The sequence below is a fragment of the Aegilops tauschii genome, chromosome 7 (assembly GCF_002575655.3).
Source record: "Aegilops tauschii subsp. strangulata cultivar AL8/78 chromosome 7, Aet v6.0, whole genome shotgun sequence".
NCBI lineage: Eukaryota > Viridiplantae > Streptophyta > Magnoliopsida > Poales > Poaceae > Aegilops > Aegilops tauschii.
The window spans coordinates 1832279-1904367 of NC_053041.3; the positions used below are offsets into that span (position 1 = coordinate 1832279).

A 72089-nucleotide genomic window follows, 5' to 3' on the forward strand; every position below is an offset into this window, starting at 1 on the left:
GCCACGGGATCATGCGTTATGGAACGAGTAAAGAGACTTGCCGATAACAAGATTGAACGAGGTATTGGAATACCGACGATCGAATCTCGGGCAACTAACATACCGATAGACAAAGGGAATTGTATACGGGAATGATTGAATCCCCGACATCGTGGTTCATCCGATGAGATCATCGTGAAACATGTGGGAGCCAATATGGGTATCCAGATCCCGCTATTGGTTATTGGCCGGAGAGGTGTCTCGGTCATGTCTGCATGGTTCCCGAACCCGTAGGGTCTACACACTTAAGGTTCGGTGACGCTAGAGTTGTTATGGGAAATAGTATGTGGTTACCGAAGGTTGTTCGGAGTCCCGGATGAGATCCTGGACGTCACGAGGAGTTCCGGAATGGTCCGGTGGTGAAGATCGATATATTGGACGAAGGGTATTGGAGTCCGGAAGTGTTCCGGGGGTACCAGGCTATGGCCAGCATGACCGAAAGGTGTTTCGGGAGCCCCAGCAAGTGTTGGAGGGGCTCATGGGCCAAAGGGGAAGGGGAAAACCAGCCCACTAAGGGGTGGTGCGCCCCCCACACCCTTTCCCACGTTACTTGGGGAGGTGGGGCGCCTCCACCTGGCTTGGGAGGCAAACCTCCACCTGCTTGGCTTGGGGGGCAAGTCTCCCTAGGATTTTCCCTAGGGAGATCCAATCCGCTTGGCCGCCGCCCCCTAGGGGAAACCCTAGGGCGCCTCCCCCTCTCCCCTTGCCCCTATATATAGTGGAGGGGTGGGAGGGCAGCCGCACCTCTTCCCTGGCGCAGCCCTCCCTCCTCATACACCTCCTCCTCCTCCTCCGTAGTGCTTAGCGAAGCTCTGCCGGAGAACCACGAGCTCCATTGCCACCACGCCGTCATGCTGCTGGAGTTCTCCCTCAACTTCTCCTCTCCCCTTGCTGGATCAAGAAGGAGGAGACGTCCCCGGGCTGTACGTGTGTTGAACGCGGAGGCACCGTCCGTTCGGCGCTAGATCGGATCTTCTGCGATTTGAATCGCCGCGAGTACGACTCCATCAACCGCGTTCTTGTAACGCTTCCGCTTAGCGATCTTCAAGGGTATGAAGATGCACTCCCTCTCTCTCATTGCTAGCATCTCCTAGATTGATCTTGGTGACACGTAGGAAAATTTTGAATTATTGCTACGTTCCCCAACAGGGGGGCTTGCCTGATTGCTCTGGCAAGAAGGAGGAGTCGTCAATAGCGTAGTCGGTCGGGGCACCAGCAGCGGCGTCGGTCTCGTAGTCTACCGGAGGGAAGAGGGGGAAGAAACAATGAATACAATGCAAACAGATGCATGACGATGCATGACATGACAAAGCGTGATGCTAGGTGTGCCCTAACGCGGTAGTAGGTGATACCGGCGAAGGGGGGGAACATCCGGGAAAGTATTCCCGATGTTTCGCATTTTTGCACAGATGGACCGGAGGTGAAATGTTGCAGGTTCACTGTGCTAGGGACGTGTGGTGAACGAACGGGCTGCGTATCCGGATTCGTCTCGTCGTTCTGAGCAACTTTCATGTAGAAAGTATTTTCATCCGAGTTAGGGATTATTTTATATGATTTTCTAAAGATTTAATCATTTTCTGGAATTATTTAAATTAACAGAAAAGGGAATTATGACATCAGCATGATGCAATGCTGACGTCAGCAGGTCAACAGGTTGGCTGACGAGTCAAACCAGACTGGTGGCGCCCACATGTCAGCCACTGTTAATTAACAGAGTTTAAATTAAACTAATCTGAGATTAAATAGCTACTGGGCCCCACATGTCAGTCTCTAATGAGTAACTAATTAGGTTTTAATTATTAAAACATTTTAATTAATTAATATAGGCGGTGGGGCCCACGTGTCAGTGGCACTGGGCTGCCTGGTCAGCAGTTGACTGGGTCAACCCAGTCAACGGGGCCCCCAGAACCCACAGGTCAGCGACCCAGGGGCGGGGGCCATCGAGCCACGTCGGCGTCGGCGCCGGAGAGAGCTCCGGCAACCAAAACCGCGCCGGCGCGTCGCCGGAGTCGTTCGGAAAATCACCACAGGGGGTCATTTCGTGCGCGGCTACCCGCGTTCGAACAGGCGCACGCTTGCGCGTCGAACTGTGGGGGTGGCTTGGCCGGAAACGGCCGAAGACGGTGGTGGCGAGCGGCGGAGCGGACGCCGGAGTTCGGGCGTCGACGGATCTAGAGCTAGGGGGTATGGGGAAGCACAGGCTCGTGCTCGTTGGGCTCCTGGGAGCACCAGGACTTCGACCGTGGCCTCAGGCAGTGGTGACAGCGACCACAAGGACGGCCACAAGATCGTCGGCGGCGAGCAGAGCACGGACGCGGCGGAAGCTAGCTACGGCACGCGTAGAGGCTAACGGAGGGGAGCAGGAGACGGAGGATCTCACCGAGCAGCACACGGAGGCCGGTGATAGGCTTAGTAGCAGCAGGAGTCGCCGGAGAGGAGGAAGATCGCCGGCGATCTGAGGAGGAAGAAGAATGCGCAGGTCCGGGCGGTGGGGCTCGTCGGCTCGCGTTCGTGGCCGTAGTCGACGTAGCGGACCGCAGCGGAGCGGCTGGTTACGTTGGAGGAGCACGAGGGAGGCGGTCGCCGCGGTGATGCGAGGTGGGACGGCGGCGATGGCTCTCGGGTGAGGCGGGCGAGCGAGACAGAGAGGGGGGGAGCGTGTGGATCTGGGAGGCGAGAGAGGGGAGTGGAGGTAGGTGGGGAGGAGGCCGAGGCGTCGAGGGGAGGGGTCGACCTTATCCTCTCCGGGCAGTCGCCGTCGAGGCGGTCCGGCGGGGCTCGCCCCTGTTGCGACCCCGGTCGGGGGAACAGGGGGGAGGCGACCCGCGGAGAGCCTGGGCCGGCGGTTGGCCAGCTGGGCCAGGTGGACCAGTCTGGCCTACGAGCAAGGGCCGCCCTGTCCAGTGAGGGAGGGGGTTCTTTTTCTTTTCTTTTCTTTATTTTTCTTTTCTATTTTATTTCACTTTAAAATACTTAGGCACTTTCTAAAAAAATGTTTTCTCCACAATAATTACCAGTGCAATATTTGGCACCCACCGAACATTTTTTTTTTTACTTTTGAAAACTTTGGGTGTTTGTCACTAATTCATTTTTTTGAATTTGAGATGTTTTGAACTAACACTTGATTAGCAACAGTAACAGCGATGACATGGCATCATCAGGAGAGTTTTACTGTAGCCTAATTATCCGGGCATTACAAATCTCCTCCACTACAAGAAATCTCGTCCCGAGATTTAGGAGGTAGAAGGAAACAGTGCGGGGTATTCATCACGCAGGCGATCCTCGCGTTCCCAAGTGGCTTCATCTTCAGAATGGTGCAACCACTGGACTTTGAGGAACTTGATCGCCTTCTACCATGTGCGGCGTTCAGCTTGGTCGAGAATGCGGACCGGATGCTCTTTATAGGAGAGGTCCTGCTGCAATTCGAGCACTTCATGATCCACTGCTCGGATTGGGTCCTTGAAGCAACGGCGGAGCTGTGACACATGGAACACATCGTGAACCTGAGAAAGGTTCGGCGGAAGCTCCAGTTGGTATGCCACTTTTCCACGCCTTTCGAGAATAGTGAATCGGCCAATATAGCGAGGAGCTAGTTTGCCCTTGATTCCGAAGCGGTGAGCACCCTTCATTGGTGTGACTCGAAGATAAGCCTTTTCGCCAGGTTGATAGACCATGTCTTCATGATGACGGTCATCCTGACTCTTCTGACGCGACTGAGCAGTCTTGAGATTCTCACGAATAATGCGGACTTGTTCTTCAGCATGTTGGATAATATCCGGACCAAAGAGTGGACGTTCCCCAGTTTCTGACCAGTTCAGAGGGGTTCGGCACTTTCGTCCATATAACACTTCGAAGGGGGCCATCTTCAGACTAGCTTGATAGCTATTATTATAAGAGAACTCAGCATACGGGAGAGATTCCTCCCATTTCTTGCCGAAGGAAATAACACAAGCTCGAAGCATGTCTTCGAGAACTTGGTTGACACGTTCAACTTGCCCTTGCGACTGAGGATGAAACGCAGTACTGAATGACAGATGAGTTCCCATAGCTTCTTGGAAACTTGCCCAGAATCTTGAAGTGAACAAGCTGCCACGGTCTGAGCTGATAACCAATGGGATACCGTGGAGTGAAACAATCCTGGACATATAGAGCGTTGCCAGCTGACTAGCAGTGATCGTTTCTTTGACCGCCAGAAAATGTGCAACTTTGGAAAGCCGGTCAATGACGACAAGAATAGCATCATTACCTTTCTGTGATTTGGGAAATCCAGTGACGAAGTCCATCTCAACATGGTCCCATTTCCATTCAGGAATAGAGATAGGTTGCAGAGTTCCAGCAGGCCTTTGATGTTCTGCTTTGATACGACGGCAAACGTCACACTCAGCAACATAACGAGCAATGTCTTGCTTCATATTAGACCACTAGAATCTCTGACGGATGTCTTGGTACATCTTTGTACTACCAGGATGGATACATAGAGGCGTATCATGAGCTTCTTTCATAACTTCCTGAGTCATATCCAGGTTTTTCTCTGCACATGGCACCACTAAGCGGCCCTTGAAGTACAAAGTGCCATCTTCAGCAATAGTGAAGAATGAGGGCTTTCCTTCTGCGAGGTAGCGCTTAATCTTGTGGGCTTCAGAGTCATATCCCTGTATTCTCTTGATGGAGTCCAAGAGATCTGGTTCGACAGCCAGGGTATTGAACGAACCCTGGGAAACAACACGGAGGTTCATCTTGCGAAACGCCTTAGGAGGGGGAGCGAGTGCACCCAGAGGAACAATATGGAGGTTCAGCTTTCTGAATTCTTCAACAAGCGAGGGCTGAACTTTGTGAACCTGGAGGTGGTTGTACTAAGACTTGCGGCTCAAGGCATCAGCCATTACATTAGCCTTGCCTGGCGTATAGGAAATACCCAAGTCAAAGTCTGCAACAATCTCCATCCATCTCTGCTGACGGAGGTTCAGGTCTGGCTGAGTAAACAGATACTTCAGACTTTGGTGGTCAGTGAAGATCTCGCAACGATTACCGAGAAGCTAATGTCGCCACTGCTTCAGCGCATGAATGACAACAGCAAGTTCGAGGTCGTGAACTGGGCAGTTCTCTTCGTGAGGGCGCAATTTCCGAGAGGCATAAGCAATCACTTTGCGGTCATGCATCAGGACACAGCCTAATCCTTGACGGGAAGCGTCGCAGTAAATGACGAAGTCCTTCTTAGTATCAGGTGGAGCTAGAACTGGGACAGAAGTCAACTTGTCTTTGAGTGCATAGAAACTTTCCTAACATTTGTCTGTCCATTGGAACTTGACGCCCTTATGCAACAGGTTAGTCAGCGGCCTGGCGATCTTGGAGAAGTTCTCGACGAATCGACGACAATAGCTGGCGAGACCGAGAAAACTTCTGACTTGCTTAACGTTCTTGGGAGGAGTCCAATCAAGGATAGCCTGGACTCATTCAGGGTTGACGGCAATACCATCCTTAGAGATGACATGCCCAAGATAGGTTACTTCGGGTAGCCAGAATTTACATTTGGAGAACTTGGCATATAGTTGATGCTCTCGCAGCTGTTCCAGCACAAGACGAAGATGTTCAGCATGTTCTTCTTCGTTCTTGGAAAATACCAGGATATCATCCAGATAAACCACGACGAACTTGTCGAGATAATCCATGAATATATAGTTCATCAGACGAGAGAAGGTGGCTGGAGCATTGGTTAAACCGAAAGACATGACGGTGTACTCGTATGAACCATATCGAGTCACGAAGGCGGTCTTTGGCATATCCTCTTCACGAACACGGATCTAGTGGTAACCCAACCTCAAGTCGAGCTTAGAGAACACTGATGAACCCGCCAGTTGATCATACAGATCATTGATCCGAGGAAGAGGGTATTTATTCTGAATGGTAGCTTGGTTTATAGGACGGTAGTCTTGAACTAATCGGTTTGTCCCATCCTTCTTCTTGACAAAGAGAGAAGGTGCTCCCCAAGGAGAGCAACTTGGGCGAATGAATCCTTTGCGAAGAGATTTGTCGATTTCCTCCTTAAGCTCAAGGAGTTCATGCGGCGGCATCTTGTAGGGTCGTTTGGCTATAGGAGTGGTGCCTGGTTTCAAGTCGATGATGAATTCGACAGCTCTAGTAGGGGGAATCCCTGGAAGTTCTTCAGGAAAGACGTCGAGGAATTCACGCACGACGGGAATGTTTTCTATGCCCTCGAGTGGTGCAGCGTTCAATGCATTCAATGCATAGAGCCTTTCCTCGGCATTTTGCACCAGATGAGCTTGATAAGTAACTATTTCATCTGAAGGGTGTAGCAGATGGACGGTCTTAGTGGCGCAAACGATAGAAGCAGTATGCGTTTTTAACCAATTCATTCCCAGAATGAGATCAATGCTACAGGACTTCAGTACGATGGGAGAGACAAGAAATTCCAGTCCTTCAATTTCAACAGGAACGTCGTGACTAACCATAGAGGTTTGACATTGGCCCGCAGGGGTGTGTACCACTAGCGGAGTGTTCATCTCTTCGTATTTAATGTCATGCATGAATGCAGATTCTGCTGATATGAATGAATGGGATGCTCCTGTATCAAATAAAACGGATGCTGGTACTGAATTTATGAGGAGTGTACCCATCACAGTAGCAGGCTGGTCTTGAGCTTCATTGAGATCAACGTGGTTGGCATGAACACGACCATAAGACTTGGCCTTGTTGCTGCGGGGCTGGTTGCTTCCATGGCCAGTTGCTGGAAGGGCCAGTTGATTCTGGTTCTGGTTGCATTCTCTAGCACGGTGTCCTGGTTGACCATACCTGAAGCACAAACCATTATTGGGAGTGGGAGCAGGAGCTCGGGGTGGTGGGGCTGGAAGCCTTGGCTGCCTAGTTGGAGGAGCATGTTGGAAAAAGCGTTATTAGGCGTACGCCTAGGCGCGCTGAAGCGATCGGCGACAGCCCACCGCGTAGCCTTGGGCCTAATCACAGTGCCACGTACAAGCTGGGTAGTCAATTGACTACCCAGCTTTTTGGTGAAACTAGCATATATAGGTGTAGAAATATTGGAATAACTTTGTATAAATTCACACATTTGACTACACAATTTGAAATTGACTACACAAGATTACATTTCTGGCACCGCCACTGCCTAATCGGTGCTCTAGGCAGGCCCATCGCTTAAGCGGATCCAGGCGTGCGCCTAAGCGTGATGAAGCGGAGAAAAGCGGCGAGGAGGCGGCGCAAGGCCGAGCAAGGCGGACCGGAGATGGAATCGGAGAGGTTACAAGCCTGGGCGGGAAGGTGGCGAGAAGATCGCGAGAGGATGGAGAAGATTGCGGGAAGTTTGCCGGCGGAGGAAAGGAGAGATTTGGCTAGACTTTGGATATATATACACTGAAAAGGGTGGCGGCGGCTGGATCTATTCCGTCCTCGCTTCGTCCTCCGGCCGCCGAGACGAAGAGATTCACCTCATCCTCTCACCATGCAGCCATGACTTCTTCCTCCTCTCGACGACAAGCTGAGATCCGGTCTTCTTCCCAGCTACAGGTGAGCTACCAATTTGATTTTGTCTGTCCCTTCTCTTCTCGTGTATTCATTGTGCCTGTGTACTGCCTCTGCATCGTCCCCTGGATTGCTAGTTTGTTGCTACTTGCTGCCCTGTGCCTCGCATGGAATCACTTGATCTGCACTTTACGTATTGATATTGATTTATCTAGATTGTTAATTGGGTGCTGTTTGATCCATCCCTGGCGGATCTAGGATTGCAGCGCAGGGGTGCCACTCAATAAAAAAAATTGTACAGAGATCTCACAATTTAAATGTCATGTCAGCATCACGTAGTAGTACCATAATCGAGTCAACAAAAGAAATGATAGTTAGTTTGTTCGATCTGCAACTGATTTATACATGCCTTGATGCTGTTGTGTCTGAATTTGCTCATGCATTTACAAGATGTAACAAATACAGTAAGAAGCAATTAGTATTTGGGCATAAACAATATAGTGGGAGACAGGAACTATGCTCAGGCTCAAGGTAAAAGCTGCTCCTGGCCTGGGTCAATGCCTTTGGTCTCGCCTAGTCTGTCACCGCAATCCGGCATGCCCGTGCTCGCCGGCAGCCAGCTCGGCAGCCTGCAGTGCTCCCTCTGCCTGACCTACGCCTACTGCCGCTGGCCGTTGCACCAAATGACCTGACCACCCTAGACTCTGAACCTATGAAATTTTCTTTACTGATCACTTCTAATGGAATAAGACATGACTGAAAATAATAGTAACTTTGTGATGCAGTTGTACTCGACAGCTCATCCGACGAGGAGGTTAAAGTGGGCTGGTCATATCTAGCGCCTGAAGAAGCAAGGCAAGTATCCACTAGTCTGAAGGTAATCATTCTGTGCACTATTCATGTTAATGAAGTTCCTTCTATGATTGTCTCACTTCATAAGTTATATACATGGCATGATGCCAAGATGTGATACTGGACGTTACTAGTAGTCTAGTACTACTGTACTAGTATAGAAGTAGGATCATATTCTATTGCATGGTGCCAAAATGTGACAGTGACATAGCTGCTACTAGTACACTAGTCTAAAAGTAGGATCATATGCGTGTGAGTGTGGCTGCTAGTAATCTTGAATGTAGAGATATGAGGTTATTTATATCACATGATACTTCAAATTAGTATATCAGAGGAGTTGTTCAGTTTGTATAAAAAGGAAATTGCTTCTGGATCGGTATTGAGCATTGCAAGACAAAATAAGTTTCGAATGCAACACATTTATGAGCTTATGCAAAAAATATGTTCTTTTGGTTTCCTCCATGGTAGTTTTTGTATTATCGATTTACTTCACAACAGAAAGTTTCTTGGAAGTTTGTGCTATGATTTTCTCTTCTGTTGCCTGATGCCAAGATGCAACACCAGCCAGAACTAGTCCTAGTGTAAAATTAGGATCATATGTATGTGGTCGCTGGTAATCTTTACTGTGGAGACTAGAGGTTCATTAATCAGAGGGTTGTTTAGTCGGTATGAAAACGGATTTGCTTCTGGATCTGTATCGAGCATTGCAGCCTTGCAGGACTAAATAAGTTCCCAATGCAATTATGCAACAAATTTATAAACTTGTAATGCAAAACATTATGTTCTTTGGTTTCCCTCATTGTAGTTTTTGTATTTTCTATTTAGTTTGTTTTGCTTGGAATCTCTCCATAGGCAGCTTCCTACCTATTTCATATTTGATCTGCATATACTATGAATTTATGATATTATAACTTATATTGCTTTGCTTCTGTCTTCTTCTGTAAAAATCATATACCTAATTAAGTGGGTAATGATTTATCTTCTACTGTATGTTTTTCGGATGTGGACACGCGCACACCCGTACAGACATACTATATTGCATTTTTTGCTTTGATTATTATCTTGATTTATGCCTACTTGTGGTCTCCACTTTGATAGATCTGGTCCATATTTTTTATCATTATCGATGTGAATTACTGAACTATTGCTGCTGTGTATTCGAGCATTTGTAGGATGTTGGAACAAATATAACATCAATGTTGCTGGAAGAGAATGCCCGTAAGAGAAAGTCGGATAATGTGGGATGGGAGTATGGGAGTCTAGCCGATGTTTCCAACAAGGACAAAGTGAAGTGTTTGTTTTGTAACCATGTGATCATTGGAGGTGTTCATCGTCACAAGCAGCAGTGGCTCATGTTGGTAATTTTGTGGCTAAATGCAAGAAAAGCTCGCAGGAAGCTAAAGATAGGTGCAGAAAATCTCTTGAGGAGGCATCTAAGAAGAGGAGGGAAAAGACTTCCCGTGAGCTAGAGCTCAGAGAAGGCGTGAATATTTCTCGTGTTGGAGATGCTTAAGTTACTTGTATTGGAAGCGCCGAGCCACACAAGATAGGTCCCATTGACAGTGGACACATCCTATTGATCCTAAATTAACTCAAGTTGTGCGTCTGTGTGGAACTATCCCTGTTGTGACTTGAGAGAAGTCTTTCAAATAAGCTTCTAGGAATAAAGTACTTGTGAACTTGAGCTCATAATTTATAATGCTATATGCCATATTGGGTCTTGCGTGATGTTTGCCTCAAGTATATTTGAATATTTGATGTTCCTATGTTACTGCTACTTCCCTTGAGTAGATCATTTTTAGTTCTTCACGTTCTTGTGATGTACTCCCTCCATCCCATGATATAAGATCTGAATATAAGATCTTATATCATGGGATGGAGGGAGTATCTTATTATCATTCAATTGTCCTAACCTACTGTATTAGAAAATGCCTAAGGCTATGCCTATACAAAAAATTGTCCTCCTAACCTGCTACCATACAAAACGCCTTGGCCCGCCTAGGCTACGCCTAGGCAGGCTAGGCGCTAGGCAGAGAGTCATCGCCCGCCTACCGCCTAGCGCTTTTTCCAACCTTGTGGAGGAGTAGGCAGTCGAGGTGCAGCATAGGTCTGCCTTGGGGCAGGTGCAGTTGGCTGGTACATGCTGTTGGGAATCCATATCTTACGCTTCTGCGAGGGCGGGCCCGAAGATGAGCCCGTGTCACGGTTGCGCCTGTGAGAGCTCTGGTATTCCTGCAGACCAGTTTCGACATTTATGGCCTTGTTCCCCAAGGTGGCGAAATCAGCAAAGTCATGCACTAGAAGTGCAAGCTTGATGTGAGCTTGAAGGCCGTCACGGAACTTCTCCTGTCTACGGGCATCAGTTGCAATGTCCTCTTCAGCATAGTGAGACAAGTCCAAAAACTCTCGCTGATAAGCTTCAACAGTTTTGTTGCCTTGGGTGAGGTTGCGGAACTCATGCTTCTTCCGGTCCATGACTCCCTGAGGAATGAAGCGGGCACGGAAAGCAGCTTGGAAGTCTGGCCAGGTGATGATTGTTCCAGCTGGCAGAGTACGCCTGTGGCTGTCCCACCATTGAGCTGCGGGTCCCTTCAGGAAGAAGGAAGCAAAGGTGACATAGCTGGCAGGGGCTACATCGGCAGACTCCATCTCATAGGTGATGTCACGGAGCCAGTCATCAGCATCCACAGGCTGAGTTGAGCTGCGGTACACAGTTGGGTTGAGGCGTATGAAATCCTGCAGAGTTACTGGGGTTGGCTGCTGGTCCATATTGGGGCGAGGAAACTGAGCCATCATATTTTCCATGAACTGGCGGTTCAGTTCGAACTGTTGGATCATACCAGCCATGTACTCAGGTGGTGGTGGGGCATTGCCACCACTACCACGACCACCTGGTCTAATCATCCTGCTAATATATAACAGGGGTAGTTCAGCATTGAGAAATTTGCAAAGACAAGAATCATTCATGATGAAACATGCATAATGAAAGGAGCACGATAGCTACTACATAGTAGTCGGCATAACTTACAAAAGGGGTCATGCATAGAGTTCAGTACACAGATTTCAGTACATAGACTAAAACACCATAGGCGGCACACAGGCTCGCGGCGAATGCATCTAACACTAACAAGCAAGCCTACATCAGTCCCAAGAGGTACTGTGGAGGTAGGTGTAGCCCGAAAGCTAGTAGTGTCGCATCGGAAACTCCACGTCAGCAACCTGGGGTCCGCGAATACTCTGGTGCAGAACCTGACACTCAGGTGGCAGAAGAGGACCAAGTGCGGGAGAGTAGCCTCCCACATCTGGCCAGCCGACACCCTGGGGCATCACAGTCCTGGCTGGGTAGATCGTAGAACGGGGCAGCTCTCTAGATCGGACAAAGGGTTGCAACAGCGTCAGAGCACGATAAAGGTGCTGACGGGTGGTGTACAACTCGTGGCGAAGAGCTCGGTTAGCTCGATCCAGCCCATCAGCATGCAGAACCAGGTTCTGATGGTAGAAGGGCTCTCGGGTGACAGTGGAGTAGGCAGCAGTATAGTATCCCTCCGCACCAACATCAGATGCGATAGCAATGTGCTTGAAAGGGGAGGTGTCCAACTCCCGATACTCATCACGAAGACGTGTCAGAGCAGCATAAGCAGCATCGTGGACAGCTATATCGATGATCACTCCAACACCATGAACGGTGTGCAACACAGTAGTGGAGTCATACTCCCGAGAGTAGAGGTGGACGATGGCACGGTACTGCTCCTGGTTAAAGTCCTGGTACTCCTCGTAGACGGTGTACTCAGGGTGCCAGCGATAACCCAGATAGGTCATCATCTCAGCTAGCACAGCAGGTGATCCCGAGGCACCAATGGCCGTCGTGTGGCGCACGACCTGCCTCGCGGGTTCCATCTGAAACCAAAAATGTTTCAAAGGAGTCAAATGACAGTGTGTGAATTGTTCAAAATACTATTCTAAGAAATAACTATGGCTTATCCAACTTTGGGGTGAATGTGGTCATGGGATCCTAGTGTTAGAGTTAGTAAATTCGTTTAACCCGAGTAGAAGAGAGTTCAGAGTCCCAGGGTAAAGGTCGAGGAGTAAAAGATCCTAGTACCACCCAATGGCGACGTGGGCACATAACCCACAGGTCCCAGGATCGAAACCTGGCTCTGATACCAACTTGTGATGCCCCCGATTCAATCGTACACTAATCATGCACGCAAATGTGTACGATCAAGATCAGGGACTCACGGGAAGATATCACAACACAACTCTACAACATAAATAAGTCATACAAGCATCATAATACAAGCCAGGGGCCTCGAGGGCTCGAATACAAGTGCTCGATCATAGACGAGTCAGCGGAAGCAACAATATCTGAGTACAGACATAAGTTAAACAAGTTTGTCTTAAGAAGGCTAGCACAAACTGGGATACAGATCGAAAGAGGCGCAGGCCTCCTGCCTGGGATCCTCCTAACTACTCCTGGTCGTCGTCAGCGAGCTGCACGTAGTAGTAGGCACCTCCGGTGTAGTAGGAGTCGTCGTCGACGGTGGCGTCTGGCTCCTGGGCTCCGGCATCTGGTTGCGACAACCAGGTAGAAAGGAAAGGGGGGTAAAAGAGGGAGAAAAGCAACCGTGAGTACTCATCCAAAGTACTCGCAAGCAAGGAGCTACACTACATATGCATGGGTATATGTGTAAAGGGCCATATCAGTGGACTGAACTGCAGAATGCCAGAATAAGGGGGGGATAGCTAGTCCTGTCGAAGACTACGCTTCTGGCAGCCTCCATCTTGCAGCATGTAGAAGAGAGTAGATTGAGGTCCTCCAAGGAGCATCGCATAGCATAATCCTACCCGGCGATCCCCTCCTCGTCGCCCTGTTAGAGAGCGATCACCGGGTTGTATCTGGCACTTGGAAGGGTGTGTTTTATTAAGTATCCGGTTCTAGTTGTCATAAGGTCAAGGTACAACTCCGGGTCGCCCTTTTACTGAGGGACACGGCTATTCGAACAGATAAACTTCCCTGCAGGGGTGCACCACATAACCCAACACGCTCGATCCCATTTGGCCGGACACACTTTTCTGGGTCATGCCCGGCCTCGGAAGATCAACACGTCGCAGCCCCACCTAGGCACAACAGAGAGGTCAGCACGCCGGTCTAAATCCTATGGCGCAGGGGTCTGGGCCCATCGCCCATTGCACACCTGCACGTTGCGAACGCGGCCGAAAGCAGACCTAGCCTAGTAGGCGTTCCAGTCCAATCCGGCGCGCGCCACTCAGTTGCTGACGTCACGAAGGCTTCGGCTGATACCACGACGTCGAGTGCCCATAACTGTTCCGGCGTAGTTGGTTAGTGCGTATAGACCAAATGGCCAGACTCAGATCAAATACCAAGAACTCGTTAAGCGTGTTATTTTGAAGTAACTGCGGACGCCGTCCAGGGCCAGGCCCACCTCTCGCCTAGGTGGTCTCAACCTGCCCTGTCGCTCCGCCACAAGATCCACTCGCGGGTACTCCTACGAGCCGACCCGACTTTAGTCACCACAGGTGTCATGTATAGAGTATATAAGTATATACCCGTGATCACCGCCCAAGTGATCACGGCCCGATAGTATAGCACAGCAGACGGACAAGAATGTAGGGCCACTGATGGAAAACTAGCATCCTATACTAAGCATGTAGGATTGCAGGTAAAGGTAACAACAATAGTAGCAGGATAGTCTATGCATCAGGATAGGATTAACGGAAAGCAGTAACATGCTACACTACTCTAATGCAAGCAGTATAGAGAAGAATAGGCGATATCTGGTGGTCAAGGGGGGGCTTGCCTGATTGCTCTGGCAAGAAGGAGGGGTCGTCAACAGCGTAGTCGGTCGGGGCACCAGCAGCGGCGTCGGTCTCGTAGTCTACCGGAGAGAAGAGGGGGAAGAAACAATGAATACAATGCAAACAGATGCATGACGATGCATGACATGACAAAGCGTGATGCTAGGTGTGCCCTAACGCGGTAGTATGTGATACCGGCGAAGGGGGGAACATCCGGGAAAGTATTCCCGATGTTTCGCATTTTCGGACAGATGGACCGGAGGTGAAATGTTGCAGGTTCACTATGCTAGGGACGTGTGGTGAACGAACGGGCTGCGTATCCGGATTCGTCTCGTCATTCTGAGCAACTTTCATGTAGAAAGTATTTTCATCCGAGTTACGGATTATTTTATATGATTTTCTAAAGATTTAATCATTTTCTGGAATTATTTAAATTAACATAAAAGGGAATTATGACATCAGCATGATGCAATGCTGACGTCAGCAGGTCAACAGGTCGGCTGACCAGTCAAACCAGACAGGTGGCGCCCACATGTCAGCCACTGTTAATTAACAGAGTTTAAATTAAACTAATCTGAGATTAAATAGCTACTGGGCCCACATGTCAGTCTCTAATTAGTAACTAATTAGGTTTTAATTATTAAAACATTTTAATTAACTATATAGGCGGTGGGGCCCACGTGTCAGTGGCACTGGGCTGCCTGGTCAGCAGTTGACTGGGTCAACCCAGTCAACGGGGCCCCCAGGACCCACTAGCCAGCGACCCAGGGGCGGGGGCCATCGAGCCACGTCGGCGTCGGCGCCGGAGAGAGCTCCGGCGACCAAAACCGCGGCGGCGCGTCGCCGGAGTCGTTCGGAAAATCGCCACAGGGGGTCGTTTCGTGCGCGGCTACCCGCGTTCGAACGGGCGCATGCTTGCGCGTCGAACTGTGGGGGTGGCTTGGCCGGAAACGGCCGAAGACGGTGGTGGCGAGCGGCGGAGCGGACGCCGGAGTTCGGGCGTCGACGGAACTAGAGCTAGGGGGTACGGGGAAGCACGGGCTCGTGCTCGTTGGGCTCCTGTGAGCACCAGGAGTTCGACCGTGGCCTCAGGCAGTGGTGACATCGACCACAACGACGGCCACAAGATCGTCGGCGGCGAGCAGAGCACGGACGCGGCGGCAGCTAGCTACGGCACGCGTAGAGGCTAACGGAGGGGAGCAGGAGACGGAGGATCTCACCGAGCGGCACACGGAGGCCGGTGATAGGCTTAGTAGCAGCAGGAGTCGCCGGAGAGGAGGAAGATCGCCGGCGATCTGAGGAGGAAGAAGAAGGCGCAGGTCCGGGCGGTGGGGCTCGTCGGCTCGCGTTCGTGGCCATAGTCGACGTAGAGGAGCGGCTGGTTACGTCGGAGGAGCACGAGGGAGGCGGTCACCGCGGTGATGCGAGGTGGGACGGCGGCGATGGCGCTCGGGTGAGGCGGGCGAGCGAGACAGAGAGGGGGAGGAGCGTGTGGATCTGGGAGGCGAGAGAGGGGAATGGAGGTAGGTGGGGAGGAGGCCGAGGCGTCGAGGGGAGGGGTCGACCTTATCCTCTCCGGGCAGTCGCCGTCGAGGCGGTCCGGCGGGGCTCGCCCCTGTTGCGACCCCGGTCGGGGGAACAGGGGGGAAGGCGACCCGGGGAGGGGCTGGGCCGGCGGTTGGCCAGCTAGGCCAGGTGGGCCGGTCTGGCCTGCGAGCAAGGGCCGCCTGGTCCAGTGAGGGAGGGGGTTCTTTTTCTTTTCTTTTCTTTATTTTTCTTTTCTGTTTTATTTCACTTTAAAATACTTAGGCACTTTCTAAAAAAATGTTTTCTCCACAATAATTACCAGTGCAATATTTGGCACCCACCGAACATTTTTGTTTTGACTTTTGAAAACTTTGCGTGTTTGTCACTAATTCATTTTTTTGAATTTGAGATGTTTTGAACTAACACTTGATTAGCAACAGTAACAGAGATGACATGGCATCATCAGGAGAGTTTTACTGTAGCCTAATTATCCGGGTGTTACATACTCTAAGTTACTCCCCACTATGACTAGTCTTATATCATCGAGGAAACATGCATGTGGAAGCTAGCTACCACGCACGTTGGGGTCAGACCAGCAGGGAAATCATGAGTACTTGTCCGAGTGAAATATATGTTGTTTCAAACGAAAATACCGACTATACATCAGTTGAGTAGTTGACAGATAATTAGTACCATGTTGCCCATTTGATTTTTGAGGATTTTGTGGAATGGCAATGAAGTACCATGTATGCTGATATGCAAACAAACTGTTAGATCATCTTGTACATGTGAGGATGCACGCATCATCCACAAGGGACATGTATGTAGCCACCCAACACGGAGTACATGTGAAGTTCAAAGTATGATGAACTGTTGGATGTGTTAAGACTTAAGAGTTCAGACTAAGATCCATTCAGGCAAAGAGATGTATGAACTTTGGGCCAGCGATTCTTTCGAGGTGATCCGTTGATACTCCATTCAAGTGCATGAGTGTAAGAGCTCAATACGTCAGCACTGAATATTGAGTGTGCTTGTATAAGCTGCATATCAGTTTTGTAATGTTGTGATTCAGAGTTTGTACTTGGAGTTCATTCCAGTGTCACTACAACTTGTTGGGAAAGCCAGGCTAAATTATTTTCTTCTTGTTTGTACATCAACAGTGCCATTGGATAATGCTGAAATATTAGAACATTTCCAGATGTGTATCGGTGCGACGCACTGACTACATTTCCAGATGGAATGTATGGAGTCACCGTGCTCAAGAAGTTGTGGTTGAAGCAGTGCCCAAGGGTAGAGACACTACCGGAGTGTCCCCTGCAGCAGCTCCACGGATCGAAGACTGCCCCAAGTTGGAGGGAGTATTCTAAAGAGGAGGCGCTTAATGGGATTTGGTTGAAGGAATTCCATAAAGATCAGCCAGCCCTTACAGGTGGGATCAGTTCATGGACCCAAGCGGTAAATCCCTTGCCTTTGATTGGGATTGATGTATATGTAAACCCGTGAGTCGGTTAGTTATACTCTCTATAGACTTGATTTCAATCAATACTCAAAAGCAGTTGTGTCCATGAAATATACAGTGATCTGCAAACACGACTGTCAGTAATTCAGTGATTGAGATTTCTTCAGAGCCTTGTGCAAAACAGGGGTATGTATCTTTGGGTGGAAATTTTATATTTCATACATACACTATATATTTGTCATATATTTTTTCGAAAATGGGCGCTTTATTACTTAAAAGGTTTAAGCATTACACCCGGCCTCTGCATAACTAATATTTGTCATATATATAGTATTAGACCTTTATTTCAGATGAACCGCTGACAAGTTCTTTGTTTTCCTGATACAAGGCTTATTCAGTGGCGCAAATGCTCCATGTTGTTGCTTTTTTTTTTATAAAGTGCCCTTTTATTATCTCAAAAATGTATCATCAAGTGGATACAAAGCATTATGAGTAACACCCGGCCTCGGCATAATTAAGATGCACACAGCCAAGTATATAAAGTTTGACAGAAAGAAAAGAAACAAAACCGACAAAACAGCAACAGTAGAGTCCTATAGACCGATAGTATGCTTATGTCGAAAGTAGTGGTGGGTCAATCCAGAGGTTATGCTGCCACACATGTTGGGAAAAAACCTCCTTAGCCATGTGCTCCAATCGCGTATACACGGCCTTGAACAGCGGTTGGTACTCCACTCGTTGTAGTGTTGACCATGTATGAAGCGAGTGCGTACACCGGAAAATAACCTATAGAAATCATTAGCGTTTTGAACCTATTTGGAATACCGTTCAACCAATGGCCAAAAATATTGGCAACACTTGTGGGCGGATACAAATTTGACGCTATTTGGATGACAGACCATGTAGAACGTGCAAACTTGCATTGAAAACGGAGGTGTTTGATTGTCTCGTCATGAGTACAAAAACAACACTTCTTACTCCCTTGCCAGTTGTGCCGTGCGAGGTTGTCATTGGTTAGCACAACTCCCCTACGAAGATACCACATGAAGATTTTGACCTTTAGTGAAATATTCAACTTCCATAGTTTCTTATTATTATTCAACGGTACCTCAGAATGAATGAGTGCACGGTACATGGAGTCTACTGTGAAAGACCCCGATGTAGTAAGGTTCCAGCGAAACACATCCCAGCCTTGTGTCAGGTTAATCGAATCCAGCCTGGACAATAGATTATGCCATGACGTAAGTCGAGGCCCAATCAAATCTCGCCTGAACAAAATATTCGGCGGGGACGAACTGAGCACCTGCGCAATAGTATTATTCTTTTCGCGAGCATTGATGTACAAGGCTGGATATTGTTCTTCGGGACTGGCATTGCCTAGCCAGATGTCTTCCCAGAAATGAATCTCTGACCTGTCCTTTATCGCGAAAGACTCAAAGCGAAAGAGATGCTTATTTGCCGCCATTAGACCAGCCCAAAAGTGAGAGTCTCTAGGTTTCCAATATGTCTGAGACACCGCCTTTTGGCCTAAATACTTGTTGCGTAGTATGGTTTGCCAAACACCATCCTCAATAAGTAGTTTGAACAAACATTTACTAGGTAGGGAGTTTGAACAAACATTTACTAAGTAGGGCCTTGTGACGAGAAAGAGTCACAAGTTCAGAATGGAATGCCTAGGATGGTGTTTATGGGCATATTACTCATTAATTCTTCAAGTAGTCGCTGCAACTGTATGATAGATTTTCAGAGACGCAGGTTTACTTACCCAAGTAGGTCCAGAATTCATTCAACTGAATCTGCTGCTTACCGAAATATGCCTTGCTTAGTTAATCTTGTTTGTGCTTTGTGGGGTTTCAGGAAAAAACAGAGTTGGCAGCACTCTGTTTTTGTTTTCTGTAACCTCTGTTGTGTTGGAGAAGTAGCATGGTACACACACACACGCACACACACGATCAATCCAATTAATAGCAGCTGTTTGTGTATTTTCAGAAGCTTGTCCTCTAAATGCATCCCACACACATGAGTATGTTGAGTACATTCTGAAACCCCAATGTAATGTAACATTATAAGCAGTTATTCCACATGTTGCGGCATATACATAGGTAGTACATCTCTTCAAGCTCCTGTCGAGATACAGAAACTATTTTTGGCAACTGTGTGGTGTGCCGATGTTCAATCTGCCTGCAACTGAAGCCAACTTAAACAAGTGGCACAAGGAAAGTGGGAACATGGCAGTGCTAATAGTAGTATTTCACCGAGGGAAATCCTTTTCAGTAAAATGCTAATATCAGATGGCAGATGATGTATGTACCTTGAACAACTTGTTCTGTTATGGAATGATGATGGACAGTATAAAGATTGTGGCGAGAAAGAAGAATCACAAATTCAGAGTGCAATACCCAAGGTAAGATGGCCTCAAGTACTCTGAGACCAGGGAGTGACGAAACAGAGCATGCATGCATGCAACTAGCGGAGTCAACAAAAACAAAAACAGAGGAGTCCAGTGCTCTGTTTCAGCCAACCAATACATGCATGCCTTCTTCTTCTTCTTCTTCTTCTTCTTCTTCTTCTTCTTCTTTCACTGATGATGAATGCTGGCAACTCAACAGCAGCTATTTGCCAGGCGACTACACCGTGAACCGGCATGCAAATGCACTGCATCATCATCCTGGTAGAAAGAAGAAACGACGGCCACAGTTTAACCGTGTGCATGCATCAACGTACTAACATGGTAACAAAGATTAACTACTGATAGTACAACCGTTCACAGTTTAAGGTCTTATTACAGCATATACGGTGAAGTATATCTGTTGAAGCCAAGAACTGACAAGGAACAGTAACTCTATTTTCTTGGCAGATCTAATGAGCGATGCTAATTAGAGTGTTTCTGTTTTTATTTTCTTGACTATGGGAGTCCCATCTATGTATGTGTATGCCAATGTGTATGCCAATGGGGATATTATAACCTCTGAACCCCAAAATAACGCAAACATTATAAGTTACTAGCTACTACGTGTTAGTACTCCCTGAATCTCAAACAAAGTAGAAATTGCTCAACCGTTTACAATCAAGAGTCAATACCTTATTACAGCATATAAAGTGAAGTATATATGTTGAAGAAAAGCGTTTCCCTTGCTACAGTGTTCTTGTCTTTCCCTTGAGAAGTAGGGACTCAGTATAACCAAGGAGTACATCCAAATTACTGCGACTATTAGGTTCTGCCGTGCATTGACCGAGTTTTTTTAGCAGAAGATTATGGACTGAAATTATTGTTGAATAATTATGCATTTTCCCGTTTAGTTTAATCCAGAAAAATGGTAGATAAAACATGAATAGAAATATAGTGGTGAAACTAGAAACTAGCAACAATTGGTTGAGACTAGTCTTGCAATCAAAATCATAAGCAAAATGTATCATATCCATGTCAATCGCTCCTAGCAATAAACCAAATGCTAGCCCTAACAGTGAGGATAAGTTGGCATACGGCGTAGTAGCAGAAGGTGCAGATGTCCCGATGGTCATGTCGCTGAAGAGGTTGTTGACGTCGGGGAAGAAGTCATCGTTGGGGAACTCGTCGTCGGTGATGTCGCTGTTCGCAGCCACGATGAACAAGAGTCCAGCAGTCGCGCAAGGACGCTCCCTAAAAACCTGATCGCCCCTCTCCCATACCGGATCACAAGAGGCGGGGTTTCGGAGGCCTGCTGTCTCACTCTCCAGTGCATGAGGAAGCGAGATGGGAAAGAGGTAGGTGGTGCAATGCTCTGGCACAATGCGAGGAGTTGTGTCTCGTCGGGAAGAGGAGCGACCTCTTATAGGAGTAGCGAGATGAAACTGAAATGGACGTGGAGGAGAAACAGACGCACTAAAAATCCTATTAAGTGGCCAGTTTCGTCTTCCATTAGTAGGCAAATCGTTTCAAGTTCTTGCATGACAAAATATGCTAGCACGCACGATATGAAGAAACTAATGCACTTAATGAAGAAATGAAGCCGAAACCAAAATATTGATGCCATCAATGAGGAGATGAATGTCATCATTCACCGCTATTCGGTTTCATTTTCCACTAGCGTAAAAAATTTAGCTTCTTTCTTTTCATGCATGAACGTGTGCTACATGGGCCTATGGGATTTTCCTAGAAGTTTTTGGATATAACAGATGGTCTAAATCTCAATAATTCTAACAATTATGTCAATGTCTATAAATGTTGTTAGAATCCTCACTGTATGTATTGTATACGTGAGTGTGGTTTTCCCAGTGAACACGCTCGCGCGTCCCTCTCCTTCAGATCGTGGCTTCGTGCCTCATGCAAACCTGCATAATGTGCCCCAGAGCAATAGACCAAGTGTGTTCGATCTCGTCCTTGCTTTCAGATGTTACTGTATGGAAGAGTTCAGTGACCGCGATTTCCTTTTGCTCAGCCAAATAGCTGACAAGTACTCCATGTTTTAGTCCCCAATCAGACCGATTGTAACGTTCAAAAGATGGGATTTCTGTAAATACAACATCCGCCTCCTCTGCTCTTCTGTTTACCGAAATATATGATCAGATATGCATACATGATACATGTCTTCTAGAGTTATGCATGATTTAACTCGTCAGATTAATTGGATCATCTATTTTATTCCGTGCTTTTCTTCATATTCGTATGCTCCTTTAAATCCCCTCTGCTGCTTACTGAAATAATACTTTAGTACTGAATTTTATAATGCACTGGTTCTGGAGGGAGGTCTATGAATTTTTCTATGATACTTTTTTTTTTTGGAAATAAATGCTTACCCCCTACCTCTGCATCATAATAATGCATGCAGCCATCTTATAAAAAAATCTACGAAGTATCACAAAGTCATAACAGTATTACAGCTCACAAGTGGAGCGGAACAAAAGAAAAAAGAAAAGTACATGCTGACAATCACAACCGATACGGCAATATGAAGGATAAGCTCTCTAGACTCCTATCTTGTTATGCGACCGCCATCCGAACCAGTTGAATATAGCCCGTGCTATCATCTCCCACTGGTTGCACCCAGTAACCAAAGGCTCCTTGGAGTCCATAGGAGTGAGTAAGGACCACGTACGGATCCATGCGGCACCTCTGAAGATAACCTGCAAGAAAGTTAAAGTGTGTTGTCTGTTAAAAAAATCATTCCTATAGTTCCATATAGCCCACAGAAGCGCACATATTCCAATCCGAATACGAGCCGCTGTAGTATGCTCAACCCCAGCTAACCACGTTCCAAACAACGACTCAATGTCAGCTGGAGGATTAATGTTGAAGGCTATATGAATCGTTCTTCAAAGCAAGTTGGCGAGTGGCATTCAAGGAATAAATGTTGTATTGTTTCATTATGATCACAAAAAACAACAACATGAACTACCTACCCATCACCTCTTGATTCAGTTGTCCTTGGTGAGTATTACTTGCTTGTGGATGAACCACATAAAAATATTAATACGCAAGGGAACCTTAACCCTCCAAATATGCAAAGATCTTGAGATTGGGCCAGAATTAATCAAATCCATATAGAAAGATTTCACCGTAAATACCCCATTTTTGGCTAATTTCCATTGTGTCGAATCCGGCTGGTCAGAGAGTTGAACATCTATCAATCTCCGAACCAAGTGCATCCAGGCAGTCCATCGCTCACCAACTAATGCACGTCTGAACTGAATATTCAAGGGAATCGTTTGGAAAACTGTGCCTACGTAATCCTCCTTACGTTGCACAATATTATAAAGGGTGGGATATTGTACGGCGAGGGGTGTCTCTCCAAACCACGTATCCTCCCAAAATCCGGTGGACATCCCATTGCCAACCAAGAATTTGACCCTACGAAAGAACAAGTCCTTCGTTCTCATAAGCCCCTTGCAGAATGGCGAGTCGGTTGGTCTCATGGTAACCTAGGCAAGTGTTTTCGACTGTAAATACTTATTGCGCAGGATTTGCGCCCACATGCCCTCCGGCTCAGTCTCTAGCCTGTATAGCCATTTGCTCATAAGGCATTTATTCTTAATATCTAAGTTCTCAATACCGAGACCCCCTTGGTCTTTTAGTCGGCAAAGGATATCCCATCGTGCGAGACGGTATTTCCTCTTGGCCTCATTTGACTGCCAGAGGAATCGAGATATGAAGAAATCAAGTCGCTTCCAAACCCCTTTCGGAATTTCGAAGAACGAAAGAAGAAACTTCAGTATACTAGTCAGTACCGAGTTAATAAACACTAGCCGACCTCCATAAGACATAAGCTTTCCCTTCCAGCAACTAAGCTTTTTTTTTCAATTCGATCTTCGATACACTTCCATTCTTTATTGGATAATTTACGGTGATGAATAGGTATGCCCAAATAAATAAACGGTAAAGAATCTAGTTCACACCCGAACAATTGTCTATAAGTGTCTTGCTCGTCTTTGGCCTTCCCAAAGCAGAACAACTCGCTCTTGTGATAGTTTGTCTTTAAACCAGGCAATTGTTCGAAGAGACATAATATAAGTTTCATATTACACGCCTTAGCAATGTCATGTTCCATGAATAAGATAGTGTTGTCAGCGTATTGTAAGATGGATACTCCTCCATCGACCAGGTGAGGAACTAACCCCTCCACATGGCCATGTTGCTTGGCCCTGCCAATAAGAATGGCTAACATATCGGCCACTATATTAAACAAGAGAGGAGACATGGAATCTCCTTGTCTCAAACCCTTGTCTGTCTGAAAGTAACGACCGATACCATCGTTAACCTTGATTCCGACACTACCCTTCTGGACTTGAGAACCCACTTGGTTCTGCCAGTTCTCACTAAATCCTTTCATGTGCATTGCCTGCTGAAGGAAAGGCCGCTTAACTTTATCATATGCCTTCTCAAAATCCACTTTGAAGATAACTCCATCTAGTTTCTTCGAATGAATTCGTGTAGCTTTTCATGCAAAACGACCACCCCTTCAAGTATGCGTCGCCCTGGCATGAACACTGTCTGGCTTGGTTGTACCACTGAATGAGCAATTTGTGTCAATCTATTGGTACCCACCTTTGTGAAAATTTTGAAACTCATGTTAAGAAGACATATGGGCCTGAATTGTTCGATCCGAACTGCCTCTTCTTTCTTTGGCAACAACATAATCACATGAAAGTTAATATGAAACAACTCTAAATGACCATTAAAGAAATCATGAAACAGAGGCATAAGATCATCCTTAATAATATGCCAACATTTCTTATAGAATTCAGCTGGAAACCCATCTGGTCCTGGTGCTTTATTCGGTTTCATTTGTGAGATTGCTTCCAGAACCTCTTTCACAGTAAAAGATGCAGATAGAATATCATTCTCCTGTACCTGGAGCTGAGGGATATCTCCAATAATAGATTCATCTAGGGCCACCGTTCTTCTTTCCGGAGGCCCAAAAAGTTGTTTATAGTAATTAGAGATATAAGCTTTCAGATTCTCATGCCCCACAATTGTCCCCTCATCCTGTTCAAGCTGTATGGTTTTCTTCTTCCTATGTTTACCATTCGCAATCATATGGAAGAATTGTGTATTGTCATCCCCTTGGACAAACTTAAGCACTTTAGCACGCAATGCCCACTTGAGCTCCTCCTCTCTAACGAGAGCTCTTAAGCCTTGCTCAGCTTCGGACTTGGAGCTTTGCTCATTAACCGTAAGAAGGTTTCCTTCAGCTTTTTAATCTAGCGCTTCAATTAATTGAGCGAGTCGCTCTTTTTCTTGTTTGTAAATCCCACTCTCGTTTCTGGCCCAACCTCGCGAAAACCGTCTGAGATGTCTAATTTTATTTTGCCATCTCTCAATACTAGTTCTTCCACTAACAGGCTTTGCCTATTCGCGTGCAATGATCTCCAAAAAGTGCAATGATCTCCAAAAAGTTTTTTTTCTCGAACCAACCTAGTTCGAAAGAGAAAGCATTCTTGTTCGCCACATGTGTAGCCTCTCTCGAGTCTACAAGAAGTGGTGTGTGGTCTGAGATCGCTCTCTGCATCGCATGAACCGACACTAATGGGTACTTTTGTTCCCATTTCACACTAGCGAGTACCCTATCCAACTTCCCATAAGTCGGAGTGGGCAACAAATTGGCCCATTTAAATTGTCTACCGATGAGCTCAGTTTCTCTCAAATTAAGACTCTTGATAATCATGTTACAAATAATAGACCAACGTGCATCAAAATAGTATTATATTAAAGTCACCACCGACTAGGATTGGCAGAATTCCATCTCCACAAATCCGGACCAAGTCAGCTAAAAAATCTGGTTTGAGTTCAGTTGTGTTGCACCATATACAACCACGAGAGACCATCAGAAACCATCCAATTTTGATCTCACCCGAAACTTGACCGCAAAATCTCCCCGAACTACGTTAAGCACCTCAAGTGTTTCACACCGAACCCCTAGTAAAATCCCACCAGATCTTCCTCTGGGAGGTAAGACGTGCCAATCGAAATCAATTCATCCGGATAAAGTTCCCAGGAATTGTGAGGTAAAGTTATCTCGTCGTGTTTCCATTATCGCAATAAAATCTAAATGTTGCTCTATCGATGTCTCCGCCAAGAACCTTCGTTTAGCCAACTCAGCTAGACCTCTGCTATTCCAAATGATTTCTTTCATAAGTCATCATGGAATTTTTTTCTTAAGCATAACCCTAGCACTTCTACGAACTGCCGAAGTAGGATACATTTTCCGTTTCCAGGGTCGCTTGGGCTTCTCCCCATCACCCTTCGGGAACGTAGGATCGGCAGAACATGAGACAGTGCCCTCCATCATTAAAGGCTCTACAGTGTCCGTTCTTTCTGACCCCTCCTCATCTTTGGCCTCCGCACTAGGCAAGAGATTATTACATATGTTTTCAAGCGCAACCATTCCTAAATTTTTCATGTCATCGTCATTCATAGGTTTGACTCATGCAAGATTCCGAATTATTTCCGAAGCCCGCTCTGCTTCTAAGTCTAAAAGGTCATTTACGGATTTCGCAACCTCCTTCTCATTTGAACCCAAAGATATACCTAAGTCGTTTGCCTTATCAACAATTTCATGTTCGGTGAAATGCATAATTGAACAACTCTTATCAAAAGACATACCTGTAGTTGCCTCGACATCTCGAAGCATGGCCGTCCTCTTGGCGCATGTTAGCTGCAGGTCGTCGGCATCCGGCTGTCCCTGAATCCGCTTGCTGACACGCCTGCCAGCCAACACCGGATCCATGATCCCACCGAAAGCGATAAGCTCCTCCGCCGTCCTCTCCCGATGCGTATGCACCCGACTCCCACACCCTTCCCTTAGTGCCGGTGAAGAAGGGTAAGGTACGGGTATCGCCCACGGTAGTAATGGGGAAAGGAGACCGTGGAGCCACCTGCTAGATAGTCCCACCCCCCCCCCCCCCCCCCCCCCCCCTCACCAACAAAACGGCAAACTATGATGAAGCCGTGGTATATAACACTCTAGAAAACTAGTTCACATGCAAATCCATGCAATATGGAAAGCTCTCTAAGGTACAAGCTTGTCTTCTGAAGCTTATTCAAACTAGGAGTGTGTTGGAAAAAAGTGTCGTGTTTCCAAGAATTGCCCTTTTTAAGTACATGACACACCTTTATCTCTGCAGCACGATTACAGCGAACGATTGTACAAGTGTCAGACTGTACATAGTACCCGTTCTAACTCTGCAGCGATAACCGGATCAGCACGACGCACGCGACTACGCCACTGAAAGTTAGAATAGGAAGATCTGAGTACAACGCTACGCAACGCCATAAAACACCTAAGCTCCACGACAACGCTCTCAGGAGGGATAACGACGCTAAGCGTCGACGCTACCGAGCCTCCCACGGACAATGGTTTTCACCCGTAACCCTGAGACGGAGAAGCGCACCACGATGACATCTTCATGAAGAGAGCGGTGCTCGCAAGCATTGCCGTCGTTGGCTTCTTCATTGGAATATGCAAGTTCCCAGAGATGTGGGGTAGAGCAGCACTTGAAAAGTACGTGGCTGACACCCGGTCAAAATGCTGGCGGGACCCTAAATCCATCAAGGATAGGAGATTGGTCAAGTACGCGGTCGATTTGCTGGACTCTGAATCGTCGCAAGACTACCTCTTTGGAGCACGGATGTTGGATGCTTTAATCAAGGTGCACCAAGTGGATGTAAGGCCACTTATACTGCCCTCCAGCCAAAAGGTTCAGAAGCTGATGGATACACATAGAGATTAAGGAGCTGGCCGCTAGGATATTGGCAATCTTGCATGTGATGTCGATCTAACCCAGGTTATACGGTGTGTATCCTCCCTACTCGGTACCACTACCCAGCTGCCATATTGGAACAACCAACAAGGATCCAGTAATCAGTCACCTCAGATTAAATTGGATCAGCAAGGTGCAGGGGACAGCGAAGGGGATCGCAGTACCACCCTGCCATATTGGAATAACCAACAAGGAACCAGTAATCAGTCATCTCAAAGCAATTTGGTTCAGCTATACGCAAAAAATGTAAAAGAAAATTGGGTCAACTATAAACAAAAAATGAAAATAAAAAATATATTGGTTCAGCAAGGTGCAGTGGACAGTAAAGGAGAACGCTGGAATGAGTTGATTCTCCAAGGACTGGCAATTCTAGAGAGACTGGCGTCTGACCAACAGAATTGCAAGGACATATGCGGCACACCCGGTCTAGTCAACAAGATCATGTCACCTATCTACTCTGACACACTAATCCAAGATATCAACATAATGAGAGCGGACTTTTAGATCCCGGGTGCCTAGACACCCGGTTATCTGGACCGTTCGTCCATCTCTGGTGCGTTGAGATGTGTGCCAAGCTGATAAACTAATCAATATAATACGAGGTCTGTTCTTGATTAAGCGCGGGATGTTACGACAGCACCCAAATAAACTATGTCTAGTACAGCAGAGCTGCTACACACCTGACACCTGCACCCACCTACTAGTAAAGAAAAATCGCAGTGATACGACATGTCTGCCTGGCAGAGTATTCTGAGGGACTAGACGTGTCGGCCATTCTTTCAATCAGCTACTAGACGTGTCGTCTTGAATCCACCCATTCTCAACTCCCCGTGCCCCTGCCCTTCTGGTTCACCTTGCATCTTGCGCTTCCATCTTCCCCATCCTTCTGGTTCACCTTGCATCTTGCATCTTGCGCTTCCATCTTCCCCATCCTTCTGGTTCACCTTGCATCTTGCATCTTGCGCTTTCATCTTCCCCATCCTTCTGGTTCACCTTGCATCTTGCGCTTCCATCATCCCCATTCTCAACTCCCCCTGCACTTCTGGTTCACCTTCCATCTTCCCCGGCGGATTACATTTCAATCTATGGACTCGCATGTCCAGGATGCGGAACGGTATGTCCGCGAGGCAGGCGACGCGCCCCGCACTGTGATTGAAGCGGAAGGATATCAGGTCGCGGCTCATGGCATTGATTTTCTGGCATCTATAGCCGCCGGCCTGGATCTGCAATCAACACCCAGGTTAGTTCGTCGCCCTTGTACTGATACATCGAGTTTTCTGAGATCTGAAACTTAAACGGACCCTGATATACAGATCGGAAGTGGTGGACGGTGGTTCTTTTGTTACGATTTCGGGCGATGTTCATACATCAGACGCAGCGGCGACCCGGCATGACGGGACGAACTCTTGTCAATACCCACCAGCTTGTGGATGGAAACGGAGGTAATTCAATAAGTTCAGTTGTATCTAATTTCAGAAGTTGATTCTCGCTTTATGAGAACAACATTCACAAAGTCCTCATGATAAAAATGCCGGATTGCAGTTTTGTGTCTGGATTATTTAGCATTCAGACACATGGTGTAGTAAATGTGTTCTGAATGGACAAGAGGACAGATGATTTTCTTGTTTCTAAACAATATTCAGAAGCGAAGCAGGACTATGTTAAACTTGAGAAATATGCTGTAGTAGGCATTTCAGTGAATCCTTGCAACCAATTCCTTGTGTTTGGAAAACGATGCCTGAGGTTTGCTTGGTTCAATACCATTGCTCCTGATTTGATCTACTCAGACTTCAATTTATAGCAGTGCAAATGGTTCAGTCATAGTGTGTTATTTACATTCTCAGTAATTTTGAGTTATTTAGTGTCAGTTTTGGGTGAATGCTTTCAGAAGAAGAAACCGGTTTCATGCGCTAAAAATAGATAGTAACAAGAACATTAATAATCGTGTTTTCCATGGCTAATATACAGGCTGCATTATGAAAAATGTGAATTGAAGTGATGCCACACGTATTGACTAGTTTGGTGGTGATACATACAGGAATCAAACGGGTGACAGGCTCACAGCAAGGGCAATGCCAAGCAAGTTCACATCTATTGAAAGATGTCTGCTAAACTCTGAAGGTAAACATGCTCCTGATACATTTGCTCCTATTGTGGGGTCATCATTCGATTCCTGTCAGGAAGCGTATGAGCAGTACAATTTGTTTGCTTGGGAGAATGTTTTGGTATTCGACACGGCAAGTCTAGATGGGGAGATGGACGATACCAGCTAATGCATGAAATTGTGTGTCAATGCCAGGTTACTTTTTACACCGTCACTGTACTGATTTTTTGTCAACGTTTTGTTATACATGTTTCATCTCTCACAATAATTCCATCAAATGCAAAAATGTAGGGCATACCAGAGAAGGAGAATTCTGTATCATGTAAAAGTCAATGCAAGGCAAGGATGAGGCTTCTTCGTACAGAAGACCATGGTTGGTACGTTAGCATCTTCAGTAATGAGCATAACCATCATCTATCTGGAAATCGAGAGGAGACAAGGGAATGGCATTCACACAGTGAGATCAACCCCGTACTTATGAACTTCATCAAGGATTTGAGAGAGAACAATATCAGTCTCAGCAAGGTGCACAACATACTAAATGCAACGCATGGTGATCAGGCTGTTGCACCGTTCCGTAAGCAATCTTTAAGGTATCTATGCTCTCGGATTGCTCAGAATTCGATATCTGACGACATGGAAAAAACTGTAAATTGCTAGATGAAATGAAGTGTGTGGATCCAAGCCTGTCAGTATGTGTAGAAATCGATCATGAGGGTTCCCCTAAGTTCATCTTATGGTGTACTGGGAAGAATAAACAGGATTATGTGTACTTTGGTGATGTGGTCACTTTCGACACAACATACAGAACCAATCTTTATAATATGCCGTTTGGTATTTTTGTTGGCGTGAACAATCACTACCAGTCAACCATTTTTGGAGGTGTGCTCATGCGCGAGGAAACAGTAGCTGGATTCGAGTGGGCTTTCAGAAATTTTGTTGAAGTTATGAATCGGAAACATCCGGTCACCATCCTAACAGGTCGATGCCGCATGGATATTACCATAATGTTGTATTTCATCTTAATATGTTTGCTGTGAAATTCGTTGGATCTATTGACTTGACTGATTATATATGCATGTGCAGATCAGTGTAGAGCGATGGAAGGGGCAATAAGAAATGTACTTCCAAATACAAGACACCGTTGGTGTAAATGGCATGTCATGAAGTGTGCTAAAGAACATCTCGAAGGTGTCTACAGCAAGAAGAGTTTATTCAAAGAAGAATTCCACAAACTCATAAATGAGATCCTTTGCGTTTCCGAGTTTGAGGACAAATGGGCCAAACTCCTGGATAAGCATGATCTGATTCAAAATAAGTACCTGAGCAATTTGTATTCGAATCGCGAGAAGTGGGCTAAACCTTATTTTTCAGATGTTTTCTGTGCTGGCATGACGAGCACTCAACGAAGTGAAAGCGCTAACCACCTCTTGAAGCAGTACATTCCTAGATCATCGCCTATGCACTTGTTTGTGAAGCAGTACAATAACCTACTAAGGTCAAGAAGGTCGGATGAAGGAAAGGAACAACACAACACCAATGCGGTATGATAAGATAACGATGATCACTATGTGCTAAATAGTTGCTTCTTTACTGCATTTGTTCATTAATATGACTGACTCATTGTGTTTTGAAATATATGATGACAGAAAAGAAGGAAGTACAATATGGGACACCCTCTAGAGGTGCACGCCGGAGATGTTTATACGAGTGCAGTGTACAATAAATTTGAAGATGAGTTTTATAAGTCAATGTCTCTGCGTGTTTCCGATTGCATCGGTGACAATGAATTTGCGGTCACACGTGCGCACCCGGATTTCATGGTCAATTATGAGACGAAGTCATACACGGTGACTTTGAGCGAGGGCGGTGATCTCATATTGTGTAACTGTGGGTATTTTCAGCATGTTGGAATGCTATGCCGGCATTCTATAAAGGTAAAAAATTGATTCCGATTAGCGATCATATGTATTTCATTATGCTGCCATCTAGATATAGGCATCATGTTGCAATCCGGCATCATAACCACAGAAATGAAAATTATGTGTGATAATATAGATTTTGTATTGTTGTAATGACGTCTCATGACCCTTGCTAGGTACTTGTGCGTAAAGACATATTCAAGATACTGGCTAACAACATATTGAAACGATGGACACGGCAAGCGAAAGAAGGATTTGATGATATCAGTTGCCCTAGCCTGAACAGTGAGGATATGGATGATTCAGCAGCACGGCAAAACATACTATACATAGCGGCTGTAGATGCAGTGAAAGAAATATGTCAATGTAAGAGCATGCTAGAAAAATCTTTGCGGGTTTTCCGTGAGCTGAAGATAGAAGCGATTGCAAAGCGTAATGAAGATGCAACAATGGTGTTACAAGAGAATCATTGTCGGCCAGATGACGGTAATGTAACCAACAGTTGCCAAAATCTAGATTTGCAGCCGCCTAAGCGTGTGAAATCAAAGGGTAGGCCAAAGACAGTTCGTCAAAAATCAAAGTTGGAGTACGTAAAGGTATTTGGCCAGAAGAACAAACCTGTTGCTAGCTTATATGGCAATGAAAACTCACAGCCATGCAAGATCAATGATCACAGTGTGACAATGGAAGCTGATGCCCTTCAGTCGCCCTCTGGGAAGCGAATCAAATGTGGAAGATGCAAGACAATTGGACATAACAGGAAGACTTGCAGTCTTAGAGGCATATAATGTGAGTTGCATGTGACCCAAATGTAGTACGATATATGTTGAATGCTAACGGTTTGTGTCATGTTGCTTTGAATGTATGACCAGATCTGGATATAGACATGTCCACAAGAACTAGTTTGATATGTTTATTATCATGATCTACGACCGACGGGATCGGGTGTCCTTATATTGATGTGATAGAATATTACCCACCTCCAATCCATGGCCGATGATGATGCCGTTGCGGTTTTTTTACTCCCATTTGCATGAGCTGTATTGTTTTAGTTATTGTTCTGATGTTTTTTCATGTCACATGTCATTTGATGATTAAATACTGGATCATCTTTGAGAATATGTAGTGCATTGGTGGAATCATTGGTAATACATTCCAGTGATCAGCACTCTTGTATTATGCCTTTTTGGTTCCTTGAATCAGTGGTCTGCTTGCAGTTAATTTTCCATTTCATATATGTTGTGATGAATAGAGATTGGATTGTCTTCAAGGATATGTATTCCCTCCGTGGACGTTGGTGTGGCTTTCCAGTGGTGTGCACCTTTGTATTAAGCCTTCTTGTCCCTTGAAACGGTGTTATTATTGCAGTTCATGTTCTGTTGTTTTTCCATCTCATATATCTTGTGATGATTAGAGATCGGATCATCTTGAATCAACTCTAATGCATTTCGTGGTCGTTGGTCTAATATCGCAGTGGTTGACGCCTTTGTATCATACCCATTTTGTTAATTAGTCATTGGGGCCGAAAGACTGCACTTTCTTTTTAATTGTCTGGAACACCATTTACGAATAAAATTTTGGAACTAAATATATGCGTGATTTAATCCACATATCAAGATAATTCTACGCGTCGTGTATAATAATCGGGTGTGTGCGACCAACAACACAATCTCACAAGCCGCGCCCCGTTTTTTTTTTGAAGATGTCAGATGAACATAACAAGATGATGCCATAACGAAGCAAGTAGTTGATTACCCAATGTTCTTGGAACTGATAAAGGAGGAAAGACAACATAGTTTTTCAGAATACAACAGCGACGATATAACTGATGGTCCACATGTCCATACTACGCTTACATATAACGCAAAATAAGATGTCGTGAAACTCTAGGGAGTAAACATCTGACGGACTATGTCATAAGCTAGATGTCCTCCATCATCTCAGCGACTGCCTCCTTGAAGAGATTACCCTGTATCCTGACCATGAGGTAGGCGAGCGGTTTGGAGTATTTGTGAACTCTCTGAAAGCAAAACAGATTTTTGATGAGTATATGTTGTTAACATATTGTCGACAAGAAATGATGTAGAATTTCTGGAAAGCATACAGGGTTATTTGAAAAGTGTTTTTCAATGAAAAACCTGGATTAAGCTACTTTAACATTGAGCATCAAGATCTATAAGGATAGATAAAAAACGCTTAATAATACTTTCAAATGAATACATACCGTGACAAGATTTTGAAGGAGTTCAAAATAGATCAGCAAAGAAGGAGTTCTTGGCTGTGTTACAAGGTGTGAGTATTGAGTAAGACTCAAGACCTGACCACGGCAGAAGAGAGAGAAAGGACGAAGGTTGTCCCCTATGCTTTAGACGTAGGCTCTACAGTATGCTATGCTGTGTACCGCACCTGAAGTGTGCCTTGCCACGAGTCAGTCAAGGGGTACAAGAGTGATCCAGGAATGGATCACATGACAGCGGTCGAACTTATCCTTAGTAACTAGTGGACTAAGAAATTTTCTCAATTATGGAGGTGGTAAAAGAGTTCATCGTAAAGGGTTACGTTGATGCAAACTTTGACACTAATCCGGATGACTCTGAGTAGTAAACCGGATTCGTATAGCAGAGCAGTTATTTGGAATAGCTCCAAGTAGCGCGTGGTAGCTGCATCTACAAGATGACATAGAGATTTGTAAAGCACACATGGATCTGAATGTTGCAGACATGTTGACTAAAACCTCTCTCGTAAGCATAACATGATCAAACCCTAGAACTCATTGAGTGTTAATCACATGGTGATGTGAACTAGATTATTGACTCTAGTAAACTCTTGGGTATTAGTCACATGGCGATGTGAACTTTGAGTGTTAATCACATGGTGATGTGAACTAGATTATTGACTCTAGTGCAAGTGGGAGACTGTTGGAAATATGCCCTAGAGGCAATAATAAAATGGTTATTATTGTATTTCCTTGTTCATGATAATTGTCTATTGTTCATGCTATAATTGTATTAACTGGAAACCGTAATACATGTGTGAATACATAGACCACAACATGTCCCTAGTAAGCCTCTAGTTGACTAGCTCGTTGATCAATAGATGGTTATGGTTTCCTAACCATGGACATTGGATGTCATTGATAACGGGATCACATCATTAGGAGAATGATGTGATGGACAAGACCCAATCCTAAGCATAGCACAAGATCTTGTAGTTCGTTTGCTAAGAGCTTTTCTAATGTCAAGTATCGTTTCCTTAGACCATGAGATTGTGCAACTCCCGGATACTGTAGGAATTCTTTGGGTGTACCAAACGTCACAACGTAACTGGGTGGCTATAAAGGTAAACTACAGGTATCTCTGAAACTGTCTGTTGGATTGGCACGAATCGAGACTGAGATTTGTCACTCCGTATGACGGAGAGGTATCTCTGGGCCCACTCGGTAATGCATCATCATAATGAGCTCAATGTGACTAATGAGTTAGCCACGGGATCATGCGTTATGGAACGAGTAAAGAGACTTTCCGGTAACGAGATTGAACGAGGTATTGGGATACCGACGATCGAATCTCGGGCAAGTAACATACCGATAGACAAAGGGAATTGTATACGGGGTTGATTGAATCCCCGACATCGTGGTTCATCCGATGAGATCATCGTGGAACATGTGGGAGCCAATATGGGTATCCAGATCCCGCTATTGGTTATTGGCCGGAGAGGTGTCTCGGTCTGTCTGCATGGTTCCCGAACCCGTAGGGTCTACACACTTAAGGTTCAGTGACGCTAGAGTTGTTATGGGAAATAGTATGTGGTTACCGAAGGTTGTTTGGAGTCCCGGATGAGATCCCGGACGTGACGAGGAACTCCGGAGTGGTCCGGAGGTGAAGATCGATATATTGGACGAAGGGTATTGGAGTCCGGAATTGTTCTGGGAGTACCGGGTGACGACCAGCGAGACCGAAAGGTGTTTCGGAGGCCCCGGCAAGCGCTGGGGGGCCTTATGGGCCAAGGGGAGGGGGCACACCAGCCCACTAAGTGGGTGTGTGCCCCTCCCAACCCCTCACACGTAACGTGGAGAGGTGGGGGCGCCTCTCCTAGGGCAGCCACCCCTCCCGGCTTGGGGGGCAAGTTTCCCAGGGGTGGGGGCGCCCAAACCCATCTAGGGTTTCCCCTGTGGCCGCCGCCCCTCCCCTAGGGAACCCTAGGGCGCCTCCTCCACCCCCCTTTCCCCTATATATAGTGAAGGAGAGAGAGGGCAGCCGCACCCCTTGCCTGGCGCAGCCCTCTCCTCCTCCAACTCCTCCTCCTCCGTAGTGCTTAGTGAAGCTCTGCCGGAGAACCACGAGCTCCATTGCCACCACGCCGTCCTGCTGCTGGAGTTCTTCCTCAACTTCTCCTCTCCCCTTGCTTGATCAAGAAGGAGGAGACTTCCCCGGGCTGTACGTGTGTTGAACGCGGAGGCGCCGTCCGTTCGGCGCTAGATCGGATCTTCCGCAATTTGAATCGCCGCGAGTACGACTCCATCAACCGCGTTCTTGTAACGCTTCTGCTTAGCGATCTTCAAGGGTATGAAGATGCACTCCCTCTCTCTCGTTGCTAGCATCTCCTAGATTGATCTTGGTGACACGTAGGAAAATTTTGAATTATTGCTACGTTACCAAATAGTGGCATCATGAGCTAGGTCTATGCGTAGATTCTATGCACGAGTAGAACACAAAGTAGTTGTGGGCGATGATTTGTTCAATTTGCTTGCCGTTACTAGTCTTATCTTGATTCGGCGGCATTGTGGGATGAAGCGGCCCGGACCGACCATACACATACACTTACGTGAGACAGGTTCCACCGACTGACATGCACTTGATGCATAAGGTGGCTAGCGGGTGTCTGTCTCTCCCACTTTAGTCAGATCGGATTCGATGAAGAGGGTCCTTATGAAGGGTAAATAGAAATTGGCATATCACCGTTGTGGCTTTTGCGTAGGTAAGAAACGTTCTTCCTAGAAACCCATAGCACCCACGTAAAACATGCAACAACAATTAGAGGACGTCTAACTTGTTTTTGCAGGGTATGCTATGTGATGTGATATGGCCAAAAGGATGTGATGAATTATATATATGTGATGTATGAGATTGATGATGTTCTTGTAATAGGAATCACGACTTGCATGTCGATGAGTATGACAACCGGCAGGAGCCATTGGAGTTGTCTTAATTTATTGTATGACCTGCGTGTCAATGAAAAACGCCATGTAATTACTTTACTTTATTGCTAACCGTTAGCCATAGTAGTAGAAGTAATAGTTGGCGAGACAACTTCATGAAGACACGATGATGGAGATCATGATGATGGAGATCATGGTGTCATGCCGGTGAAGAAGGTGATCATGCCGCGCCTCGAAGATGGAGATCAAAAGGCGCAAGATGATACTGGCCATATCATGTCACTTTATGATTTGCATGTGATGTTTGTCATGTTTACATCTTATTTGCTTAGAACGACGGTAGCATAAATAAGATGATCCCTCACTCAAATTTCAAGAAATGTGTTCCCCCTAACTGTGCACCGTTGCGAAGGTTCATTGTTTCGAAGCACCACATGATGATCGGGTGTGATAGATTCTAACGTTCGCATACAACGGGTGTAAGCCAGATTTACACATGCGAAACACTTAGGTTGACTTGACAAGCCTAGCATGTACAGACATGACCTCGGAACACAAGAGACCGAAAGGTCGAACATGAGTCGTATAGTAGATACGATCAACATGGAGATGTTCACCGTTGATGACTAGTCCGTCTCACGTGATGATCGGACACGGTCTAGTCGATTCGGATCATGTATCACTTAGATGACTAGAGGGATGTCTATCTAACTGGGAGTTCATTAAATAATCAAATGAACTTAATTGTCATCAACATAGTCAAAAGGTCTTTGCAAATTATGTCATAGCTTATGCTTTAGTTCTACTGTTTAAGATATGTTCCTTGAGAAAATTTAGTTGAAAGTTGACAGTAGCAATTATGCGGACTTGATCCATATACCGAGGATTGTCCTCATTGCTGCACAGAAGGCTTATGTCCTTAATGCACCGCTCGGTGTGCTGAACCTCGAGCGTCGTCTGTAGATGTTGCCAAACATCTGACATACACGTTTTGATGACTACATGATAGTTCAGTGCGTAATGCTAACGGTTTAAAATTGTGGCACCAAAGACGTTTTGAAACGTCGCAGAACATATGAGATGTTGCAAAGACTGAAATTGGGATTTCAGACTAGTGCCCACGTCAAGAGGTATGAGACCTCTGACAAGTTTCTTAAGCCTGCAAACTAAGGGAGAAAAGCTCAATCGTTGAGCATGTGCTCAGATTGTCTGAGTACTACAATCGCTTGAATCGAGTGGGAGTTAATCTTCCAGATGAGATAGTGATGGTTCTCCATAGTCACTGCCACCAAGCTGTTAGAGCTTCGTGATGAACTATAACATATCAGGGATAGACATGATGATCCTTGAGCAAATCGCGATGTTTGACACCGCGAAAGTAGAAATCAAGTAGGAGCATCAATTATTGATGGTTAGTAAAACCACTAGTTTCAAGAAGGGCAAGGGAAAGAAGGGATACTTCATGAAACGGCAAATCAGTTGCCGCTCTAGTGAAGAAACCCGAGACTAAGTGCTTCTGTAATGAGGGGAACGGTCACTGAAGCAGAACTACCCTAGATACTTGGTAGATGAGAAGGCAGGCAAGGTCGACAGAAGTATACTGGATATACATTATATTAATGTGTACTTTACTAGTACTCCTAGTAGCACCAGGGTATTAGATACCGGTTCGGTTGCTAAGTGTTGGTAACTCAAAATAAAAGGCTACGGAATAAACGGAGACTAGCTAAAGGTGAGATGACGATATGTGTTGGAAGTGTTTCCAAGGTTGATGTGATCAAGCATCGCATGCTCCCTCTACCATCGAGATTGGTGTTAAACCTAAATAATTGTTATTTGGTGTTTGCGTTGAGCATAGACATGATTGGATTATGTTTATCGCAATACGGTTATTCATTTAAGGAGAATAATGGTTACTCTGTCTATTTGAATAATACCTTCAATGGTCTTGCACTTAAAATGAATGGTTTATTGAATCTCGATCGTAGTGATACACATGTTCATGCCAAAAGATATAAGATAGTACCACATACTTGTGGCACTGCCACTTGAGTCATATTGGTATAAAACGCATGAAGAAGCTCCATGTTGATGGATCTTTGGACTCACTCGTTTTTGAAAAGATTGAGACATGCGAACCATGTCTATTAGTATATATGCATGAAGAAAGTCCATACAGATGGATCGTTTGGACTCACTTGATTTTGAATCACTTGAGACATGCAAATCATACCACATGGGCATGATGACTGAAAGGCCTCGTTTTCAGTAAGATGAAACAAGAAAGCAACTTGTTGGAAGTAATACATTTTGATGTGTGCAGTCCAATGAGTGCTGAGGCATGCAGTGGATATCCTTATGTTCTTACTTCACAGATGATTTGAGTAGATGCTGAGTATATTTACTTGATGAAACACAAGTCTGAATTATTGAAAGGTTCAAGTAATTTCAGAGTGAAGTTGAAGATCGTCGTGACAAGAGGACAAAATGTCTATGATATGATCATAGAGATGAATATCTGAGTTACGGGTTTGGCACACAATTAAGACATTGTGGAAATTGTTTCACAACTAATACCGCCTGGAACACCATAGTGTGATGGTGTGTCCGAACATCATAACTGCACCCTATTGGATATGGTGCATACCATGATGTCTCTTATCGAATTACCACTATCGTTTATGGGCTAGGCATTAGAGACAACCGCATTCACTTTAAATAGGGCACCACGCAATTCCGTTGAGACGACACCATATGAACTATGGTGTAGAGAAACCTAAGTTGTCGTTTCTTAAAAGTTTGGGGCTGCGACGCTTATGTGAAAAAGTTTCAGGCTGATAAGCTCGAACCCAAAGCGGATAAATGCATTTTCATAGGACACTCAAAAACAGTTGGGTATACCTCCTGTCTCAGATCCGGAAGAAAAAGGGATTGTTTCTAGAATCGGGTCCTTTCTCGAGGAAAAGTTTCTCTCGAAAGAATTGAGTGGGAGGATGGTGGAGACTTGATGAGGTTATTGAACCATGACTTCAACTAGTGTGTAGCAGGGCACAGGAAGTTGTACCTGTGGCACCTACACCAATTGAAGTGGAAGCTTATGATCGTGATCATGAAACTTCAGATCAAGTCACTACCAAACCTCGTAGGTCGACAAGGATGCGTACTACTTCAGAGTGGTACATAATCCTGTCTTGGAAGTCATGTTGCTAGACAACAATGAACCTACGAGCTATGGAGAAGCGATGGTGGGCCCGGATTCCGACGAATGGCTCGAGGCCATAAAATCCGAGAGAGGATCCATATATAAAAACAAAGTATAGACTTTGGAAGAACTACTTGATGGTCGTAAGGCTGTTGGGTGCTGATGGATTTTAAAAAGAAGACGGACAATGATGGTAAGTGTCACCATTAAGAAAGCTCGACTTGTCGTTAAGATGTTTTCCGACAAGTTCAAGGAGTTGACTGCGAAGAGACTTTCTCACTCGTAGCGATGCTAAGAGTCTGTTGGAGTTATATTAGCAGTTACTGCATTATTTATGAAATCTTGCAGATAGGATGTCAAAACATTGTTTCCTCGATGATTTTCTTGAGGAAAGGTTGTATGTGATACAACCAGAAGGTTTTGTCAATCCTCAAATATGCTAACAAGTATGCAAAGCTCCAGCAATCCTTCTAAGGACTGGAGTAAACATCTCGGAGATGGAATGTACGCTTTGATGGGATGATCAAAGATTTTGGGTTTATACAAAGTTTATGAGAAACTTGTATTTCCAAAGAAGTGAGTGGGAGCACTATAGATTTTTGATGAGTATATGTTGTTAACATATTGTCGATCAGAAATGATGTAGAATTTCTGGAAAGCATACAGGGTTATTTGAAAAGTGTTTTTCAATGGAAAACCTGGATTAAGCTACTTTAACATTGAGCATCAAGATCTATAAGGATAGATCAAAAACACTTAATAATACTTTCAAATGAATACATACCGTGACAAGATTTTGAAGGAGTTCAAAATAGATCAGCAAAGAAGGAGTTCTTGGCTGTGTTACAAGGTGTGAGTATTGAATAAGACTCAAGACCTGACCACGGCAGAAGAGAGAGAAAGGACGAAGGTTGTCCCCTATGCTTTAGACGTAGGCTCTACAGTATGCTATGCTGTGTACCGCACCTGAAGTGTGCCTTGCCATGAGTCAGTCAAGGGGTACAAGAGTGATCCAGGAATGGATCACATGACAGCGGTCGAACTTATCCTTAGTAACTAGTGGACTAAGGAATTTTCTCGATTATGGAGGTGGTAAAAGAGTTCGTCGTAAAGGGTTACGTCGATGCAAACTTTGACACTAATCCGGATGACTCTGAGTAGTAAACCGGATTCGTATAGTAGAGCAGTTATTTGGGATAGCTCCAAGTAGCGCGTGGTAGCTGCATCTACAAGATGACATAGAGATTTGTAAAGCACACACGGATCTGAATGTTGCAGACCTGTTGACTAAAACCTCTCTCGTAAGCATAACATGATCAAACCCTAGAACTCATTGAGTGTTAATCACATGGTGATGTGAACTAGATTATTGACTCTAGTAAACTCTTGGGTATTAGTCACATGGCGATGTGAACTTTGAGTGTTAATCACATGGTGATGTGAACTAGATTATTGACTCTAGTGCAAGTGGGAGACTATTGGAAATATGCCCTAGAGGCAATAATAAAATGGTTATTATTGTATTTCCTTGTTCATGATAATTGTCTATTGTTCATGCTATAATTGTATTAACTGGAAACCGTAGTACATGTGTGAATACATAGACCACAACATGTCCCTAGTAAGCCTCTAGTTGACTAGCTCGTTGATCAATAGATGGTTATGGTTTCCTAACCATGGACATTGGATGTCATTGATAACGGGATCACATCATTAGGAGAATGATGTGATGGACAAGACCCAATCCTAAACATAACACAAGATCGTGTAGTTCGTTTGCTAAGAGCTTTTCTAATGTCAAGTATCGTTTCCTTAGACCATGAGATTGTGCAACTCCCGGATACTGTAGGAATGCTTTGGGTGTACCAAACGTCACAACGTAACTGGGTGGCTATAAAGGTGCACTACAGGTATCTCCGAAAGTGTCTGTTGGGTTGGCACGAATCGAGACTGCGATTTGTCACTCCGTATGACGGAAAGGTATCTCTGGGCCCACTCGGTAATGCATCATCATAATGAGCTCAATGTGACTAATGAGTTAGCCATGGGATCATGCGTTACGGAACGAGTAAAGAGACTTTCCGGTAACGAGATTGAACGAGGTATTGGGATACCGATGATCGAATCTCGGGCAAGTAACATACCGATAGACAAAGGGAATTGTATACGGGATTGATTGAATCCCCGACATCGTGGTTCATCCGATGAGATCATCGTGGAACATGTGGGAGCCAATATGGGTATCCAGATCCCGCTATTGGTTATTGGCCGGAGAGGTGTCTCGGTCATGTCTGCATGGTTCCCGAACCCGTAGGGTCTACACACTTAAGGTTCGGTGACTCTAGAGTTGTTATGGGAAATAGTATGTGGTTACCAAAGGTTGTTTGGAGTCCCGGATGAGATCCCGAACGTGACGAGGAACTCCGGAATGGTCCGGAGGTGAAGATCGATATATTGGACGAAGGGTATTGGAGTCCGGAATTGTTCTGGGAGTACCGGGTGACGACCAGCGTGACCGAAAGGTGTTTCGGAGGCCCCGACAAGCGCTGGGGGGCCTTATGGGCCAAGGGGAAGGGGCACACCAGCCCACTAAGTGGCTGTGCGCCCCTCCCAACCCCTCTCACGTAACGTGGAGAGGTGGGGGCGCCTCTCCTAGGGCAGCCACCCCTCCCGGCTTGGGGGGCAAGTTTCCCAGGGGTGGGGGCGCCCAAACCCATCTAGGGTTTCCCCTGTGGCCGCCGCCCCTCCCCTAGGGAACCCTAGGGCGCCTCCTCCACCCCCTTTCCCCTATATATAGTGAGGGAGAGAGAGGGCAGCCGCACCTCTTCCCTGGCGCAGCCCTCCCTCCTCATACACCTCCTCCTCCTCCTCCGTAGTGCTTAGCGAAGCTCTGCCGGAGAACCACGAGCTCCATTGCCACCACGCCGTCATGCTGCTGGAGTTCTCCCTCAACTTCTCCTCTCCCCTTGCTGGATCAAGAAGGAGGAGACGTCCCCGGGCTGTACGTGTGTTGAACGCGGAGGCGCCGTCCGTTCGGCGCTAGATCGGATCTTCTGCGATTTGAATCGCCGCGAGTACGACTCCATCAAACGCGTTCTTGTAACGCTTCCGCTTAGCGATCTTCAAGGGTATGAAGATGCACTCCCTCTCTCTCGTTGCTAGCATCTCCTAGATTGATCTTGGTGACACGTAGGAAAATTTTGAATTATTGCTACGTTACCCAACAAGTAGTCATGTCTAAGATGTAGCGCAGCTGAATCATCATCTCCGATGGTCGTATCAACCACCCTGACCTCTTTCTTGCTGGTGTTGAATATGTAAGTTGCCCACACATCATGTAGCCTCGCAAAGTTTATGTACTGCAATGCATTTGGAATAGTATCATAATGATGATACGCATTCACAATATCCATCTTCACAAATGCATCTTGATCCAGAGTTTCCAGCAACTTACCTCAGTACTCATGTCAGGAGTGTGTCCAAGTGCTTGCACACCAAACATATGTTCCACGTGTCTGCGTGGTGGACGCTCATTGAACCTGATGCATGCACTCTGTACAATATAACAGATGAATGCGTGAGAAGACAGAGTGTATGAGGATATTATGCCTACTCGAATAGATACAATTGTTTTGGTTGGCACATGTACTTACAGTCCAAGTGGGTGATAGGAAACGTCTCCTTGGCCATCTAGTTAGTCCGTAGACCCACTAGTAGGAAAAGGGGCTTTTACCCCGGTTTGTAAGGGCCTTTTGTCCCGGTTTTCGAACCGGGACTAAAGGATCGTTACTAAAGCCCTAACCCTTTAGTCCCGGTTCTTACACGAACCGGGACAGAAGGTCCTCCACGTGGCCGCTGCTGCCAGCCCAGGCAGGGGGGCCTTTGGTCCCGGTTGGTGGCAACAACCGGGACCAATAGGCAGGGCCTTTTGTCCCGGTTGGTGTCACCAACCGGGACCAATAGGCAGGGCCTTTTGTCCCGGTTGGTGTCACCAACCGGGACCAATAGGCATCCACGCGTCAGCAGCTGGCAGGAGCTGAGGTTTTTGTTTTTTTGAAAGGGGGTGGTTCAGGGGTTTTGGGGGGTTAATTTAGGTGTTTCATATATTGTGTTAGCTAGCTAATTAATAGAGAGAAGTGTCCTCTCTTATCTCCGTGCTTGGTCGACGCTACCTACTATATACGTATGGAGAGGACTAGACATGCTAGCTAGTAATCAAATGAAGGAAACAGAAGATCGTCATGAACATATGCATACAGAGAGAAGTGATATCGACCACCTCTCCTTCTCCGAGAGATTGGTCGAACAACAAGTTCTCGTATATCTATCCGACACTACCGGCTACATATATACAATAATTATCTCTTACAATACAATCTCCTAATTAAATTGTAGGAACACAGGGTCCACATAGTATTCTCCGTTTTCATCGATCACGTGGTCAAGGAAGAATGCCGCCAATTCCTCTTGAATTCCTCGCATACGATCTGGTGCTAGGAGTTCATCCCGCTTCCGAAACATCTAATTTGAAGAAGGGGGTCAATACATATATATATGAATAAATGAAACTCAACACAAATGATGGTAATAAAATAAAATTGTGAATATTATTGCTTACGCACTTCATATTGTTCTTCAGTGTGGCCCCGCTCACAGGTCGTGTAGCGGATGGACTCGCAAACGTAGTATCCACAGTAATTATTCCCGGCTTCCTGCCACAACCACTTTACAAGAAATAGAGGTCAATCAAACTGATAAGTAAGCATGCTAAATGGTATTGATGAAACTAGTGCTTGAATCACTAGGAGATGCGCGGAACATGCTACTATAGTACTTACTTTCGGGTGTTTAAATTGCAGCTTCTTCGGCAGTCCCGGAGCTTTTGTGGTGAATTTTCTCTAAACCCTGCCAGACAAAGAAAACAATTACTTGATATCAGGAAATGAACAAAGTTGCTGATATGGTGGATAATGATCGATTTAACTTACTTCTCGAGCATTTGAGTCATGTTCGCATAGTCCTGGGGATCTTTTCGTCTCGAGTCTAAGATGGTTACTAATCCCTGCTCAAGCTTAATCTCTAGGAGAATATAGTGGAAGCTGCGCATGCATGCATAAGTCATCAATTACATTACCATAACCTGGACTAATAAGGGAAACCGAATATGCACAAGACAGTAACACTCACTTGAAGTTCTAAGGAAAGAGTATTATATCTTTGTTTTGATTTAATACCAACGATCGTAGCAAGTTGGCCTCGGCTTCTTTGGGATGTTTTTCAACCGTATATGCATCTATGAGATTTGTGTTAATGAACCCAATATCACCGATTTGTCTTTTCTTCAATTCGGCGATCTTCAATCTGCATAATATAGTGAGGATAATTATAAATACATGCAATGAAAGAGCTGACCTATATAGGGAGACTTAATGACAGAAGTAGTACTACTTACAGACAGTAGCAAGTGATCGTTGTTTTATCGAGGGCCTTTTGATTGTAAAACTGGAAGAAATCCTCAAATGGAACATTCAGCAGATCGATTCCAACGAGGTCATGCTCCGGTTTAACTCTCAGCGTCAAAGTATTCATCCCATCAGACTCTCTGCAGGTTTTCATGTACCAATCATGTAGTCTTCGCATCATCGTTGTTAGAGATCTTTCATCTTTGACGAGAGGCTTCCCGTAATGGTATTTGTGTTCGTCGACCACCATGATTTCATAATGTACATCGTCGGGCAGGTAATCTCCAAGATTGCTATAACCGGCCACCATCCTCGGATCATTAGCGACGATGTCTTTTGACACCTTGAGCGGGGGGCACGATCGGTTCGCTTGTTCGCCGAGCTGGGCAATTTTTTTCCCAGCTCATCATTCTTTTAACCTCTTATCACTGACAGTACTTCCCGACCGCTCCGCTTCGGCATATGTCTTTGCAAGAATGCGCTCATAGTTGCCTCTCGGCGGAGACTTGGGTGGTTTTGTCAGGGCAGCCAGAGTGCGCTTTGCTTTCACCGGATCTACCTTCTCCTCCGGAGGTGGATGTTTCTTTGCTTTCACCCCTTCAAAGAAGTTTGTCACTTCGGCTCGCACGATCTCCCTGGTTTCCTCCTCGGTCCTCTCGTATGGTAACTTCTCTGGATTCTTCAGAGAAGGACCGAATCTGTATTGCCTCCCGCCTCTGGCAGCTGTACTGCTAGACGCCGGCAGAGCAGACGGAGCGGCTGCGGCTGTCTTCTTTCCTTGCTTACGAGGCGGAGGAGAAGGACTACGACGCGCCGGAGCAGCCGGAGCGGCAGCGGGTCTCTTCCGCCCTTACTGACGAGGCGGAGAAGGAGGAGGCTGGCTGCTCTGGCGCGCCGGCGCAGGCAGAGAAGGAGGCGGAGTGCCGCCACGCGCCGGAGAAGGAGGCTGAGTGCCCTGATCACTCGCCGGAGGAGGAGGCGGAGGAGGAGGCGGAGTGCCGCCACGCGCCGGAGAAGGAGGCTGATCAGTGCCCTGATCACTCGCCGGAGGAGGAGGCGGAGGAGGAGGCGGAGTGCCCTTACTCGCCGGAGCCGTCCAGTTCGGAAGGTTGATGAGCTCCTTCCGCCATAGGCATGGAGTCTTCAGAGCTGAACCCAGCCGAGTCTCCCCTTCACCGGTAGGGTGGTCAAGCTGGAGGTCCTCAAATCCCTCCGTTATTTCATCCACCATCACCTTAGCATATCCTTCTGGAATCGGCCGGCAGTGGTAGGTTGCGCCGGGTTCAGGAGGTAAAACAGAGCCAACAGCCGCCTTGACTTTGAAGTTCTGCCATTGCGCCATAATGTGGCAATGTTGAGACTCCGTGATAGCATCCACGGGGTAGCTAGCAGGAGCCGTCAAGACATGCTCCGGCTAAAGCAGCTCGGCGGAAGCCACGCTGCTTCTCCGCTGAGATGGCGGTGTAGCTGAGGGGGTAGTTTCGGCATGTCGATTGCCGTCTCGTTCCTCTAACGCTTGAACCCTTTCGTGCAGCTTCTGAATTTGGATCTGCTCCACTTTTTTCCTCCTCTCCTGGCTTTTGTAACCGCCTGCGTCCGGAAAACCAGCCTTCCACGGAACGGAGCCTGGCGTGCCTCGTGTCCGTCCAGGGTGCTCAAGATTCCCGAGGGCCATTGTGAGCTCGTCCTTCTCTCTGTCGGGAACGAACGTCCCTTCCTGCGCTGCATCGATATATTGCTGAATCTTCTTGACTGGTATTCTCAAAAGCTCGTTCGTCCCAATGCACCTCCCTGATACAGGGTCTAAGGTTCCGCCAGCCCCGAAGAACCAAGTCCGGCAACGGTCTGTCCAGTTCATTGTCTGTGGTTCGATCCCTTTTTCAAGCAGATCATTCTCAGCCTTGGCCCACTTAGGCCGGGCTTTGAGGTAGCCACCTGACCCCGTGCGATGGTGAAGCTTCTTCTTCGCAGCATTCTTCTTGTTTGTCGCTGACATCTTCTTACTCTTTTCCGATGTCTTGTGGGCCACAAATGCGGGCCAGTGATCTCTGATCTTCTCATACCGGCCGATGAATTCTGGTGTCTCTTCTTTGTCGACAAACGTTTTCAGCTCATTCTTCCACCTCCTGAATAGGTCGGCCATCTTCTTAAGAGCATGAGACTTGATTAATTGCTCTTTAACTGGCTTCTCCAGATCCTCCTCTGGCGGTAGGGTGAAATTTGCCTTCAGCTCAATCCAAAGATCATCTTTCTGCATATCCTTGACATAAGACACCTCAGGGTCTTCCTTCTTAGGCTTATACCATTGGTGGATGCTGATCGGGATCTTGTCCCTAACTAGAACCCCGCACTGAGCAGCAAATGCATCCTTTGTCCGGAGGGGTTCAATCGGTTGGCCGTCGCGCGCGATTGCTGTGATCTCAAACCTTTCATCCGAGCGCAACTTTCTCTTCGGGCCTCGTCTCTTTACTGAAGTTGTGCTCGATCCGGAGGGCTAGAAAAAAGAAGAAAGACGAGTGTTAATTAATATGTGTACATACCAAAACAATGAATACATCAATTAGCTAGTCAGCACAGGCTTAACTAATATATTTACCTGGCCGGACTCTGTTCGGTCACCGGAGCCGTCACCACGGGCCCCTTCTTGCACCAGCATTGGGTCACCGGAGCCATCATAATCATGTCTTTCCTCCTCCACTCTTCGATCACCGTAGCCTGCTTCTTCACCCTGTTCTTCCAGACCATCATTGTCGTTAAGATACGACAAGATATCACCTCCGGCTAAGATTATGTCCCCCAACACCTCTTCTGCTTGCTCGTCTCGTCCGTGCTCCATTGTTTCTGCAAATATTACAACATGGCAATTATTACACAAACATGACAGCAGGTGGATATATTAGTGCAAACGTAGACCTAGCTTATTCCGGGTTTGGGGTGGCCTTGGCAACGCTTCAAGGGTAGGGGCACGGCGGGAGGGGGTAGGAGACCGACATCATTTTTTCTAGGGTTTGGGTGTCCTCGAGAGTTTTGGTCGAGCGAGAGGGCCGGGGGGTGCTCCCGTGGTATAAGTTATCACGGTCGAGAGGGGGTATAAATATCGACCGTCCATCATGTCGAAGTTATCTGGGAGGGAGTTATATATATCGACAACGACGACATACATACATGGGAAAATAATGTTATCGGGGAGGGGGTATATCGACCCCCCCCCCCACGTGTTGAAGTTATCGGGAGGGGGTTATATCGACAACGACGACATACGTACATGGGAAAATAATATTATCGGGGAGGGGGTATATCGACCCCCCCTCGTGTTGAAGTTATCGGGAGAGGGGTATATCGACGACGACAGACCCGATAAAACATAAGAAAACGAAGAAGAAATAAAAAGAGGAGAAGAAGAAAAGGAATAGAGGAGAAGATCGAAGAAAAAAAAAAGAAGAAAAAGAAGAGGAGAAGAAGAAAGGAATAGAAGAGAAGAAGAAAAAATAGAAAAAATTCTATTTTTTCTTCTTCTCTTCTATTCCTTTCTTCTTCTCCTCTTCTTTTTCTTCTTTTTTCCTCTTCTTATTTATTTCTCCTCTTCTTCCTCTCCTCTTCTTCTCCTTTCTTCCTCTTCTTATTTTCCTTTTTCCTCTCATTCATAAAAAAATGTTCAAATAGAAAATTTCGAAAAACAGTAAAGGTTTTGCCTAATGCATTGTTCATGTGAATATACAAACATTTGCATATTCTACAATAATTAATATCACCAAAAAAATCTATGAACAGAAAAAAAATCCTAACTTTTCTAAAAATATATCTTTTGCATATATACATGAACATATATATACACAGAGAACATATATACATACATATACTCATACATGAACATATCATCATATATATGAACATACATTTTCTTTGCATATGCATATGAACATGCATACATACATTTTTCTTTCATATGAACATACATACATACATTTTCTTTGCATATGACCATACATACATTTTTCTTTGCATATGACCATTCATACATTTTCTTTGCATATGCTTTGCATATAAACATACATACATATGAACATACATACATACATACATACATACATACATATAAACATAACATACATACACAAAAAATTCTAAAAATCTGCCTAAAAAATTCTAAAAATCTGCCTAAAAAATTATATGAAAAAAAGCATACATCATCCATCCATCCATATAATGAACATATACATCATCCATCCATCCATCCATATAATAAACATATGCATTTGAAAAAAAAAATGAAAAAATTATATGAAGAGGATCGAGGGGACAGGGAGGAAAGGGGGTCGCCGGAGCCGGACCGAACGGGGAGGAGGGGCGGCGTCGAGGCAGGGGCGGCAGTGGGGGCGGGCGCCGGCGACGACGACAATGGTGGGGGCGGGCCGGGGCGCAGGGGCACGGCCGTGCGTGCTCGGGGACGGGGCAGGGGCACGGGGCGGCGGCCGGCGTGGGCTCGGCCGCGGGGCAGGGGCACGGGGAGACGGGGATGGCGGCTGGCGGCGGTGACGGCGACGAGGAGCGCGCGAGCGATTTGGGCAGCCTGGCGGCGGGGGCAACTGGCGAAGGAGGCGAGGGAGATGTGAAATTTTCACAAGTCCTGGTTATATAGCAAGGGCATTGGTCCCGGTTCGTGGCACCAACCGGGACCAATGCCACCCTTTAGTCCCGGTTGGTGCCACCAACCGGGACCAAAGGCGGCCTTTGGTCCCGGTTGGTGGCACCAACCGGGACTAAAGGGGGGGCATTGGTCCCGGTTGGTGCCACGAACCGGTACCAATGCACCCCTTTAGTCCCGGTTGGTGGCACCAACCGGGACCAAAGGCCTCTTGCTGCCCGCATCGCGGCCAAAAGTTTAGTCCCACCTCGCTAGACGAGGGGCGTCCGTACCAGTTTAAAAGCCCCGGCGCGGCTGCTGTCTCGAACTCCTCTAGAAGGCTTCTGGGCCTAACTTTGGCGCGCTGCCCGTTGAGCCATCTAGCCCTTCTGGGCCTGTATTTGCAAACCCGAGGGTTGGAGGGCCCAGCGGGCAGCGCCCCAACAATTTTTTTTGCTATATTTAGTTTTTTTGTTTTCTATTTTGCTTTATTTATTTTGTTTTGTTTGTACTTACAACAAAAAACTTATTTATTTTATTTTATTTTGTTTCTAATTACTTATTTATTTTACTTTATGATAATTATTTTTGCTATTAAAGTTTCTATCAAAAAAAGTTCTTTATGAAAATTCTTTTTGCTTTTAATGATTTTGAACAGAAAATACTTCGATAATTTTAGTTGCATCAATTTTATATGATTTTAGTTTCAATAATACTAGAGGTTTCTTATAATGTTTTGAACAGAAAATACTTTGTTAATTTTACTTTCATAAATTTTATTAAAGTTTATTTTATTTTGTCATAACACAAGAAGTCCGGAGTTGTAATAAGTTACTAAAAATAAAAAAGAGGCGCAATGCTCGTTGATTTGCTTCAAGCCTTTCGGAATAGTGTAGACTGCACTGCACATAGCTCCATGCAGTCTACCTTATTCCTCAAGGCTTGAAGCTAAGCAACGTGAAGGTGAGCATTGCACCTCTTCTTCATCGTCTCTGCACTCAGGGCTTATAAACCGCTCCTAGTGCCTCTCAGCTAGCAAGGTGGGACTAAAAAACTGCTTAGTAAGAAACTCTAGTACCGGTTCGTGCCACGAACCGGTACTAATAGTGCTCGTGAGGCCACAGCCTCATCAGTACCGGTTCGTGGCACCAACCGGGACCAAAGGGTGGAATTGGTCCCGGTTCGTGCCACCAACCGGGACCAATGGCCTTGCACAGCGGCGTGGTGGTGGGAGTTTAGTCCCACCTCGCTAGCTGAGAGAGAGCCGCACCTGTTTATAATTTTTAATTTTTGGCCTGTTATTTTTCATGCATTTACTAATTATTTTGAGCTATAAGACCCTAAAATTGAAAAGCATTTCAAATGAACTCTGAAAAGGTTGAAAGTTGGCATGGTATCATCATTTCATCCACATATCATGTCCAAGAAAGTTGAGAGGGTTACGGCAAAAACTGGATGCACTTCGTGTACAAAACGGACAATGGTATCATACTCGTCTGTTACAAAGTTGGCATGGTATCATCATAATAGTTGCGGGAGAAAGTCTTCACTTTTTCTTCGCTTGTGTCATTTGCTTATTGCGCCGTAACCATGGATAATCTTCATCATTTATCAGGATGCTTGGGTCAGCCTTGACTTTGAAGGGAGGAATTTCATGAAACTTTTCATAATCTTCAGACATGTCAGTCTTGCCCTCCACTCCCACAATGTCCCTTTTTCCTGAAAGAACTATGTGGCGCTTTGGCTCATCGTATGATGTATTCGCTTCCTTATCTTTTCTTTTTCTCGGTCTGGTAGAGATGTCCTTCACATAGATAACCTGTGCCACATCATTGGCTAGGACGAACGGTTCGTCAGTGTACTCAAGATTGTTCAGATCCACTGTTGTCATTCCGTACTGTGGGTCTACCTGTACCCCGCCTCCTGACAGATTGACCCATTTGCACTTAAACAAAGGGACCTTAAAATCATGTCCGTAGTCAAGTTACCATATGTCCATTATGTAACCATAATATGTGTCCTTTCCCCTCTCGGTTGCTGCATCAAAGCGGACACCGCTGTTTTGGTTGGTGCTCTTTTGATCTTGGGCGATCGTGTAAAATATATTCCCATTTATCTCATATCCTTTGTAAATCAATACAGTCGAAGATGGTCCCCTGGACAACGAGTACAACTCATCACAAACAGTGGTGTCACCTCTAAGACGTGTTTCCAACCAACTGCTGAAAGTCCTGATGTGTTCACATGTAATCCAGTCGTCACACTGCTCCGGGTGTTTGGAGCGCAGACTGTTCTTGTGTTCATCGACATACGGGGTCACCAAGGTAGAGTTCTGTAGAACTGTGTAGTGTGCTTGAGACCAAGAATATCCGTCCCTGCATATTATTGAGTCCCCTCCAAGCGTGCCTTTTCCAGTCAGTCTCCCCTCATACCGCAATTTAGGGAGACCTATCTTCTTAAGGCCAGGAATGAAGTCAACACAAAACCCAATGACATCCTCTGTTTGATGGCCCATGGAGAGGCTTCCTTCTGGCCTAGCGCGGTTACGGACATATTTCTTTAGGACTCCCATGAACCTCTCAAAGGGGAACATATTGTGTAGAAATACGGGCCCCAGAATGACAATCTCGTCGACTAGATGAACTAGGACGTGCGTAATGATATTGAAGAAGGATGGTGGGAACACCAGCTCGAAACTGACAAGACATTGCGCCACATCACTCCTTAGCCTTGGTATGATTTCTGGATCGATCACCTTCTAAGAAATTGCATTGAGGAATGCACATAGCTTCACAATGGCTAATCGGACGTTTTCCGGTAGAAACCCGCTCAATGCAACCGGAAGCAGTTGCGTCATAATCACGTACGTGGCAGTCATGAGACTTTAGGTTCTGGAACTTTTTCTCTGGCATATTTATTATTCCCTTTATATTCGACGAGAAGCCAGTCGGGACCTTCATACTGAGCAGGCATTCAAAGAAGATTTCTTTCTCTTCTTTTGTAAGAGCGTAGCTGGCAGGACCTTCATACTGCTTCGGAGGCATGCCGTCTTTTTCGTGCAAACGTTGCAGGTCCTCCCGTGCCTCAGGTGTATCTTTTGTCTTCCCATACACGCCCAAGAAGCCTAGCAGGTTCACGCAAAGGTTCTTCATCACGTGCATCACGTCGATTGAAGAGCGGACCTCTAGCTCTTTCCAGTAGGGTAGGTCCCAAAATATAGATTTCTTCTTCCACATGGGTGCGTGTCCCTCTGCGTCATTCGGAACAGCTAGTCCGCCGGGACCCTTTCCAAAGATTACGTGTAAATCATTGACCATGGCATGTACGTGATCACCAGTACGCATGGCGGGCTTCTTCCGGTGATCTGCCTCGCCTTTGAAATGCTTGCCTTTCTTTCGACATTGATGGTTGGTCGGAAGAAATCGACGATGGCCCAGGTACACATTCTTCCTGCTTTTGTCCAGGTATATACTTTCAGTGTCATCTAAACAGTGCGTGCATGCGTGGTATCCCTTGTTTGTCTGTCCTGAAAGGTTACTGAGAGCGGGCCAATCGTTGATGGTTACAAACAGCAACGCGTGCAGGTTAAATTCCTCCTGTTTGTGCTCATCCCACGTACGTACACCGTTTCCATTCCACAGCTATAAAAGTTCTTCAACTAATGGCCTTAGGTACACATCAATGTCGTTGCTGGGTTGCTTAGGGCCTTGGATGAGAACTGGCATCATAATGAACTTCCGCTTCATGCACATCCAAGGAGGAAGGTTATACATACATAGAGTCACGGGCCAGGTGCTGTGATTGCTGCTCTCCTCCCTGAAAGGATTAATGCCATCCGCGCTTAAACCAAACCATACGTTCCTTGGGTCAGCTGCAAACTCAGCCCAGTACTTTCTCTCGATTTTTCTCCACTGCGACCCGTCAGCGGGTGCTCTCAACTTCCTGTCTTTCTTATGGTCCTCACTGTGCCATCGCATCAACTTGGCATGCTCTTCATTTCTGAACAGACGTTTCAACCGTGGTATTATAGGAGCATACCACATCGCCTTCGCAGGAACCCTCTTCCTGGGGGGCTCGCCGTCAACATCACCAGGGTCATCTCGTCTGATCTTATACTGCAATGCACCGCATACCGGGCATGCGTTCAGATCCTTGTACGCACCGCGGTAGAGGATGCAGTCATTAGGGCATGCATGTATCTTCTGCACCTCCAATCCTAGAGGGCATACGACCTTCTTTGCTGCGTATGTACTGTCGGGCAATTCGTTATCCTTTGGAAGCTTCTTCTTCAATATTTTCAATAGCTTCTCAAATCCTTTGTCAGGCACAGCATTCTCTGCCTTCCACTGCAGCAATTCCAGTACGGTACCGAGCTTTGTGTTGCCATCTTCGCAATTGGGGTACAACCCTTTTTTGTGATCCTCTAACATGCGATCGAACTTCAGCTTCTCCTTTTGACTTTCGCATTGCGTCCTTGCATCGACTATGACCCGGTGAAGATCATCATCATCGGGCACTGGTTCCTCTTGATCTTCAGCAGCTTCCCCCCTTGCAGCATCATTGGGCACATCGTCTGGTTCCTCTTGATCTTCAGCAGCTTCCCCCGTCGCAGCATCACCGTATTCAGGGGGCACATAGTTGTCATCGTCCTCTTCTTCTTCGCCGTCTTCCATCATAACCCCTATTTCTCCGTGCCTCGTCCAAACATTATAGTGTGGCATGAAACCCTTGTAAAGCAGATGGGTGTGAAGGATTTTCCGATCAGAGTAAGACTTCGTATTCCCACATATAGGGCATGGACAACACATAAAACCATTCTGCTTGTTTGCCTCAACCACTTCGAGAAAATCATGCACGCCCTTAATGTACTCGGAGGTGTGTCTGTCACCGTACATCCATTGCCGGTTCATCTGCGTGCATTATATATAATTAAGTGTGTCAAAAACCATTACAGAACATCATGAATAGATAATTAAGTGACCAAATTAATAGAAGTTCATCATCACATTAAAACCAAAGTACATACATAGTTCTCATCTAACAACATATATATAGCTCTCCAGAGCATCTAATTAATTAAACCATACATTGAAACTATGTAAAACATTTCAATGCGAAAACAAATGCAATCATAATCGCAACCAAGGTAACAATTGATCCAACGGCATAATGATACCAAGCCTCGGTATGAATGGCATATTTTCTAATCTTTCTAATCTTCAAGTGCATTGCATCCATCTTGATCTTGTGATCATCGACGACATCTGCAACATGCAACTCCAATATCATCTTCTCCTCCTCAATTTTTTTATTTTTTCCTTCAAGTAATTGTTTTCTTCTTCAACTAAATTTAACCTCTCGACAATAGGGTCGGTTAGAATTTCCGGTTCAACCACCTCCTAGATAAATAAAATCTATGTCACGTTGGTCGGTATATTTGTCATAAACAATAAATGAACCAAATAGTTATAAAAAGATAATATATACCACATCCGAATCATAGACAGGACGAGGGCCGACGGGGGCGGATACCAAAACCATCGCACTATGTAATAAGAAGGAATAATAAAAGTAACAAAATTAGACAAGTAACTATCTAAAGTAAGAATTTTTTTCCTTTCAGAAAGAAGATAAGAACAAGAGGCTCACCACGATGGTGCGGGCGACGAGATCGGCGCGGGCGATCGACGGCTGTGAAGACGGGGACGGGACGTGACGGACCGCTAAACCTAGATAAATCTCGGGGAAAATGGAGCTCGGAGGTCGAGTTTCGAGAGGAGAAAGATTAACTAGTGTGGCTCAAACATTTCATCGAACACCTCATGTGCATAGGAGGTGAGCTAGAGCACCCAAATGCCCTCCCCTCGCCGGCCAGAAAAAACAGAGCACTCTAGAGTGCTCTGCTGTGGCGATGGGGTATATATAGGAAACTCATTGGTCCCGGTTCGTGGCACCAACCGGGACTAAAGGCCTTTGGTCCCGGTTGGTGCCACGAACCGGGACCAATGCCCCCTTTAGACCCGGTTGGTGGCACCAACCGGGACCAAAGGCCTTGTGCTGCCCCGCGTCAAAAGTTTAGTCCCACCTCGCTAGTTGAGAGAGCTCGAGAGTGGTTTATAAGCGCTGTTGCGCCCACCCTCTCGAACTCCTCTCAACTGCAGGCTTTCGGGCCTAACCGTTCTCTTTGCCTGTGGGGCCTACTGGGCCTTCTGCGGGCCTGAATCCTGGCCCATGGATGGGTTTCTAGTCGTATTCAGGCCGTGGTGGCCCAGTAGGTGGCATATTTTTTTTCCTCTGTTTTTTTTCTCTTTTGCTTTATTTGTTTTGTTTTTTTTCTACTTACCACAAAAAACTTATTTATTTTATTTCTAATTACTTATGTATTTTACTTTAATTACTTTATTTTTATTTATTTTACTGCTGCTATTTTTATTTAATTTAATGCTGCTATTTTTACTTAATTTATTAAGGTTTATTTATTTTAGTTACTATAGTTTATTTTATTTTATTTTATTAAGGTTTATTTATTTTTATTTATTTTAGTAAGGTTTATTTATTTTATAAATATAAAAAAATGAACATAGATGCGCTTATAGAGAAAATTCAACCTAAATTCATAATAAATTTCTATGAAATTTACTGTGAATTTAGATCAAATTCCCTGTATAAGGGCATCTATTTTCACTTTAAGAGGAGCTCAACAAGGCAGAGAGGGACGGGCTTATAAACTGGTGTGAGCGCCCTTCGGTTGGCGATGTGGGACTAAACACTGGCCGCAACTAGGACCAGCCCTTTAGTCCCGGTTTGTGGTATGAACCGGGACTAAAGGGCTGTGGGCCAGGAGCGTGGCCCATTGGTCCCGGTTTGTCCCACCAACCGGGACCAAAGGGTCCGGACGAACCGGGACCAATGCCCCCACGAGGCCCGGCAGGCCCCTGGCCGCAAGAACCGGGACCAATGCTCACATTAGTCCCGGTTCGTGACTGAACCGGGACTAATGTGAATATTGCCCTGTGACCAAAGCCCAGTTTTCTACTAGTGACCGCTCCCACGTTTAATGATGACTCGAGCTGATTGAATAGTGCACTAATAATATCAACTGTGTCCCAACGAAGATCAACCTCAGCTAAAGTCTCCTCCCTCAGATGACTACCAGATATATGGGCACGTGTTGGGTAACCGATGGACACCCATGTTCTGAAGAAAAAAATGGAGTTAGTACATCAACATTAACAAGGGACGACGTGTTGCACTTTATGACGGTAGACGATGGTATGTTGTACCTTGATAATTCCTCATCGGTAGCGCAATCCTCAAGCCATTGGCGGAAAGATTTACTCTCGGTCTTATGATCAAGATCTGCTATAGGCGTAGGCATGGTGAACCGGATAAGGAGATCATTGTTGTCAGCATCTCTGAAGCCATCATTGATAATCTGTGCTAGGATTCCGCGTCGTATTGCGTTAACCCTGACCGAGTTCGCCTGTGGAGAAATGCATGGTGCCACCTGCATACGGTATAACATGTGAGTTCGCAACTGCAATTATGTCATTTGCATCAGAATAAGTGTGTTGTAATCATAAAACAAATTTCAATGTGTTTGTGATTACCAGACGTGTCAAAAATTGGCCCTGAGCTTATGTGCTCATGAAACCTTACAGATGGTCCAGATTCCATGAGCTGCATAACATGTTCGCATGTAGTAGCCATCGGTGTAGAAGCTGGAATCGAGGACTGTGTTATATCTGGAAGCATTTGTTGAGCTATTATTTTTCCAGTCAAAAAGATGCATGTCATAAAAATCTTTCTAATTGTAGCGGGAATTATGTATGGCCACAATATTGAAAGATTATTGGGAGCGTTGCTCACCATGTCCGTTAGAATCACGATTAATCCTTTCTGGAGTCATGTTTGAATGATGAACCGTTTGGATGCCAATGTCCGTATGGTGATCTACAAAAGACTTAAAATGTGATTCATTGTAGTATAATTTTTCATGGCAACTAACATGAGCACATTCTAGAGATAATATGTCACATATGAAAAAATTGCATTTATTATTTGATAGGTTTTATCAAGGCAAGTTTTATTACAAGGAGCACACAAGTAGTCCAATAATATTTTGTGTTGTGTTATTACTTCCATGGACATATGTTTGCTCGAATATGGAATTAAATTGTGCTAATACCGGTTGTGCGTAAGATATGGCTTCCATCCTGTTGGGGCACTTGAACATTGCGAGTTGCCTCGACATCATTGTCCACAATGTATTCTTCAGTCACGAACATTCAAACGTTAAAGCAACGCTAGAGATGGCGGTGGAGTCAAAACAAGTTGTAATAGTGTTGTATCTCAAAGACGGAACATTGAATAAGTCTGTATTGTAACCTGTGCTGTGTTCATTAGTGGCATGAGCTATTGGCATCTGTTGGCTTGCTATGTCTGCTAGAAGTGGCTGCTGTCGTCCTGATAACCAGTATACATTTTCTAGTAAGCATATCTAATAGATAATATTTAATCATGACTAGTACATTGGAAAACGGACTCGTCTTCTAACTGGTAGCGTTAATGTGGTTTAGTGCATGATTTTTTCATCATTGATCAACGATTATTTCAGAAAAACTATACACCGTCGCATTTAAGTGATATGCTGATGTTGACATACCCGCTTCTGGAGATGCTACAGCGATAGGGCTTACGAGCAGAGGTTGAATGTTCGATGCCAGAACGTTAGTGTCAGCACCTGTATTGAGCATTTAATATGTCAGGCGTGTGTCTATAAATACTGTGCTGCCTAAATAGAGCATACTGTGTTTACTGCACATACAATTCTCATCTGATACAGCCACAGTGGCAGCTTCTGGATCGTCTACTCCCTGCACATTCCTACGCTCCTCTTCAGGCGACCCTGTGCCGCCTAAATGTTCTGGAATTTGTCAGAAACATAAATGAGCTCGTTTGATACGGTGATGCATAAACATATTATATGCAAACACGATGATTGGCACCTTGCTGTGTGCATGACTCTGGGTAATCGGGGCGCGAGTGAGGTGTGGGTTCTTGATCAGTTAATGCATGCGGGCTTGACTGTCCCGCGGCCACCACATTGCTATCATGCATGACCGTGCGGCTCAGCCTAGACTTCAACTGGGTGTTAACCCCTATCTTCTCTCTACAGTAACTGCGGCACGCTTCTGTCCAGACAACATAAAGCATCTCTCAACGCATTATTCAGACAATATATTCAGGTTATTATGTGCAGTACTTACCATCTGTACCGTGATTTTCTCCTGGCATTATCTTCTTGCCCTTCTGATCCGTCTCATCTTGATTATTGGATCTTGTCGCTTTTCCTGCAATGGGATTTTATTTTATTGTAAGCAGCAGAACAAGAACATAAATATTTTGATTATCATGAGAGGTTGGATTTTGTTTATGAAACATAATGCTTACATTTGCAATGATGTATGCAAAATATTTTACATGCAACTCACATGTTATCAAATAGACACCTGAGTTGTGTACTTGTACATCCGCCATCAATGCATTCCATACACCGTCCGATCCATCATCTGAATCCAAGAGACGTCTGCATTTGGACCTGAGCATGTCTTTTGTCGCTGACTCTATGTGCTTGCGGGTTTTCTTGGCTATCATGCATGCTATCTTGCCAATGATGCTCTCCTGGTCCTATATGGTGAGATGAAGAAGAACAAATGGAGATAAGTATACTTATGAACAATGCAAAAAAGAATAAGGAAAGCACGGTGGAGTTTCATAATTGTTATGCAATACAGCATGTGCAAATAATATATATCACGTCTTACATTGGACAGAAATGGCGACGAAGCATCCGACATCTCCTGATCATATGCATATGCTCTAGCATCATCAATGGTTCGAGTTGCTTGTTCTGATGTATCCTTGTTCTTGACTACCACATCAAGACACGGCGCGACACACGGTGACTCAGTGCGAAGAAACTTTGTGCAAGCAATGAACACAATAAAAAAAATGTGAGTGACGGAAAAGTATACCACCAATAGATATGGGAAGCTATTTTTCCTTCAAAGAAACAAAACAAAAATATAAGGCTATAATAGTTGGACCGTAGCTCGTATAGTTTAGTCTCGTAGAAGTTACCTTTCTCTTGCCATATTTTAGCAGGATGTCCGATCCTACTGCATTATCACCATCGTGTGCATGAGCTAGCTCGTCATTGTTCATCTTGTTGCTCTTGATCATTGTGGTTAATACATCCTTGTCGTAGGCTTTGATCCTCGGGATGACCGCCATGTCTACCTTGTCCCTCTTGGAGCATATGCGGTCTAAGATGAACACCTAAGAGATGGACGGTAAATATCAGAAAGGAATGCTTGCTGTCGCAAGGATGATAACAAAAAATAAATTAAAATAAAGGTTGCTAATTGGTACAGATACGTGCTTGCGTCATCTCGGTACCAGTGAATGACAAATATTACGAAGATGCATTTTTTTACAAGAGAAAACAACAGCAGCAACAACAACTCCAACTAATAGACAAGAAGGTGAGCGAAACAACATATTACATGAGCTCATATTGCAGACCCAATATCTCAAAAACAAGTATATGTTAATAAAAAGACGACTAGATTTCGAAATGGATGACACCATGTGGTGAAAACGCAGGCACAAATGTATTTACGCATGCACGAAAGCCGGCAGACAAACGATGGAACGGAAGGCAACATGCAAATGGAATGAAGCATGCATACCTGCGCAAACAGCACACATCCTGGGATGCTGATGACGCTGTCGGCATTCTCCAGGCTCGCTGTGACCATAGGAGCTGCGAGCATGATGTTGTCGAGCACGTCCTGCGACCAGTTGTAGGAGCTTATCGCACCCACGACGGAGATGGCATTGTTGACATGAGGCGGAATCTCCTTGCTAGGCACGAGCACCGTGGCGTAGCAGTACGCCACAAATTCTCGCGCAAAGTCCAGAGACTCGGCCATGTCCATATCCTTCCCAGCCTTACCTATCACCGTCTTACGGGCCTGACGTAGTGTGAGATCCGTGTCCAGGGGAACCCTAGGGCCCTCGTTCTGGTCGACGAGAGGAAGCGGGGCGCCCTCGTGCGGAATGCCGAAGACGATGCCTACGTGGGAGCTGTCCATCGGCGCAAGAGCGCCATGGCCGTCGTCAACCATTGCTTGGAGGGCGCGGATCCTGGAATAGGAATAAGCTGAGAAGTGGCAATCTAACCGCTCAATCATAGGGAGCTCAAGCATCCCCCCGAACCCTACGGCTCTAACAAAGGTGCGCTGGTGCTCTGTGAAGCGGCTGATGGTGGTCACCAGGGCCTTGTACGCGGCTGTGCAGAACACAGGCTCGAGCCTAACGAGAGGTCCATGGTGGTGGGATGTGCTATGCGTGTGGCTGCTCTGCTGATAGGGTTGCTGGGATTGAGAATGGGAGAAGTTGCTATCGGACGGGTTCATGGGATGCGCCATGGAAGAGGAAGGGGGCAATGCTTGTTGGCAAGGAAGACGACGCAAGGTGGAAGGTGGAATGAGCACACAGCTGTAGTCCTAGTGCCTTTTTATCTCCTTGTTAGTATCGGACTCTTCGATCCCGCGGAAGCATATAGTGGTGGGACCAGAAGAAGTTACACGTCGCGCGCGTTAGACGTGGTCCGCCTGCAAAAGGTATGTTCGTATCTTTGTTTGGATACGGTGCCCTTTGCTGATCGACCGAGCGTCCTCCCTCCGCACGAAGCGTCACATACAGCTGGGTCGGACTCCGCGCCGGTCAGTGTACAATTTTCTTTTATTATTTGTTGTGGTAACCCCAATGTACGTATTTACATTTGTCTCGTGAAGATATGCGACATTTATATGGTTCAAGCGTATGCAGCTCGCATACATGCATGTACAATGTGTAATATTGTCTACGGAAGTTGTACGATGGTTGTTTAAAAGATGCTGACCAGATTTTGTACTTGATATCGCCCTGAATAAACATAACTAAGTGTTTTGTTACAAAAGAAATGTTATTAAAACATGTATTGATTATTGCTCACTGGAACTTAAGTGTTGAGATTTTTCTCTGTTTTTTCTTTGTTGCTACATTGCGTATGATATAAAAAAATTCGTGAATTGGGCCATTGTGTATATATTATCATAGACCGTACTACAAAAATAATTATTTTTTTATGCAAGTATCATATGCAATGAAATAACCCGAGTGTGTTTGCCATCATACACCATAATTACGACTTATCAAGGACTGTCACATAGGTACCATGTCAGTATTCGTGTGCAGGTTTCGTGCATGATATACATCGATATAGTTACGGTTCCTATGGACGCCAGCTTTTCTTGTCCTCATTGACGCCGTAGGATTAGTGTAAGATGGTGCCGAGAAAGATGAAGGCGAACCTTGGCCCTCATGACTTGCGCAAACACTACTACAAAAACAGCTATAGCCAATATGGACATTAATGACGCACTGTGCATGTGGTGCGCCATTACTAAATGGTGCACCATTAGTGTGCAAATACTAATGGCGCACCACATCCACGGTGCGCCATTAGTAAAAGAAAAATTATTATTTTTCCAAAACTAGTAATGGCGCATCAGGGATAGTGCGCCATTACTAGTTAAAACTAGTAATGGCGCACCACTCCCACGGTGCGCCATTAGTAATTATGTTTCAAAAAAATTCAAATTTTTATTTTATTTTATTTTTTAAACTACTAATGGCGCACCGTGGGAGTGGTGCGCCAATACTAGTTGAACTAGTAATGGCGCACCACTCCCACGGTGCGCCATTAGTAATTATGCCCAAACATTCCCCCGAATGCACCCCCCTGACCGCCTTTTCAGTTTCAAAAGAAATAAAAGAAAATGATAGAAATGTTAAAAAATAAAAGAAAATAAGATTCCCATGTGATATGTGGTCTAGTTGTTAGCAAAATTTACAAACATGAATTTTCGACTTTTTTGCAAAATCTCTCGAGAATTTGTAAAATGGGCATAACTTTTGCATACGAACTCGGATGAAAAAGTTTTTTATATGAAAAATCATCTACTCGAAAAGTTACATCCGAATTTAACTGGGGGAACCCCGTTAAACATTTTAAAAATCCTCAAAAACCTAACAGAAAAAAAGATACGGGGCTTTTAAGATCTGGAGAGGCAAAAAATTCAAAAAATTCAAACTTACTAATGGCGCACCTGCCCATGGTGCGCCATTACTATCTTCCCGCCTTCAAAATTCAAAATAAATCAAAAAAAAGTTAGTAATGGCGCACCTGCCCACGATGTGCCCTTACTATGCCGTATATATGGCTGGGCGTGGTCCTCTCCTCCTTACCTCTTCATTCTTCTCCTCCACTCCACCTCTCCTCCACTCCATCTCCTCCTCTCCTCCACTCCATCTCCCCTTCTCTCCTCCACCATACTACCCTCCTCCTCTCCGGCGCCTCCTCCTCCTCCTCTCCAGCGACCTCCTCCTCCCTCCTCTCCTCCCCTCCCCTCACGGTTTCTCCTCCCTCCTCTCCGGTGATCTCCTCCTCCCTCCTCTCCGGTGAGCTCCTCCTCCCTCCTCTCCTCCCCTCCCCTCACGGTTTCTCCTTCCTCCTCTCCGGTGCCCCGGTGAACTCCTCGGCGACCTCCTCCTCCTCTCCGGCGATGTAGGCGAGCGCCTCTCCGGTGACCTCCTCCTCCTCCTCTCCGGTGATCTCGGCCCTCCTCTCCGACGAACTCCTCTCCGGCAAAAGAACACGGCAAAAGAACGTACAAGATACAAAAACGAGAATAAAATTTGAAAAAATATCGTGCAAAAAAAATGAGCAAAAAAACGAGCAAAAAATGGGCAAAAAATCGCGATCCAGATCCAAATTCAAAATTCAAAAATAGCAATGGCGCACGGTGGGGGTTAGACGGTGCGCCACTACTATTTTCCCGCCTTCAAAATTCAAAAATACTAATGGCGCACCGTGGCCTATACTAATGGCGCACCAGTGGCCTATACTAATGGCGCACCAGTGGTGCGCCATTAGTATTTAATACTAGTGGCGTGGTACTAGTGGCGCACCAGTAGTGCGCCATTAGTAGGCAAAACTGGTGCGCCACTAGTAGGCCTTTTCCTAGTAGTGAAAGGGTATGGACCGTCGGCGTCGCGGACCCAAACAAGGTGGCCACGTCGTCCCTTGGGTGCTCAGTTATGCTCCTCACCTCGCTTGCCTAGCGATTCCACAGTGGATGGAGCTCGCGTTGGGAATAGTGTAATTGGAGATGTTGGGAAACCCGAGTTTAGAGCGACCTTGATTCGGGGATTCGGAACACCAAGCATACTGGAACCCTGATTCTGAACTTACCGCGGAATAGGCCACGATGACGATATCGTCGCAGAGGATTTCTATTCCTTGGTAGCGTCGTCGGCGTGTTGTCTTTACGAGGCTTCGTTGGAATGATGGTGGCAATATGACACCGTTCCCCTTCTTGACCGAAATATCCATGGAATGTGAGGTGATTGTCATGTGTGGCCATCTTGGTGTATGTTGTGGCTACATTAGTATTCAGCAACCTTTAGCATAATCCATTTGGTTCGCGCTCCTGGTATACAGTGTGCGTCTCGTTTGTGGTTTCTGAGATGGCAACATTATTGACTTGTGGATTCACAACATGGTATTTTGCAACCTCTGTCATCATACACCTGGTTGCCAACCGTGATTTCGAGTTCTTGAGGAAAACACTTCGAGAACTAGCGCCCAGAAGGTCATGTCTTCTACGACGACGGCGACAGAATTTCATTATGCCCATGTTGTTCATCATGTGGAAGTGGACTCTAGCCTTGTCATTTCATATCGTTGCATACCACAAAAATTGGGGTTTGATGTGCGTTTGTTGCTTTGGTGGACGGATACAATATGATCGAACTTAATGCTTCCCTTCCTTTATGCTAGTTGCGAACTTATGCCACCAAAGCAATTCCCCGAAAACTGTCACATAGGTCCATTATCAGCGTTGTGTGTGTCACGTCGGTGGATGAGATGCATCGACAGATTTACGATTTTTTTTCTGAACGCCAGCTCTTCTGCTCATTTATGTCGTCAGGGGAGGGACCTAGGTATCAAGTCTTGTGTGATGTTCTCATAAGTAGTTCCACACACTACTTACCTGTGATGCTTGAGATACAATAAGGACGGTCAACTATATCCATGTGGGCCTGCAGATACATTTGATGGTATCGTTGTCTGCATATAATAGTGGTTTCGGATGGTGCAAGGTCATTTCCCATTTGTTGACATCCACAGGTGGCTATTGGCGCAGGTTGGTTGGTCTCCATCGGACGGTCGTGCTAAACGGGTATCGCTACATGATCGCATGGGCAAGCATCACGCGAATACTGCATGTCATGGGTTTAATGTAAACGTAATTTTTGTACCACATAATCACCCATCTATGACGCTACTGATCGATAGCTAATTGATGTAGCGCATATGTTGGCTGCATGTTGGTTGCTCGTAGCACAAGCTTATTGGACTTGTAGTTGGGTGGTAAATCCTCTCGAAGTGTTATAGTATTCATCGACGAGCGTCTAGTGGTAGGTTTGCTGGTGAACTTTAATGGTTGTTGCAACCAAGTTGGTAGCAAAGGCCACCATGGTGCGCGCACTGTTACCCGGAAACGATGGATGTCATGATGACTGTATTCATCGGGACAGTTGTTTGTCGAGGTGATGAGTTAATAAAGGACAGAGCACTTGGACATATGTTGTAACACTAACATATTGTTGCACTATAAAGGTGTATAACGAAGATGGTGCACCCCCCCCCCCCTTTACCCGCGTTGGCCATATTTCTCCCGTTGGTCGGTGTTCAAATATGAACTGAACAGATCGAATTACATCCTCCACACCTTCTCCTTTCGTTTGGGGGTCCGGTGTGAACAGATCCCCGGATCAGGTCGTTTTTTGCTCATAAGGCAAGCGGTACACCTTGGCAACCTATGACGGCCACAACGACGACGAGCTCACAATGTCAATCTATTCCTTGGAGGTGTCATCGGGGAACTGTCTTCCGACGCTTTGCTGAGATGATGGTAGCACTACGACACTGTTCCACCTGTTGATGGCAATAACCATGGATTGTGAGGTGACTGACGTGTTTGTATGTTCATTTTTCGTTTTTCTTGTTTTCCTTTCCTTCAATTTTTCGAATTTTTCTTTTTTCTGTTTCTCCTTTTTTTCACTATTACTCTTTTCAACAAATGGATCAGAAATTAAATTATTCGCATATTTAATATTTTTTCGTTTATTCTTAAATGTTCCCGTTTTCAAATGTTGTTCAGAATATCCATAAAATTTGATAACTTCAAATATTTGTTTGCTTCTTTTACAAATTTTTACAGTTCCAAAAGTTAAAAATGTTCACATTTAAAAAACAAAATTAAGAAAATGTCATCTCTCTCAAAATTTGTTCACAAATTTAGAAAATGTTCATGTTTTCAATATTTGCACAAATTTGAAAAGTGTTCCTACTTTCATTTTTTCCACGAAATTAGAAAATGTTCATGTTTTGAATTTTTCTTATCAGATTCAAAAAATGTTTGGGGAATTTCAGAAAATGTTCGCATTTTTATTTTTATGTTCACAAATTCAAAAAATGTGCCAGGAATTTTGGAAAATGTTCGTGTTGAAAAAAATCTTTGTGATTCCGAAAAATGTTTCTAATTTTCATTTTCTGTTCTTGTTCTTCACTAATTTTTTGCGTCTTTTGAAAATTTATTCCAAATGTAAAAAATGTTCACCTTTACTATTTTGTTCCTTTTTCCAAAACACTGTTTGAGAATCCCAAAAAATGTTCGTTTTTCAAAAATTTGTTTGCGGTTTCAAAATTTTGTTCACAAATGTTCGTGCTGCGAAAATTCTTACTTTTTGGAAAAATAAATTCTCGGCTTTGCGAATGTTCGATCCACCAAAAAGAAAAGCACTAGCGGAAGGTCTTCGGTTCGATCCATCACTGCGGCTTTAGTTTTTGCGGATCTTTTTATATATTTGCCGTCGTCGATTTTTTCTTTAACTGTTGCGCTGCCAATCTAACACAAGAGCTGGTCCGTCGCAGCGGCTAGCATAGCCCGCACATTAGTACAAAGTCGGGGGTTCGAATCCTAGCGCCAGTGCGGGCATTTCCTAAACGGCGCCCTCTGCACTTGCGCACACCCCCCCCCCCCCCCCCCCCCCCCGCGTTCCGCACCTGGGCCGGCCGCCTTACTCTTTTTTCTTCTCCTTTTTTGGCAACTGTTTCAAAAAAGGTGCACAGTGGAGATTCGAACACTCCACCCAACAGGTTATGTACGACAATTCGACCGCACATCTTTTGTAACTTCAAAATAACTGACATGAATGTGCTTTTTTTTTTCTTCTTTTTGGCCGGTTTTCTTCTGTTTTTTTTCTTCTTTTTTTGATTTCGCAAACTTTTCTCGAGTTCATGAAATTTTTTTTGTGAACTTTTTAATATTCATGAACTTTTTGCAAATCCGATGATCTTTTTTAAAAAATCGATGAACTCTTTTCAAAATTCGATGAACTTTTTTTGAAATGGATCAACTTTATTTTCCAAATTGATGAAATTTTTTTTGAACACTTTCTGAATTCGCGAACTTATTTCATAATCGATGAACTTTTTGCAAAGCCGATGAACTTTTTTTCAGAATCGAAGAACTTTTTAAAATTTTGATGAACTTTTTTCAAATTCAGTGAACTTTTTTTCAAATTATCTGAACCTTTTCAAATTCGGTGAATTTTTTTCAAAATTTTATGATTTTTTTTCGAATTCAATGAACTATTTTCAAATTTGGTAATTTTTAATAAAATCGATGATCTTTTTTTTATTGGTGAACCTTTTTCTATACAGGTGAGCTTTTTTAAAAATCATTGCACTTTTTTAATTCATGGTTTTTCTTTATTTATATGAGTTCTTTTCGAAATTTTACAGTTTAAACAAAAACTATACAGTGTATACAATATGTGTTATGTGTAGTATTTAAAGGCTTAAATAGTATAGTTTCCTAGTAATAGACAACAAGTTGTGTCCGGTCTTTTGGTTGCCATGGCAGGGTGTTGTTCGACAGTTGCATAGATTTTTTGCGCGTGCACGCAAGTTTAGCTCAGCGTCGCTTAAAGCGTCAATTAGGAGCTCCCGCTAGTGCGTGTTTATTTTTCGCGGTTTTTCACATCGTGAACGCCAAATGGACCGGCTCAGGTGAGCCGCCCCTGTGCGAAACGTGGGTTCTTTGACGCAAAGAGCGTCACATAGGAGCTCCCACCAGGCCATCCACTCGCTGGTGTATGGTTAGTCCGTTTTATTCTTTTTATTCATTCTTCACTTCGGTTTATTCCTTTTTCTTTTCTTTCTCAACTTTTATATTTTTTATTGCGTTCTTCTTTAAAATCCGTGAACTTTTTTGAAAATCAATGAACTTTTCCCGAATCAACGAACTTTTTTTGAAATCCGACGAACTTTTTTTGAAATTTGACGAGATTTTTTCAAATTTAGTGAACTTTTTTCAATTTCGGTGAACTTTTTTAAAATTTGATGAACGTTTTTTGAAATTCAATGAACATTTTTGTAAAATTGTATGAACTTTTTTCAAATTTGATGAACTTTTGTTCAAATACGATGAATTTTTTTCGAAATCCATGAACTTTTTTTCGAAACCCATGAACTTTTTCTAATTTTGATGAACTCTTTTGAAAATCGATGAACTTTTTTTCAATTCAATGAACTTTTCTTCGAAAACAGTGAACTATTTTTCAAATTTGTGAACTTTTTAAAAATGGTTGAAGGTTTTCTCCGAAATTGATGATCTTTTTCCATTTTTCACGAACCTTTTTTCAGAATTCATGGTTTTTCTTGTGAATTTCTTTTTCAAATAATTAACTCTGGGTCTATAATATATCTGTAGAGGAAGGGTTAAATGTACCTCATTTCTGGTAGTTGACAAGCTTAGCATCTCGGTTTGGTGGTTCGGGTGTTACGTTGTGATACCTTAGGTGGTGGGTTCGAATCCCAGTTTTTGCATGGGTTGGGATCCTTCCACTTGGGCGGGCGTCCTCTGGGATGCAGTGAGGACTTGAGTGGTGGCGCATTGGTTTGCTACCAACATTTGGCATTGTCAATATTTTGGCAAATCAACATTTGGCAAAATCAAAAGTTGCCAACATTTGGCAAAATCAAAAGTTGCCAACATTTGGCAACTTTTCGTGAAATTGGCAACGACAATTGACAAGCAACCAATCTCTAGCCAATATTTGCCGTTGCCAAAATTTTGCATGCCAACTTTTGGCATCAAACCAATTATGCTCTGGGATCCTTGCGCTTGAGTATGATTGAAAATAGGAAACTACAAGATCCCTTCGCACACATGAGGATGCTCTTCTTACCACCGCGGGGAGGAGGGCTTGGGCAGCCGCGGCGACGCTCCTCGAGGTCGAGGTCTTGGCTCGCAGCAGCCGCGGTTGGGTTACTTCACACACATGGGGATGCCCTTCATGCCACCGCGTACGCCATGGATCCATCCTAGCTCGGCTGGCATCCTCAGTCCTCGCCCCGGCGCATCTACGCACGCTTTATCAGGTGATGCTCCCATCCGCGTCGTCCGCCCCTTACACCGCCATGCCTTACTCGTGGGATACCTCTTCATATTTTATTGTCGCCGAAAATCTTTCAAAACCTTATATTCGTTTGTAAATTTACCCGTGACAATTTATATTCTGTGGAGTTTGACCCCATTGGCTTTTCTGTGATAATTTATTGGTCTTTGCTAAAATTAATAGTTGTGTACTGCATCCACTACTAAACATTAGTACCATCCAACCTGAACATTTTACACTGCTAAGAAACTGCTCATTTGTGGGGTGACATTAGTGGCGGGTGAGGTATGGGCCCCACCGCTGCTATTTTAGCTAAGTAACACTCCTATACAGTCACCAGTAGCGAGCAAACGTGGCCACCTGCCAATCGTAATTTTCTACAAAATTAACCGTGGGATAAAAACATCAGTGGAGGGCACCAAACGAATGCTCGCCACTACTTTGTAATGTACCAGCAGTGAGCAATTAAAGTAGCCACGATAGCCGTTTTCGTGTCAGACCATTTTCAGCCAAATTCGCTCATGGAAAACGTTTCGAGCCGGCACACCGGCCGAACTTTCGGCCGGCTTGCGCCAAGCTGGCTCGTGCGGCGAGTTGGCCCACACACCGCTTTGACGGCTTTCCCTTATCTCTTCACGCGGGATCGTCCTCCTCCACTTATTTCCCCACACCGAACACTATCTCTCTTCCCCTTTTCTCTTCCTCTCCCACATGCCGCTAGATTCATGGCCACTTGCGCTGCAATCCGAGGGAAGGAGCTAGCTGCTGCGGGCTGGGCTGGCGGCACAAGTGCTACAAGGAGCAGGAGCCCCGTGTTTTTGACGGAGGCGACGACAGGCTACAAGCGGGGCGCCACCACCAACTACCGATGCGATTCGCGGGCGGAGATGCTGCTACTCGACGCGGCGGAGCTGCAACCGTAGTTCAGCGGAGCTACAACCGTACATCGGTGGAGTTGCAACTGTCTGCCCAGGTTAATTGCTCATTCAGTTAAAAATTGTCCATTCGAACAATTGTCTGGATTAAAAATTAATTTTCATAAGAGCGAGGTGTTCTGCTTTGGGAAGGCCAAAGAAGAGGAACATACTTACAGACAATTGTTTGGATGCGAATTAGGTGCTTTACCATTCAGTTACTTGGGTATTCCGATTCACCACCGTAAACTATCCAATAAGGAATGGAAATGTATTGAAGAACGAATTGAAAAAAAAATCAGTTGTTGGAAGGGCAAGCTGATGTCATATGGAGGTCGACTAGTTTTGATTAACTCCGTATTGACTAGCATGCCAATGTTTTTACTTTCGTTCTTCGAAATTCCGAAAGGGGTCAGAAAGCGGCTTGATTTCTTTAGATCTCGTTTCTTTTGGCAATCTGAGGAGTCCAAGAGGAAGTACCGTCTTGCACGATGGGATATCCTTTGTCGACCTAAAGACCAAGGGGGGCTCGGTATTGAGAACTTGGAAGTTAAGAATAAATGCCTTATGAGCAAATGGTTGTATAGGTTAGAGACAGAGCCGAAGGGCATGTGGTCTCAAATCCTACGCAATAAGTACTTGCACTCGAAAACACTAGCCCAGGTTACTATCAGACCGAATGATTCACCATTCTGGAAGGGACTTATGAGAACGAAGGATTTTTTCTTTCGTAGGATCAAATTCGTGATTGGCAACGGGATGTCAACAAGATTTTGGGAGGACACGTGGCTAGGAGAGACACCTCTGGCCTTACAATATCCTACCCTTTACAATATTGTGCAACGTAAGGAAGATTACGTAGGTATTGTCTTTCAAAATATTCCCTTGAACATCCAGTTCCGACGTACTTAGTGGGTGAGAGATGGACAGCCTGGATGCACCTGGTTCGGAGATTGATTGAAGTTCGACTCTCCAACGTGCCAGACTCCACACACTGGACGTTAACTAAAAATGGGATATTTACGGTGAAATCATTTTATACGGATTTGATTAATTATGGCCCCATCTCAAGATCACTTCATATTTGGAAGATTAAGGTTCCTTTGCGAATTAAAATTTTCATGTGGTTTGTTCACAAGCAAGTAATACTCACAAAGGATAACCTACTTAAGAGGCGATGGGTAGGTAACTCGCGGTGTTGTTTTTGTGCTCAAGACGAGACAATACAACATTTATTTATTGAATGCCCACTTGCCAAGTTACTTTGGAGAACGATTCATATAGCTTTTAATATCACCCCCCGAAGATATTGCGTCTTTGTTTGGGACGTGGTTAGCTGGGGTTGAACAGTTCACGGCAGCTCGTATTCGGATTGGAATATGTGCGTTATTATGGGCTATATGGAACTGCAGAAACGATATGATATTCACCAAACAACACAACTTATCTTTTTTGCAGGTTATCTTCAGAGCTACAGCTTGGATCCGTACGTGGTCCTTACTCACTCATATGGACTCCAGGGAGCCTTTGGTTACTGGGTGCAACCAATGGGAGATGGTGGCTCGGGCTATATTCAACCGGTTCGGATGGCGGTCGCATAACAGGATAGGAGTCTAGAGAGATTGTCCTCATTAT

At 45.2% G+C, this 72089-nt stretch overlaps 1 protein-coding gene and 1 long non-coding RNA gene across 2 annotated transcripts in view; both read left to right on the forward strand.

Moving 5' to 3' along the window:
- The first annotated feature begins 29467 nt into the window (after nucleotides 1–29467).
- LOC141026487 (protein FAR1-RELATED SEQUENCE 5-like) lies at nucleotides 29468–32436 on the forward strand. Its single transcript, XM_073503130.1, has 5 exons — nucleotides 29468–29723; nucleotides 29820–30509; nucleotides 30615–31072; nucleotides 31178–31465; nucleotides 31627–32436. Exons 2-5 carry the CDS (start codon nucleotides 30194–30196, stop codon nucleotides 32236–32238), a joined length of 1674 nt encoding a protein of 557 aa, XP_073359231.1. The 5' UTR covers nucleotides 29468–29723; nucleotides 29820–30193; the 3' UTR covers nucleotides 32239–32436.
- A 37735-nt stretch (nucleotides 32437–70171) lies between these two features.
- Nucleotides 70172–72089, forward strand: part of LOC120969397 (uncharacterized) — a 2050-nt gene continuing 132 nt past the window's right edge. The window contains exons 1-2 of the long non-coding RNA XR_005763559.2: nucleotides 70172–70513; nucleotides 71913–72089. The exon at nucleotides 71913–72089 is cut by the window's right edge and continues 132 nt beyond it. This is a non-coding gene — a long non-coding RNA (uncharacterized lncRNA). The remainder of the gene's footprint in view (nucleotides 70514–71912) is intronic.

What these genes read in the sequence shown, in the direction of transcription:
- LOC141026487 (XM_073503130.1), top strand. Translation starts at nt 30,194, where the DNA reads ATGAAGTGTGTGGATCCAAGCCTGTCAGTATGTGTAGAAATCGATCAT. An exon ending in AACAACACAACACCAATGCG is followed by an intron (nt 31,073 to 31,177) that starts GTATGATAAGAT and finishes ATATGATGACAG; the next exon opens with AAAAGAAGGAAGTACAATAT. An exon ending in TATGCCGGCATTCTATAAAG is followed by an intron (nt 31,466 to 31,626) that starts GTAAAAAATTGA and finishes GACCCTTGCTAG; the next exon opens with GTACTTGTGCGTAAAGACAT.